Source organism: Nelusetta ayraudi, unplaced genomic scaffold (genome assembly GCF_046127955.1).
Source record: "Nelusetta ayraudi isolate G7.1 ecotype Tasmania unplaced genomic scaffold, CSIRO-AGI_Nayr_v1 ptg000018l, whole genome shotgun sequence".
NCBI classification, from domain to species: domain Eukaryota; kingdom Metazoa; phylum Chordata; class Actinopteri; order Tetraodontiformes; family Monacanthidae; genus Nelusetta; species Nelusetta ayraudi.
Window position 1 is genome coordinate 714,899 of NW_027466068.1, and position 68,893 is coordinate 783,791.

At 46.1% G+C, this 68,893-nt stretch overlaps 6 protein-coding genes and 2 long non-coding RNA genes across 16 annotated transcripts in view; 3 read left to right on the top strand and 5 right to left on the bottom strand.

Annotated features, from left to right (window-relative positions):
- The window catches only part of LOC142887753 (dematin-like), a 16,755-nt gene extending 9,129 nt beyond the window's left edge, over window positions 1-7,626 (bottom strand). For 3 of the 6 annotated variants that reach the window (XR_012926591.1, XR_012926586.1, XR_012926588.1), the window contains exon 1: window positions 7,504-7,626. The gene's annotated coding sequence lies outside the window, so the exon portion shown is untranslated. The remainder of the gene's footprint in view (window positions 1-7,503) is intronic. The other 3 variants (XR_012926590.1, XR_012926587.1, XR_012926589.1) reach the window with 1 other exon arrangement.
- Window positions 7,627-8,850: 1,224 nt separating this feature from the next.
- Window positions 8,851-11,918, bottom strand: rsph14 (radial spoke head 14 homolog). Its single transcript, XM_076025603.1, has 6 exons — window positions 11,747-11,918; window positions 11,124-11,343; window positions 10,850-10,952; window positions 10,140-10,487; window positions 9,913-10,049; window positions 8,851-9,398 (listed from the first exon to the last, which is right to left on the bottom strand). The coding sequence occupies exons 1-6, from the start codon at window positions 11,759-11,761 to the stop codon at window positions 9,124-9,126; spliced, it is 1,098 nt and encodes a 365-aa protein (XP_075881718.1). The 5' UTR covers window positions 11,762-11,918; the 3' UTR covers window positions 8,851-9,123.
- Window positions 11,919-12,543: 625 nt separating this feature from the next.
- On the bottom strand, window positions 12,544-14,711 carry srp19 (signal recognition particle 19). Its single transcript, XM_076025612.1, has 5 exons — window positions 14,539-14,711; window positions 13,737-13,812; window positions 13,522-13,593; window positions 13,335-13,446; window positions 12,544-13,190 (listed from the first exon to the last, which is right to left on the bottom strand). The coding sequence occupies exons 1-5, from the start codon at window positions 14,574-14,576 to the stop codon at window positions 13,060-13,062; spliced, it is 429 nt and encodes a 142-aa protein (XP_075881727.1). The 5' UTR covers window positions 14,577-14,711; the 3' UTR covers window positions 12,544-13,059.
- Window positions 14,712-15,311: 600 nt separating this feature from the next.
- On the top strand, window positions 15,312-21,868 carry LOC142887754 (serine/threonine-protein phosphatase 2A catalytic subunit beta isoform). Its single transcript, XM_076025605.1, has 8 exons — window positions 15,312-15,746; window positions 17,006-17,044; window positions 17,817-17,987; window positions 18,901-19,074; window positions 19,163-19,252; window positions 19,430-19,591; window positions 20,082-20,200; window positions 21,062-21,868. Exons 1-8 carry the CDS (start codon window positions 15,645-15,647, stop codon window positions 21,132-21,134), a joined length of 930 nt encoding a protein of 309 aa, XP_075881720.1. The 5' UTR covers window positions 15,312-15,644; the 3' UTR covers window positions 21,135-21,868.
- A 2,345-nt stretch (window positions 21,869-24,213) lies between these two features.
- On the top strand, window positions 24,214-25,380 carry LOC142887731 (uncharacterized). The gene is made up of 2 exons (XR_012926584.1): window positions 24,214-24,646; window positions 24,685-25,380. It is a non-coding gene; the product is annotated as an uncharacterized LOC142887731 (long non-coding RNA).
- A 1,496-nt stretch (window positions 25,381-26,876) lies between these two features.
- LOC142887728 (phosphatidylinositol 3-kinase regulatory subunit alpha-like) lies at window positions 26,877-42,440 on the top strand. Of its 2 annotated transcripts, XM_076025569.1 has the most exons (17): window positions 26,877-27,095; window positions 28,866-29,354; window positions 29,760-29,889; window positions 31,232-31,324; window positions 31,563-31,634; window positions 32,692-32,808; window positions 32,886-33,084; window positions 33,639-33,721; window positions 36,095-36,200; window positions 37,011-37,109; window positions 37,812-37,992; window positions 38,089-38,214; window positions 39,201-39,343; window positions 39,552-39,728; window positions 39,828-39,902; window positions 40,526-40,696; window positions 40,830-42,440. In XM_076025569.1, exons 2-17 carry the CDS (start codon window positions 29,163-29,165, stop codon window positions 41,017-41,019), a joined length of 2,154 nt encoding a protein of 717 aa, XP_075881684.1. In that variant the 5' UTR covers window positions 26,877-27,095; window positions 28,866-29,162; the 3' UTR covers window positions 41,020-42,440. The 2 variants fall into 2 exon arrangements, with proteins under 2 accessions (XP_075881684.1, XP_075881685.1); XM_076025570.1 differs by lacking the exons at window positions 26,877-27,095; window positions 28,866-29,354; window positions 29,760-29,889; ... (3 more) ...; window positions 32,886-33,084; window positions 33,639-33,721 and adding an exon at window positions 34,989-35,441.
- A 4,893-nt stretch (window positions 42,441-47,333) lies between these two features.
- Window positions 47,334-52,104, bottom strand: LOC142887729 (uncharacterized). The gene is made up of 5 exons (XR_012926583.1): window positions 52,016-52,104; window positions 51,578-51,710; window positions 50,065-50,152; window positions 47,529-48,608; window positions 47,334-47,462 (listed from the first exon to the last, which is right to left on the bottom strand). It is a non-coding gene; the product is annotated as an uncharacterized LOC142887729 (long non-coding RNA).
- A 9,104-nt stretch (window positions 52,105-61,208) lies between these two features.
- LOC142887742 (protein mono-ADP-ribosyltransferase PARP14-like) overlaps window positions 61,209-68,893 on the bottom strand; it is a 14,440-nt gene continuing 6,755 nt past the window's right edge. For 2 of the 3 annotated variants that reach the window (XM_076025589.1, XM_076025588.1), the window contains exons 11-23: window positions 68,621-68,854; window positions 68,284-68,505; window positions 67,787-67,892; window positions 67,461-67,619; window positions 64,310-64,372; window positions 63,846-64,031; window positions 63,539-63,742; window positions 63,314-63,441; window positions 62,939-63,174; window positions 62,568-62,842; window positions 62,161-62,294; window positions 61,824-61,998; window positions 61,209-61,720 (exon numbers count right to left, since the gene is read on the bottom strand). In XM_076025589.1, coding sequence (XP_075881704.1) covers window positions 61,437-61,720; window positions 61,824-61,998; window positions 62,161-62,294; window positions 62,568-62,842; window positions 62,939-63,174; window positions 63,314-63,441; window positions 63,539-63,742; window positions 63,846-64,031; window positions 64,310-64,372; window positions 67,461-67,619; window positions 67,787-67,892; window positions 68,284-68,505; window positions 68,621-68,854 — 2,406 coding nt within the window. In that variant the 3' untranslated portion in view covers window positions 61,209-61,436. The remainder of the gene's footprint in view (window positions 61,721-61,823; window positions 61,999-62,160; window positions 62,295-62,567; window positions 62,843-62,938; window positions 63,175-63,313; window positions 63,442-63,538; window positions 63,743-63,845; window positions 64,032-64,309; window positions 64,373-67,460; window positions 67,620-67,786; window positions 67,893-68,283; window positions 68,506-68,620; window positions 68,855-68,893) is intronic. The other variant, XM_076025590.1, reaches the window with a different exon arrangement.

Here is a 68,893-nt window from a genome sequence, read left to right on the forward strand (position 1 = left end):
GCAAAAAACAGGAAGTCAGATGCAGCAGCAGGTGAGTCCAGGTGACGACACAACTGATTCAGACCATGGTTCACACCAGCGGCTCCTCTCGCTGAATCACTCCGTATTCAAACAGGGTCCTGAGGCTCCTCCTCCTCCCGGGCCCCTCAGTCTATTTTCAGATTCATGTTTTTTTACTCTTCCAGGAAGTCGATGCTGTTGCTATGCGACGGCGCCAACAGGAGGCGGAAGCCGAGATGAAATCACGCTGCGTTTCAGCCAAAGACAATTGCACCAATTTCACTCAGCGGACGTTAAAGAGGACGTCGTCCCACGAAGTCAACCCTTTGTGATGTCACATAGGGCGCCGACACCTCTCCCAGGTCAGTGACCACATCCCTGGCCAGGTATAGGCTGTGTTTTGAGCTCTTCCAAGCATTGAAAACTCCAACAAAGTCTAGTTTTTTTCCCGCGGGAAGCTGCAAACATCAGGCTAAAACTGCTATAAAGGATGAACAACAAAGATCTGAGAATTTAAACTTCTCGTCGTGAAACTTTCCCCGTGTTGTCCGACGACTGAACCGTTTGATGCAGCTGCAGCAACGAGGAAAAAGGGTGTGGAGCTCAGAGCAGGAAATGAAAATAAAGTCTCTGCTTGTATTAACATACAATCTGGTTTGAGCCGCACGCTGAGGATTAAGACAAAAGTTTTATTTAAAAAGAACAGCGAAACATGACAAAAGTTTCCGCCGCACTCCTCAGCAGGAAGCTGCAGCTGTTGCTGGAAAGGCAGAGGATGGAGTTTGTGGCAGCAGATCAGAACAATCAGAACCATCAGATTCATCACAACCAGAACCTCCTGCCTGCCACACAGTGTTGACCTTCTGATTGGACCACCGGCGGCTGGTTCTGTTGTTGTCCAGGGTCTGCTGGGACAGACCCACAGCCCAGAGGAATGCTGGGAGATGTCCACAGGTTGCTAGGTTACTGCACAGCGCCGGCCAATCAGCTGGCAGCAACTGCGTGGAGATGCTGAACTAAAATAGACATCCCAGTGTCAGGCCAGAATCACACACACACACACACACACACACACACACACACACACACACACACACACACACACACACACACTGCAGGTCACCGCCTGGCTGAAGCACCTGGGTGTACAAGTCAAACACCTCCATCACACAGAAACTGACTGACAGATCAACGTGGTGGCCTGTATTTCCCATGATCCTCCACAGCAGGTGGGAGAGCAGGTGCCCTGTGTGTGAGTGTGTGTGTGAGAGAGTGTGTAGGAGGAGGAGTAGGAGGAGGAGGAGGAGGAAGAGGAGGAGGGGAGAGAGTCACTCCGGACTGAAACAGATGTGATGGTGTGCAAATGTGAAAAGATGAATCCAGCTGAAAGGCTGCAGATGGTTCAACCAAACTGGCTGCTGAAACTACATGCAAACTACATGCACATTTTTGTTATTTTTGTTAGCATAATGTTTCTTTCCTGAATGTTTTTTTGTTGTCGTTACGATACGTGTCTCTTTTGGCTGATGGATCCTGGATCCTGTTGACTGGCTGTCGAGGTACCATGTGACCGACTCACTGGCCACCAGACTGGCCGACTCTCCCCTGACACTCCGTCTTCCTCCCTCTTTGTTTGGGTGTGAATGTGGATGCTTTTGTTAAATTGATGGGCCTTAGTAGCGGTCATTGCACACACACACACACACACACACACACACACACACACACACACACACACACAGAACATCCCCAATTCTGGTTTCCTGTCGATAATCTGCATCCTTCAACTTTGCAAACCAGCCCCGTGTGACCTCACAAGGGGCAAGGATACGTCTCCCAGGTTAGTGATCTGCCCTCTCCCAAACACATGGAATGTCCGACAAAGCCCCAGTTTAGGCAGAGGGCTAAATAAGATGCTGCTACTTTTCTTCCCATGTGTTTGTTGTGAGTATTTTCACAAACAGGAAGTCTTCACTCCATTGTTCCTGACAATAACAGGACCCTCTTGTTTCAAGCATGGCCGAGCATGTGAAGGTCTGGAGAGTCCTGATTGGTGCAAAAAACAACAACAACAACAACAACAACAACATACTGTTGGCGGCGGAGGTGGAGAAAGTGGGTCAGGGGCTGGAAAAGTGCTGAGTCACTGCAGCGACTCACTGATTGGCCGCCGTCCCAAAGCACCTGCACCTGAGGCCTGATAGCTGGTGGTCGGCAGTCACATGACTGGTCACGTGACGGGAAGTCAACAGACACGCTGGGCTGTGTGTGTGTGTGTGTGTGTGTGTTCTGGCATGCTTTTATCTCGACACACACAGACACGGCCACGCCCTGCTGCAGCTCTGCCGCTGTCATTGGCCGAGGCTGATGACATCACAGCGTCCCAGGCTGCTTTTGTAAGGTTTTGATTGACTGGCTGCATTCCTTCGCTCCTCTTCCTCTTTCTGACTTCCTGTCCTTCCTTTTTACTTCCTGTTCCCTTCCTTCCTTTATCTCGTCTTTCGTTGCTTCTCTCCTTCTGTCTTTTCTTTCTTCCTTCCTTCCTTCCTTCCTTCTCTCAGCTCTGAGAAGACACCACCTGCAGTGAATCAGCAGTGACGCAGCAGTCTGTCTGTCTCTCTGTTTGTTTGCTTGCAGTTCCTCTAGTCCAGTGGTTCTCAACTGGATCTGAACTTTTCTCTCTTTACAATGAAGTCGTGACCCAAATTTATTCCACAAAAATACAACAGCCAGCCCAATTTCTACCGTGTCTAGTAAATCAATTATTTAAGTTACTGAATTGAATTGTGTGCCGTGCAAAACAAATGGCCAACAGTTTCCTCTATAAATACATGTATTTCCTCCTCCTCCTCTTCCTCCTGATTCTTGCTGCCTCAGCCTGTTTCTCCCGAGTCTAAATCTCCCTCTGAGGTCTTTTATTTTGAAGCCTGTCGTCTTCCTCATCTTGTTTGTGTCCTCTCCTGCGTCTTTCCTTCCCTTGCTATTGTCAAGTTACACATTGTCACAACTTATTTTCCCATTAAATGCCCTCAGCTGTTGTACGGTCACATGACCACTCATTACATGGCGGCTGGTGTGATGTCATAGGAGGGCGTTGTCCTGATAGAAGCTCCACTTGAATAAAAAGCAACTTAACATTCCAGCAGGGCCCAGTGCCTGCAGCCAGAACAACACAACACAACACAAAACACACACAGACACACACGCTGCTGGCTGTGCCCATGGCCTCGTTCCTGCAGCATCAACACCACGGCCCCCTGCTGCTCTCAGAGATAAGAGTCGAAGCCTGCGTCCAATCAGACCCTCTATTAAAGGGACACACCGCCTTTTTTTTTTTTTAACTGGAGGCAAACTTCCTGTTTCCACATGTGCACCTGTCCTGGTGCTGCTGCTGCTGCTGGTGGTGCTGCTGCTGGTGGTGGTGCTGCTGCTGTGGGGGTTCAGCTGTGGAACAAAAAAGAAGCTGCTGGAAGCTTCTTGCACTTTTCAGTCTCTTTCAGCTCCTCCACAACAACCGAAGACACTGAGGGCTTCTGTCTGGCGGGGACACACATCAGTGAAACTCAGCCTATGAGCGTCGCATCGTGAAGGTGACACGGGTCAAGTGTGCACCAATCAGAACGCTAGCGCTGTTACCAGCTGGCTCACTGGTAGAGGAGAAGCCTGACTGGCTTCTACGTTCTGATGGCACTTTGCAGGTGTTTCTTCGAGGACCTTCTCAATGTGTCAACATGGGAAATAACAAATCCCATATGTGAAACATTCCATGTGGAGCGTCAGATCCGGAAGACCGGGTTTGCGAAGAAAAAAAGCAAAGCTCCGACTCAAAGCTGACGTATAAGCAAAGGTAAACGTGTCGTGTTGTTCATTCACGTTCATTCAACGCTCTTCAAGTCCTGAGAGTTTCATCGGAATATTCCCCTGGTGGCCTTTCAGAGTATTGTAGGCTACCTGTGCGCTACCGACTGTGAGTCTTGTGCGCTCACGGTGTAGCTGTGCTGCCGTGCAGCCTATTTAGCTTCGACTGAACAACACGTGTTGTATTTTCTCCCGCTGGCCCATTTCCTGAATCTAAACCCTCATCTGCGTCACGTTAGTGCAGAGGAAATCAGAAGGCGGCAGCTGTCAGTCAGAGCCCATGTGAGACTGATGCATCACAGGTGTCCAGGCTGCACCGGGGGATGAGCGGCACTTACTGTTAAAGACGTGTACTTTATTAAATTCTAAGCAGCAGAGCAGCCATGGTGCCGCTGCACAGTGCTGCTTGGAGTGTGGATGTGTGAGCGTTTTTGTTTGTTTGTTTGCTTGTTTTTTTCTTTACTAAAGTCTGTAAAGCAACATTTAAACAAAATACATGTAGACAGACCTGCTTGGTCAAGCACATTTAGCTAATAATTCACTAGCGTGAATTTCCCCAGGCCTTCTGTCAGTGCCGGAGGAAAAAACGTACAATTGTATAACAGCCGCGAAGATGACTCACGAGTCCAGGAATAGAGGAGCACGCCCACGCAGCAGCGCTGAGGCGTTCGGGACCCACTCGAGACCAGGACGCTGCCGGGGGAACTGAACACGAGCTGGACTGAACACAAACAGAGCTGAACACGAGCTGGACTGAACAGGAGTTTGAACCGAACACAAACTGAAGCAAAGGGGAGAAAAGAAATCAGCAGCACCGCTGTGACAGTGTTTGAAAGTGAGGGGATATTTCTGTACTTTTGAAGTAGTGTTGCATGACGTACTTGCAGATAACTGGACTATTAAACACTTGAGATTACAGTCATGATGGCAACTGTTGGGGTAAACGGCCAAGAGAAGCTGCAGACCAGCTGGACACAGAGGCAGAAAGTTCGAAAAATTGATCCGGAAACAAAGTTGTGGGTGCACTGTGGCCGTGATGAAAGAAAAACGAGTTGTTTAAATACCTCAATACGACGTCGCTTCTGACCGAAAATATCTGGAGTGCCCCCTACTGGCTGGCTGCAGTGGACTAATAAGCCCCTCCCCCTTCAATGTTAGCAGTTGGAACCTGGACCAAAAGAAAGACTCAAACTTTCTTCACTAACGTTTGTTTTCTCTTGTTTCCAGCAGTTCAAACATCATCTCTGTGTTTTCTTAACGTTTACTCAAGAAAATTTAAACATGAAAAACAATACATTTTACTGATGAATGTGGTGTTTACTCAGCAACCGTCGCTTATATATTAAAAAAAACCAATCCTAAAACCACACGATTGGCAGCAAGTCAATCCCACCACCCCTTTATCTCGTCAGAACATACTCGGCTCCAAAACACGCAGCTCGGACACGACGACAAGTCCACTTCTGACTTTTTCTTTGCCACCAGAGTGAGGAAGCGGAGCAGCAGCAGCAACACCAGCTTTGGTTGGATCGGTCAACATTTATTGTTGCTGTAGGCCGCTGACCGTCGAAAGGCCCACTGAGAGCCAGGAAAAACTGTTAAGAGTACAGTTCCCTGTGGCTTTGCTATTGTATAGCAACACACCCACACACACCCACACACACGCACACACACACACGGTTCTTTCTAGCTGCAACAGGACTGTAAAGTCATTATTCACAGCGGCGCTGCAGCAGGTTCAATAGGACAGAATGCTCAGCGGGTCGGCCTGCCGCAGGATGACATGATGACCTGTTTATATTGTGTGACCTTTGACCCCAAACATTCAGGGCATGCAGGCTTCGCTAACCCTCACTTTCAGATTGAATATGGATTGGATTTACATTGTCACTTGTGAGGAATCTGTTGTCGCCTTGCCAGCACAGGATAGCATCTTTCCTCAACGTCTGTGTTACATTGAGCCCCAGCTAATGCTTGTGGTTGAATATGAATAAAATCTAACGAGAATCTTTTGACTAAAGTTCCAAACGGAGGTATTGATAACGCTCTAATTGGATCTCATCCAATCACCGTGTTCATTTGAAAAAAAAACAAAAAAAAGCAGTAATAACAAACAAAAAATTCCACGCCAGTTGGCAAAGCAGCAAAATGTTCCAGAAAATGATTAAAAGACACCTTGCTGAAAAGAGATGCTGATGTTTTAAAAAGATACTGGTAATTTTTTTTCCTGTTTTGTAGTTGTTGTTCTTTGATATATATAATGTGTTGGTCTGGTCTGGATCTCAATGCTCTCTAGTCTTGATAATGCCTTGGTCTGGGTTGGTGCGGTCTTGACTACAGTCACTCGTAACATTTTGCACCAAACCAGGTCAATGTAGCCCGTGTGTAACTAAATGAAAACAGTAAAAAGCTCCGACTTGAGAATATCAATCTGTGAAACATCTTTGAAGAAGAAGAAAAAGAAAAAGAAGAAGAAAACAACGTGTCATTCACACACTCGCCACAGTCGCAAAAACGAACGCCTCAGCGTTGAACACCAGGCTAGCAACGTAGCATGAGTCCTAGCTGTGATTGTCTTAGCGTGCTAGCCGGTGTCAGCCCTCCAGCCAGTCGTCACACTTCCAGCTGAGGCGGCACGTTTTGCATTCAGTCTGAGAAAGAGTGTTGATGACACTTTAGCTCTGCCCAGGTTCCATCTGCCAACACACAGCAACCACCAGGGGTCATCCAGATGTTTCAGCATCCATCAAGTCATGAAGGGAGCTGTTGCTACCACAGACAGACAGACAGACAGACAGATACAGTAGATAAATACAGTCAATAGATAGATAGATAGATAGATAGATGCAGTATAGATAGATAGATAGATAGATAGATACAGTATAGATAGATAGATAGACTCAGAGGAGCCCGGCAGATGTGATGCTGGGTGAGGAGGAGGGGATGTTACATAAAACCATCCTCCCCTTCTTAATCCATCCTCCAGCCCTCCCTCCTCTCTCCTCCGCGCCAGGCTCACTTTCCTGCGGCCTCTTACATAACTTCACACCGTCACATCGGAACCAGATTCATCCCTGCAAAACCATCGTGACAAGCGCTCGGGTCCCTTCTGTGGCGCAGAGGTTGGGGGGGGGGGGGGGGGGTTCCAGAGAAGGATGGAAGGATGGATGGATGGACGGATTAATGGATGGAGTGAGTGAGTGAGCGAGCCAGTGCCGGGAGCAGCTTTGGCCGCCTGCGGCGCACTGCAGCCCGGCGCGCCACAGCTTCGGCTTCCCCCGCCAGACAAGGTCGAACACAGTGCGCGCGGCAGCGGCATCAGCGGCAGCAGCTGCAACCGCTGGGACAGATCACACACCGCCAACACATCCGCCTCCACTATCTCCACAGTCGACCACAAAAGTTCACCGCGCAAAGCCGACGCGACAGCACAGGCTCTCAACCCCCCCCCCCCCCCCCCCCCCGAAGCGTCCTGATCATCCGGCCAACCTGCACCCGCTCCGTCATACGAGCGCAGAGCATCAGCAGCACCAAAACACTCACTTCCAGAAATATTTCCCATCACCCCGCTGCATTCTGCTGACACCGCTAGGAATGAGAACAGCAGCAGCGGCAGCAGCGGCAGCAGCAGCAGGTGAGTCTTACCTGGCCGTCGGCCGGTCACGCACGTTCAGCAGCTCCGTCACCAACTGCTGCTCACCGCGCGCACTGCCCCAATATAGAGCCGAGCAGCGCGTGAGGGTGTGTGTGTGTGATATCAGCAACGTGCTTCTCTCTCTCTCTCTCTCTCTCTCTCTCTCTCTCTCTCTCTCTCTCTCTCTCTCTCTCTCTCTCTGGACCAGTCCATTAGTACCAGTAGGGGGAGTGAGAGACGTGACGTGACAGTGCAGTACTGTATGCCACCAGAATGTAATAATAGGGTGTGTGTGTGTGTGTGTGTGTGTGTGTGTGTGTGTGTGTGTGTTTAATTCTATATTCCTATACTCTTGTATACCTGACTGCACTTCACACTTCCTCTGTGCTGTTGTGTTGTGTCTTGAAAGTCAGTTTCCCTGACTGAAGCCTCCCAGCTGCTGTGGCTGGAAAAGGTTGCAATACACTCAGTTTGTCTTGAGCACCTTCTCATGTTGCCAGATTGTATCCAACAACAGCATCGTCTGAGACGACATTATGGTTCTGTTCCAGAGTTTCTTTCTTTGGGTCTCTGGAGTCACAAAGAGCTGGCGCACAAGTCGACACAGAAGGTTTGAAACAGGGACAGCAGAGACATTCACACACCACAAATACTGTTTGGCAACGAAACAGAGGAAAAACAATGGGAGACAATGACACAGAATTATAAAAAAAAAAAAAAAAAAAAAAAGGTTAAAAGGCACCAAGAAAGATTTGCAGGGGACGAGTGAATCATCTCCCTCCTGCCTCCAGCTGTGACACCACAGCTCGTCTCTCGTCTTTGTGTCACGACGCCTGCAGCACCTTCAGGCCGCTGCCTGGATGTTACGGCACTGGATAAAGGAGGTTCACTGGAGCGTCATCGTGTCTCCGTCTGATCTCCAGTGGCCTTAATGCGGGTGAAGAGCTGCTGCATTCAGAGCAGCAGGTCACAGGAAAAGTGCCAGCAGTGGGGGGGAAGAAAATAGCACTTTATTCAAATAAAATGTTTCTAGGTTATATTTTCTTTGACTCTAAATGTCTTCATTATTATTGCGTTGGATGAGCAGAGCTGTTGTGTACTCACTGGAGGAGAAAGGGCGGGGAGTGTGTTTGAAAATTTGCCCGGAAACAAAGTGTGTTCACGTTAGTCCACAAATAATGTTTATTTATGGGTTAACGGTGGATTAATAGTCAAAGGTTATTAAACAGCAAGTAAGAGTTAAAAATGACTAAATCGATGTTTAATTGAGAAGGTAAATTAACATATATATACATATAAACTAAAGCAGCTGTTGTTAAAATGAATAAATCAATACAATAAACAATATTTTAAAACAGCTGTGGTTTAATAACCTGTCCTTTAATCGAGGCTCATTACGACGACTATGAGGATTCTGCTAAATGCTCAGTTCATGTTCTTGTTATTTTCACAGCTTTTGGTTGCTTTGCATCGTCCTCGGCATCGGTTTGTCACGTTTCACGGCGCTCCACCCACAGATGGCGCTCCACCCACAGATGGCGCTCCCTGTTTGGGAAACAGTCTCTTCTGCCAATGCTTTGAAACTCATGATTGAAGCTATTTCCACTGCCACAGAGTGGCGTCCCGCCGCCTCACGGCACCCTGGTGATGACCCTGATGGCGGTCTGAGCCGCCTGCCGGACGTCCTGGTCGTCCTCCTGCTCGCCGCTGCGCTCCCTCATCAGGGCGAGCTGGTAAAGCAGGACGTGGCGGCCCAGCGGCGCCTCGCCCAGGCTGGTCAGGGCTCGGAGCGTGTAGAGGGTGAGGGCCTTCCTCCTGCGCCGTCGCTCCTCCTCCTCCTCGCTCTTCCTCACCAGCAGCTGCAGTAGGACGGGGATGAAGCCCAGCTCCAGGCACAGCTGCTTCCCTGCACGGCCGAGGTGGGAAGGGTTAGACTTCCTTTAGATATGTCGATTTCTCAGGTAGATGTTATATGAATAAGTAGGTAAACGGTCTTGTACATGTTTATATAGGTGTATGAGGGTATGTGAATGTAGGTATATACTGTATATATGTATATATATGTATATATATATATATATACACATATATATATATATACACACACATATATATACATATATATACATATATATATACATATACATCCTCGTTTATATTTGGAGAAAGGGGTGCGAGCTGACAAGCGCTGCTTCTTTCTTCTTCTTCTTTCACTCCTTGTCGAAAAGCTCACTTGTTTTCTTTTCTGTGTTTTGCTTCCTTAAATTTTCCTTCTATATCATTTAATGTTAATGAATTGTTTAACAGTATATAGGAAGCCTTGTCAAATTTGCATATTCGGAAAAAAAAAGAATCTTTACTTTTCCCAGAGAGATTTTTTGTGTACTTTTACTGAAGTGCAGGAGGTGCAGGTGCTGTACCTCGGGTGATGATCACAGTGTACATGACCACTCCTGCAGCATTGGCCTGGACCTCCACGTCCTTGTCCTGCAGCAGGTTCAGCAGGACAGGAAGTACCGCCCCCTCGCACACCTTCCACTTCCCGTCCTCACAAACGCTGCAACGTTCGAGAACAAATCGGTGAGATTTGAGATGTCATGGTGAAGGAGGCGAACCGACCAACCGACCAACCGACCGACCCACCCACCTGAGCGCCATCATGGCGGCCGCCGCCTCCCGCCGGACGCTGGGCGAGGGGTGGGACAGCTTGTGGCGCAGCAGCGGGATGCCGTCGCAGGCCAGAGCCGGCACGGGGTCCAGTCTGGAACAGCAGCAGAGGGTGGAGAGGAGCAGCACCTGCACCTCCTCCTCCTCGTCCTTCTCCTCCTGCAGCTTCAGCATCAGTTTAGGCACCAGGCTGAGGAGAGCGCGGGAACCTGCTGGCAGCAGACTGAGGTGTTTGAGCACGCGGTGGACGTTCCTCCGGCAGGAGATGGAGCTGTCGTCCAGGAGCTTGGAGAGCGGGGGGAGGAGGGCGGAGGCCAGCAGGGCCTGTCTGCAGGAGACGCACACAGTGACATCACTTCCTGCTTCCTGTCCATGCAATGCACCTGGTTACACTCCACTCTTTACCCTCAGCTTTGGTCTGCACTTTCACACATTTATTTGCAGGTGCAGGACATTTTTCATTTAATTAAAACTTCAAGCATTAAAAATGTCATTTCAATTTCAATAATTTCATCAGCAGTAGCTTCCTGCATTTACAGCTTTTGATTTGGCTTGAGTTGGCCCCTCTTCTTTCCTATTTACCTCCACTTATATACACGGTTGACCTGCCCCCCCCCCCCCCCCCCCCCACACACACACACACACACACACACACACACACACACACACACACACACACACACTGTCTACCTGCCGAAGCTGTGGGCCGTCACAATGTACAGCAACTCGCAGGTCTTTGTCCTTACTGATGGATCTTTGTCCCGAAACAAAATCTTCATCTTCTCCAGATAACCTGCAGAAGATGAATGACAGTCCAACTATTCATTCATATTTTAGAAAACAAATGTATAGATCTCCAGGTCCAGGTTTCTTTTTTTCCCTTTTGTGCAGGTTATAATCTCGATCAAAATAGGAAACGGTCTTTTAGCACTGCCAGTGCTACTGAACAGTTGTGTGTTGTCACCTCCAGTCACGGCCTGGTAGATGAGGTCCTGGTGGTGCAGCAGGTCGCACAGGGAGGTGAGAGCGCGCCGCCTCCTGGCAGCTCCTGGCTGCTTCAGCTGGTCGAAGAGCTGCGGCACCGCCCGCCGACCGAAGGCCACCGGAGCCCGGCTGTCATCCAGCTCGCAGCCGTCCGTCCCTGGACGGTCCACGGCCTCGGAGGACAGGCCTGCCGCAGAGACCTGCGGCAACAGGTGGAGCGTCAGTCGGGTCACAGGAGGAGCGACTGAATACTGCTACGACAAATAATAATAATAATAATAATAATAATAACAATAATAATAACAATAATAATAATAATAATAATAATAATAATTCTCAAATGTATGGTTCTGAGAATGGAAAGTACTGGGAGCCCATCAGCAGCAAAGAAAAGAAAAGATAAAATAAATCTAAAAAATGAAATACGTAAATAAGACACGTTTAAAGGAAATATTTTGTAAAATGATATAAAATCATTCGCGACGTGGCCATTTGAGTTAAAATTACAATGTTCTCATTACCGCAGTAACATACCAAGAACGAAAGACCGTCTACACCCACAAGTAAATGTGAATAAAAGTGAGCAACACGTGACTCGCTCACCTTTCGCTCTCCCATGAGAACAGAACGTCTTCTTTGATCGCTATGGGTCCGAACGCGTCTCCACCTGCTGCAGATCGAACCGAATCCTCAAATTGGCTCCACCGAACTTTCCGACACTTGTGAACTTTAATCTCAGAATGAAAACCGAAAATTAGACAAAAGCAACCCGTGGTCCTTCAGGTCTACTAGGACAGGGTGCGTTTCATTGCCGTTGCTGTTGTGCAGCCAATATGAAGAAGAGCACACTCACCGCAGCAAAAACTGCCAAGTATTGAAGGTTCTCAAAGGTGTTCAGAAGTTTTTGGTTACGTCGTTGCCTAGTAACCGTTGCTGTGACACCACTTCCGGGTCAGTCAGTAACACACAGATAGACCGGACATTTCGCTTGGCGGTTCACCACGAGGGAATCACAGACAATTTGAGCACGTTTGAAAAGACTCGTTGACTTTAGCGTGAAAACAAAACTTTTCAGTCTTTTGCTCCTTATACTGACACCCAGTGGACACTTCAGGTTTTGCGCCTAACGGTTGAGACGCTTTTTGTTTACTTTGTATGTCACAATACAGACACTTTCTTTGGTAAACTAAAACGGTGCTAAGTCACTGAAATAATGAAAGTGTTTTTAACCCCACCAACTCTGTCCAAAGCCTCGGATCTGTTTGTTATTTTTTTTCAGCGATCAACACAAATAATTTGGCTGCCAGTTACTTTATCACTAAAATACTTAAAACATCTGCATCTCCTCTCCCAGGCCATTTAACACTCCTGTCTATACTCTTCAAAACAACAAAGGGAAGTCGGAAAACATCGAAACGCAGTTTATTTGAATCCAGCCGTGTTTCAACAGAGGTTTGAGCTCCCGTCTCTGCCGGTCCACTGCAGAATCACAGGAACAAATAGTGGAAATGAACAAACCCATCTTTAAAACTCCCACTGAAACTGACCACAACATTCTGGTAACAACACACTTCTGTGACTCCTTCAATAATGATCGATAGCGTGTACTTCTGAGAAAATGATGTGGAAAAAAAAAACAATCTCAGCTGTGAAACAAACCATTATCCATCACATCACTGTGAAAAAAAACCTTTCTTCCGGCAGGGTCCTCCAGGGCAGCCCTTGACCCCACTCAAGAGCAGCTTACTGTGGTCAACATGCAAAGAAATGAAAGTTACCCATATTTTCTTTTGGAGGTCAAAACAAAAAATGCATCTTGATAAAAATAAAATAAAAACTGATTCTGGTAAAACAACCAGTCTCAATGATTTTCCAAGTGAATTAAACTTTCTTTAAATAAGAATGTCTCTTGGCGTCTACTTCTTCTTCTTCTTGCTTTTCTTCCCTCCTTCGCCCTGCTGAGAACTCGTATCTCCTCCACCACCCTTCTGGGTCCGAGTCTTGAGTTTTGGGATCATCTCAGCCACATAAAACATCACATCCTTACCTGCATTAAAAAAAAACAAAAAAAAAACAGCGATGTTTCATCACAATGAGCAAAATAACTGACCACACACACACACACACACACACACACACACACACACACACACACACACACACACACACACACACACACACACAGACTCACGGGAGGTAAACTTCTCCAGACAGAGGCTGCCATCAGTCTGCTTCAACTGAACTCTGACACGACCCCGGAACTGGGCGTCCCTGTTCCACTCCCTCGGATGCATTTTGTTGTTCTGCCAATGTGAACAGAATATTGTATTCAAACTCATTTTGGTGCATCATCAACATTCACATCCAGTTCCTCTCACCTCTGTGTAGACATTGAGCCCAGCCGCAACAAGCACGTCTTTGATCTCATTACAGGATGGGTTCTCCACGCCCTGCACGCACAAACACACACAGAGAATGAAGGAGGCAATTCTGAACATGTCCTGTCGAAGTCTATTTCATCTGCCGAGGATACACAGTGGAGGCAGCAGCAGGAGGAGGAGCAGGAGGGGGAGGTGGAGGTGGAGGAGGTCACCTTCTCAGTGGGGATCCTGCGTCCCTCGGCCAGTGTCTTCTTGTTGTTGATGTAGACCGGATAGATGCAAACGAACCTGAAACACAAACATACAGATTCACCAATCTAAATAATGGGACACCAGGTTATGATTAGAATGACGATTCTTCCTCGACATCACAATGAAATAATCACAACAGAAGTGATGAGATCACAGAGTTGAGAACAATCTGAAGGAAACAACACAACAAAAAGGAAAATATATGTACAAACAATTACAATCTTTTTTTTTTGCAGCCTGGTGTACTTTAGTTTAGGTAAAGGGACATTATATACACGTCATGCTAAAAGGCTACAGGGAGCGCAAGGAACCAAACTTCATCGATGGGGGGAAAAAAACAAACTATCTCAGCAGCTCGGGCTTCAAAACACGTGTTTATAGAAACACGATGTTAGTAGTTTAATCTGCGAATATTCTACTGCGATTTTGTTTGTAGTATTAACAGCCACAGTTTCATAGGACATCTAGATTACCCACAATTCCTCCAACTCACATGCCAACGTAAAGTGTACATGGCAACAAAAAAAAAAAAAAAAAAAAAAGTATGTGAGTGAAATAGAGCAACGTTTTAGCTGAAATTAAGTGTCGTCGGGCCTGATTCAAATAAATGACACGCATTGTTGTTAATCGTGTCTCTTACAGAACACGAGCAAGATTTCATTCAGTATCTACTCGAAGTTGTCGACGCTTCAGCGAATGGCAGAGCGCTGTTAGCTGCGAGCTAAGCTAGCTAGGCTAAAGGACTAATATCCAGAAACTCACCTTTCTTTTTCGGCAGGATTTTCAGATAGATGAGACATTTTCCTTCGGCTGCGCTATTACTCTGGCCAGACTAAAATGGTTTGAATGACGCTTCAGTTTGTGCTGTAACACGCAGCCATACGTCGCTGCGAACGATGTGAATTAGGTGCGTTGTATTCGTTGTACCGGGTCAGCCGGTGATACTGTGATTCCCGTTCACACACACACACACACACACACACACACACACACACACACACACACACACACACACTTCTACAAAAATTATTCCTTATGATTCTTTCGAATAAATGCAAAATATCACTGTATTACTTTTTTCTTTAAAAACAAACAAACAAACAAACAAACAAAAAAACCAAGTCGACAAGGATCTTTATAATGTTGCACTTTCTTTGCTTTCTTAACGTAAGTGTGCAACAGTGTCTCACTTGCGATGTTATGAAAGATAATTGGTTGGCACGTCAAAAATAAAATTCAAATTGCAAATAATCTTTTTTCATTTGAGTAATGTGGCAAAGGTGTATGAAAGTCTGGCATAACATTCTGAAAATTTGTACGATCCCATCATCTTTTTATTTTATTTTACTTTTGGCTAAACCACAATATGCGACATTCATTACATTTTCAATCAAGGAAGAAGTCACCGATACATTTGTTTTTATGTCTCTCGTTCCAAACTGCCACCATATTTAATGTAATTAACGCTGTCACCGCGGGATGTCGCCGATGCGCTGAAGTTGCACGCGGGGCTGAAATGCCCGGATGTTGTTGAAGCTAGCTCCTTTAGCAAACGGAGTAGCCGCTGCGACGCTGCTGCTTTTTGCCGCTACGGTCTGTCGCATCGGGGGCATTCGACCATTTTCACTTCCCCGGACGATATAAAGTGTTTTTTGCCGTCGCTATCTTGACATCTGTAGCCTATCATGATAGAAGTTGACTGAACAGCTCGCTAGGTTTAGGTCTTATCGTCGATTTTCCAACCGGTTTGGCGGGACTAGATCGGGTTAACAATACGACAGGCTAAGCAGCTAAGCGCTTCAGACGCAGGCCAGTTTGTTTTCTCGGGTAGCTAACTCAGTTAGCGTAGCAAGGCTACCGCCGCTGTCATGGAAGACAAATCTTTCACTAAAGAATTAGACCAATGGATCGAACAGCTAAACGAGTGTAAGCAGCTATCGGAAAACCAAGTCCGGACACTCTGCGAGAAGGTAAGTTGGGTGTAATTCTTGTGGTTTTAATTAAGCCCCAGTCGGCCCCGCTTCCAAGTGTGGCCTAGCGGTTAAATGGCGATCATGGGCTGCGACTAATTTCTGGAATGAAGTCCTGGCAGGGCGGCTATATTTGCTCAGTTTTCTCTAAGTCATTCTGGGTTTGCCAGTTTCCACGACAATTTAGATTCTAAATAATTGACCGTAATTGATCATTTTCAATTGCTGCATTGCTAAATCCCCTTCAATGCACCCCAAAGTGAATATTTGTCGAGTAAACGTCGTCGCGGGATTGACGGTCGGAAAATTCACACCATTCTCACCATGACCAGTGCTTAGACTGAGCCCATTTTGCTGCCTTTCTTTAATGGAGCCGCACTCGCTACATACATCTCAATTGTGCGTATTTATGTCGTGTGATTTATGTTGTCGACATGTTTGAACCTACTTTGTGTTACGGCAGCACCACACCCTGTCTTTATCGATCATTGGTTTTTATTGCGTAAACCTGTCATAGCCGTATATGCCGACATCCCCTTAGGTCTGTTGCGCCACAAAAATCATCGTTCGGTCGTCGTTTTTTTTTTTCTTTTTGACCTCTAATATGTCAATGTATTTGCAAAGTTCAAGTCAATGAGCGAGAATCGAGTCAGAGAATATTCGTGATTTCAACGAGCTGCCCTGAATACACGAAAATGGGAACTAAATGGGGTCTGAGGTCCGCTCAGTGGTGACTGCCGCGAAATTAGCCGCCAGGGAAACTGATTTCATACTCAATTTTCGTCGTAGATGATTATGCAACATACCATATTTTAAAACGTTGTCACTTTAAAAAAAAAAAAATAATTAAAAAAAGTTTCTATAGACGCGGTAAAGGTTGGTTCCTTGGTCATTGCACTAGAACTTGCCTTGCTATATGGATGATGTGCAATTTGAAGTAGTGAGACTAAGTGTTCCCTGCTGTAAGTGCATGTTTACCATTTTCAATCAAAAACACAGTTACCACCTAACACGAACATTAATATCTGGTGAGGATACTTGGCTTTGACACCTCAAAATAGACCATCAGGCCCTCACGAAGGCTAAACATGGACATGCATGACATCAATTATTGTTGTGCGTCTGACTGGAGACTTGTATTTAACTGTGTCTGTTTATGGAACGTCTGAGTGGCTGTAAAAGGCTGATAATTACATAAAGTGTGTGTGTGTGTGTGTGTGTGTGTGTGTGTGTGTGTGTGTGTGTGTGTGTCCTCCCAGGCCAAGGAGATCCTGACCAAGGAGTCCAACGTCCAGGAGGTGAGTTTCCTGAACAATCCCACAGTTACTGCCTTCCTGTTTGACATGAGGGAACATGATGTCTCGTTTAACAAGAAGACGAGAGATAAGAACAAATGCATTCCAATCCGATAAACATGGTGATTTTTGTATTTTCATTTTTGTTTTTTGTTAAATATTGAACAAATAACCCATCATTGATTTACAAATTTGGTTCTCAAAGTCACTAACCAAATAGATTTAACGCACGAAATGGCCACTGTTAATGTTGTGCACATGTAATGAACTTAATTAAACACCTGCTAGAATTCACATGAACATTTCGCCCAAATAAACTCTGGCGAGTGGAGAGCTGTTCTCGTAAGAGGTTTACCTATTCTGATGAGCAGGTTGGTGTAACAGCAGTGTTTTCACTGTTTACCATCAAATAGAAGCTTTGGTATGTACAATAGACGTCCTTGTGATATTTTAAGAAGAATCTATCCAAAGCTATCTGGATTTTGTCCCTCTGGCGGTCGTGACGCCCAGTTTGGACAAGTCTGCATTCAAGAAGAAAATCACACCTTGTTTACACTCCAAACTGTGTGCACAGAGCTGCTGGCTGACACTGCTTTTATAACGCGCGCGCGCACACACACACACACACACCATAGTCAGCTCGGAAAGAGATCTTGTTTACTATACTCTGTACGTTTGAAGGTAAGCATGAATTGCCTCATATGAGAAGAAGTAACTTATGGTCGATCAGTTCTGACGTTGGAGTCGGTGCTCTGACGTCGTTGTGTGTCCTCAGGTGCGATGCCCGGTGACGGTGTGCGGAGATGTCCATGGTCAGTTCCACGACCTGATGGAGCTCTTTAAGATCGGAGGCAAGTCTCCCGACACCAACTACTTGTTCATGGGAGACTACGTGGACAGAGGCTACTACTCTGTGGAGACGGTCACGTTGCTCGTCACGCTAAAGGTAAACACCGGCCCTCTTAGGGTCTTTGTTGTTCATCCCTGACAGCTGACAGATGTGCAGGTGTTACCGGTTGATGGCGTGCGTCTGGTCTGCCTGTGAGTTTAGCGACAAGTTTAGAATCTGGTTAAAGGCGCTCGTGATGAGCTGGAGGGGGTGCTCAAACAGCTGATTTGAAGATGAGATGAAACGCGTCATGTGACCAGGCTGGGAAGTGGTTGCACGTGGAAATGTGGCCTCCGCTCTTGACCACCACAGAGCAGGCTGCAGTGGAAACCTTGTCCCATGATGGCTGTTTTCCTGCCGAGACGGATTTCTTTTGGTGAGCGATCAGCTGTTTGAGGCGGGAGGCCACCACTACCTGTTGACTGCTGCCAGGCTCGACCGCGTCAACCTGACGTGGTGCGTTCAGCGTTGATGGTTTCACAGTGCCGTGAACAAGTTCCTGGGAACGTGAGGCACAGGGGAGCAGTCTGGAAAGGATCGTCAGTCAGCCCTGAACATTGATAAATGCGTAGTTTAACATGAATTATTGTTGATATATTTTCCCCCAAGCATCACTAAAGTCTATGAGATGAGGCTGTGTTTCCACAGATTGTTAAAAACTAATCTGGGCCAACTGGCTCCATTTGTGATTAGCAGATTAAAACCGGTCAGATTATCTGCAGGAAGTGTTAAAAGGTCATTTACAAGACTGTCAAAGGCAGGACTGCATCTCGTCTGTGTTGATTTAGTGACATTTTGATCTGAATAACAATGCATTCTTCTGTTATGGAAAAGTTTGTAATGTTTATTATACTTGCGAATGCTTTAATGCTCCAGAATAAAAAAAAAAACAGCTGACAATGAAGTATTTATCAATACATTAATTTTTTTCTGTTTTCCTGATCTGCCAATGTTTCCATTCGCCACCCAGGTTCGTTTCCAGGAGCGAATCACCATCCTGCGAGGGAACCACGAGTCGCGGCAGATCACGCAGGTCTACGGCTTCTATGACGAGTGCCTGAGGAAGTACGGCAATGCCAACGTCTGGAAGTACTTTACAGACCTGTTTGACTACCTGCCGCTCACTGCACTGGTTGACGGACAGGTGGGAGGATTTTTTTATTCGAGCAACCGTCATTGTGATTTTGGTTTCAGCCGTTGGTCCTTTTAACACATTTTCCCCCCCGCGGCAGATCTTCTGTCTCCATGGAGGTTTATCTCCTTCCATAGACACTCTGGATCACATACGAGCTCTGGACCGCCTGCAAGAAGTCCCACATGAGGTACACACACACAGCAGCGTAAAATTGTCAGCTGTTTAGCTGGCATTATGTCTGCTGGGTCTGGGCTTGAGATGGAGTACTGCAGCCAGCCTCTAGGGGGCCCCCACCCCAGACAGTTGGGCTCTACTTGAAGGGAGACAAATGACCGTCATATTGAACATTTTCACCCCCCTGCAGGGCCCAATGTGTGACCTGCTGTGGTCAGACCCCGACGATCGTGGCGGGTGGGGCATCTCTCCCCGAGGTGCCGGCTACACCTTTGGACAGGACATCTCCGAAACTTTCAACCACGCCAACGGCCTCACTCTGGTGTCTCGTGCCCATCAGCTGGTCATGGAGGTAATCAACACAAGAGAATCTGCCTGCCTTTCCGTTTTTGTTGAATGATATTGAAATTCCAGCACTCTGAAGCGGTTCGAAGCGACGTCTGCCGCCGATCCTTTTAAATCAATGTGAAATCCACAGTTCGCAATCACTCCACATGAGTGCGGATGAACGTGGTGTTTAGAGAGCGACGCAGTGAGGCTGCGCGTTAGAAATCTGAGCTCCTGCACATTTTTGTTTGCACACAAGTGGACCAAGATTCTAAAAAAAAATCTCTGTATCCATGGTAACATAATGAAGTCACAAGGGTGCAGAGCTCCTCCGTGTGCCTCCCACTGAATGTGTTCACCACGCGCACACACAGTAGCATCAACATTTATCAGGTTATTGTTGTTAGAATTATCCTTTTTTTTTTTTTTTTTTTTTTTGAAGTTGAGTATAATTATAGTTTTTTACCATGAAGACGGTAAACTGCTCTGAGCACAAACAATATTTGCGCCTGCAGGGCTACAACTGGGGCCATGACAAGAATGTGGTGACCATCTTCAGTGCTCCAAACTACTGCTACCGCTGTGGAAACCAGGCAGCCATCATGGAACTGGACGACACCCTGAAATACTCCTTGTAAGTGAAAACCCATGCCGTCGTCAGCAGTGGTACGACTTGTAGACTGAGTGACGACTGACTGAGTGAGTGACGAGGAGCTGGTGACACCTGACTGGGGTTTGGCCCCGCCCACCTCTGCTTTTCACGACAACAACTCGACTCGCTTCCATACTACAAGTTTTGTGGTGCGCTTGTGCTCAGGATTGCGGTCGGTTCACTTTGCCATCCAACGACAGTCACGTGACGCCAAAATGGCCCTGTCGTTTGTCTTTACACTGCCACCTAGTGGACCGGCATAGTGCGCCGGGTTTAAATAATATTTGGGGCATAACCTGAACAAACGGCTGTGACAGCGTTGCAGGGATTTTATTTGCTCTCAGCTGCGTCTCCCAGTGGGACTTTGCTCCTGCGCTGCTGTTGAACAGACAACTATAATAGTTCACCACAGTCAAGTCATATGACTCTGTGGCCACTTTGTGTGAGAAATAAAAGAATCCCTGTAGTTCCAGCGATGAATATAAAAAGTTGGAAGTTGCATAGTCATGGTTATTATGTGTGGGCAGCTGTGAAACACGAGTCTTTGTGCCGCTGTGGTTTTTTGCCTCTGCACAGCTTTTCTTATGCAACAGCACTTTTTTGTTTTTTTTTGTTTTTTTACTTCCAACTTTAGGAATGGCATGAAACCCACAAGTCCTTTCCAGTTTAAGCCGTCACCCGGTTGAAATATAGTTGACGAGCTGCAGTATAAATGTGCCTTAGTGATATTTACTGCCAGGGGAGAGACTTGCAGGAACATCCTGCGCCCACACTCCACACCATTAACTGTTGGGAAAAGTCTGGAAAAGGAAGATGAATAACTAAACTTTTCTGCCTCCGCAGCCTGCAGTTTGACCCCGCCCCCCGCCGCGGCGAGCCCCACGTGACAAGACGCACTCCTGACTACTTCCTGTGAATGTCCAAAGCATCCCTGTCAATCATCCACAGAGCTCCACTACCCTGCCTCCCTCCCCACCCCCCACACCACCCCGTCATCTTGGATGGAAAGATATGAAAAATAATAATACTGTACCAGGGAGAGTAGAAACCGATGAATTGGCCGAAAAACCCAGATTTTAACGAAAAGAGAGAAACGTAAAGAGCAGCCCCCTCTACAGTCTTGTTTTCAATATGCTGTCATTAATGCTGTGCTTTTGAGGAAATACACAAACACGTGCAAACATGATCTGTTTTCTTTACTTTACTTTTTTTTTTTGTTTATTACATGTTTGAAAACGAGATAATAAAACTACCAACGTGGACCAAATGTGCCATATTCTGATCCTTTTACAACATGTACAACGCGCAGTGTCTCTTTCTTTACTGTCTTTGTTCTGTTTTTTTTGTTTTTTGTTTTGTTTTTTTTAGACCAGCACTATAAACCCTGACCTGCCCCCACTTCACCAACACACCACACTTCTCATGGCATATGTGCTTTTTTTCTGTTGCAAGATAATTTTAAAGGAAAAAATGATGGAGAAAAAAAAAATGGAAAAAAACAAACAAAAAGAAAACAGTTTGCTTCAAGTAGTACAGCTGTCAGTTTTAGCTGTCCAGGCTGCAGCTGGTGGTCATCTCAGCAAGTATATTACTGTAATTTGAATAAAGACAACAGAACATATGAAATAAAAATGTCCTATTGACAAACTATTGGACTGCGTGGGTGTCCTTTATTTAGCCTTTGTACCAGGAAACTCCAGACGGAAGGACATTTAGAATGACCGCTCTTAGTTTGTTGGAGGTTTTCATCATTTATTATTAGACGGTCAGTGTGGAGGCACCTTTATCTCCTTTTTATTTTGGCAATTAGGCAACAATCGGTGTACATCTGGTTAAGAATCGATGAAGTGGAGAGGAAATAATTGTAAAAATGTGAGAGAATGCCTTTTGGTGCATCCCATATCCCTGATCCTCTTTGAATGGTTCCTCCATCTTGACTGAAGTTCACCTGTTGGTAAAACAGCTGATTGCAGCGTCTGTCTGGTCTCACTGTTGAAAGTAGTTTTTTTTTATTTATTTTTTTAGCAAACCTGAGCAGAACAAAGACGGTTGATCATGAGGGAGAACCCCCATATAAATCCCTGGCCACAGTGTGAGATTGAGTTGATGAGATCCTCCCAACAGAACGGTCATTAGTTGCACTGTAGAAGACTATCGACTGTCACAAGGTCTCAACCCACTTAAAAAAAAAACAATACGTCCTTTTTTTTTAATTATTATTATTATTATTATTATTTTTTAGCGAAGTTGTAACAGGGACTGACAGTTGAAGTTGTTTCATGGGTTTATCGACTAATTACGGAAGCGCATTGCGGCCACACTAGAAAAAAATAAATAAATCAGGTCTCAGTATCACGTCATAACGTGATCGTTTTATCGTAATATTGAGCCCTGTTTCTTCTATTGCGGCAGCAATGCGCTTCCGTAAATTATTGACAGACCGTAACAAAAAAAAAAGGAAACGAAAACGTATTCGTATCGCGAGACTTTACGCGAAGCGCATACTTCACGTATAGCCATTGTCAAGAAAAGCGCCGACACCGGCTTCTTTGCTGTCGCAAAAAGGGACAGCGGGGCGTTGAAGTGCTGGCGTTTGAATCTTGGTTACCTGCAGATTAACGAGGTAAACTGCCTGTCTGCCCCTTCTACCTGCTTTTAGCCGTGACGAGTCACGTTAAACGCGGTCGTTGTGAGCCAACGACGCTTTTAGCCGTTAAATGTTAGCATTAAAAGCTAAAAACATTTGTCACCGGGCGTGCCATGTGATCTTTATCGATAAACAAAATAGTAAGAAATAATAACGATGATAGGAAATAGACTTAGACACTGTTAGCTGTTCTCTCATCTCTCCGCGGAAATGTATGTATGTATTTATTTGTTTGTTTGTTTGTTGCTTTTAGATTAGAACGCTGCTTGTATTTCCCGTAATTGAAGGCGGTGCTTGTTTGATTAAAACTATAACGAAATAGCCCTGAGAATCTTTACAACAGTCATAAAACTGTTGTATACGCTAGCTGGCAACCGCGATTGATTAAACTAAGTTTTCATCATTATTACGTTAGTTTTGATTATTCCTGCTCAGCCTCCAGGGCTCCAGGTGGCAGCACCTGGTTAACCAGTGGGCCGCATTTCATGCCTGTGTAACTGCAACTGCAAATCACAATTGTCGCTTTTATTTTGCGAAAAAGATTGTCATGGAAAGGCAGCTATTGACTCTTACTGAACCCTTTGCAGGCTTCCCACAACACCCTGTTCAGCTCCAGTGACATCATGATGAAGTGGAGGAGGTGGAGGAGGAAGAGGGGGAGCAGTCAGTCCTCTGACGTCCGTCTGTCTTGATGGAGGATGTTGTCCTGCACTACCGGCCTGGATCAGCCCTTGGTCTGAGCGCGCTGGTAGAGCGGACAGAGAGGCTGCTGAAGGCCTTCCCGTGCCGTCCTCCCCCTGTCTTCACGCCCTGGTTTCCCTCAGCTGCTGGCTGCCCGCTGCCCATCAGACCTGCCAGACCGCCCCCCGTCATCAGCGGCTGGTCTGAGAGCTGGACGTGCACAGCTCAAAGTGGACGAGACAAACCTGGAGAAAGCTGTGCCGGGAAAAGTATCAATGCGGCTGCTGAACCCCCGCTCGAGGAACCGCAGGAAGTCCCCACCCTGCGGCCGGAGCGCCTTCCCCCCGCCGTGCTGCCGAGCAGCGGCCAGCCACAGACCACCAGGACGTCTTCGGATAGACGCGGTATCAACGTTGCTGGCTCGCCGGTGAGACGCTCCTGGAGCGTATTCAAGCAGAGAGGGGTCCTGCTGCGGAAGTCCCAGCCGCTCTCCAAGCACTTCCATCACATGGTGACCGTCCACAGGCTCCACCCCCAGCAGAGGGTCAAGTGGGTCATCGGTCAGCACAACTGTGGGACGTCCAGGGATATTGAGCAGGTCGGTCAGCAGAGATGTGCGGTATTTAGAGATTCACTCACACGACCACATTCATTCTGGTGGTGTTGAGCTACGTCTGTAGCCATGACGCTAACAGCTGTCAGTCCAGTTACAGTTATTATGTACACTACTTTAATTTACTTTAAACTAATTTAATGTCTTTACTTTCATTCTCATGACTGTTGACATTGCAGTTTCTCACTGAAGGCATCAAAACTACGTATGAACACACATGGAATTATGGAGGAAACAATGAAAGTGTCAAATAATAATAATTTTGCTAACTGGCGAGAGGACGGCAAGATTGTTCTGCCACATTATCCCAGATGTGATGACGATCAGTCAATGACTCAATGTTTAGCAGAAAGTTCGATTGGCAGTGTTGGGAACTGGTTGCACTTTGCACTGTTTGTTCAGGTTGCTCTCTAAACCTCACCTAAACGTATCAATAACAGACACAAAGAAAACATTCAGTGAAGCAGAAAAGTCAGCAGCAGTTTGTGTCCCTCTGTGAGGTCAGCGGGAGATGCAGTGGCGCAGTTTCCTGTCGTTATCTGTCAGTGCGGCACACAGCGCCCCCTCTGGCCTTGTGCTAAATCTGTTTGATGATCAGCCTGTCTTGCGTGTTGTTTCGCTGACAGCTGACACAGCAGCTTGTTGTTGTTACGTGGCGCTGTCGGATCGTTATCGCCGCTCACTTTAGTTTTCCACTGAGCTCAGGAGCTTCGACAGTCTGCAGCTCCGTCCGCAGCGCCAAACTCAGAGAGAGGAGTCGAATTCCGGCGCTACTCAGTGTTCAGGACCACAGGTTTGCCCAGTGGCTCAAAACGGGTCGTTAAAGTGTTTTAGTTTTCAAATCATCAGGGACCAGAAAACAACGAAACACTCTGACGTCACGAGTTAACCGCGTAGTTTGACCTATTCCTGCTTTCAATGTCTTTTTTTTTTTTTTTTTTTACATTGATTTATATATCACATTCAAATAATTTCAAATCTTTGTCTAAAATGATTCCACTCATAAAACTGGCTCTGGGTTTGAGGCAGCGTCACTGAATGATAATTCCCCTAGAATTAGTGATCACACGAGAAACTAAAAATTAAACCAATAAGGCTTCCCCTCCAACTGTGCTCATGGTTATTCCGTGGCACTTCTGAAATTGTGGAACTGCAAAACACAGTCTTTAATTTTTTATCCCAGATTCCAGCGGAGCACCAGTGGTCATGTATTATATATATATATATATGTTAAAAAAAAAAAAAAAAGCCCTTGTGGCATCACAAAGGGCCGATGCCTGAACCTTTTGAGGACACAATTACAGCAAGCTGAAGAAGTAAAGCACGGACGTCGTTCATTTGTGAGGATTATGACAAAGATTACTGTTGAATAACAATAGAGTGGATTATTCCATCAATAAGGACCTTGAATATCTATTACATAATAACTGCTCCATTCCCCCGCTCCCCTCCACTGGCAGGTGTGGCAGGCTGTGAGTCGGTCGGTGCGCAGTGCTCGGCTGCCCACATGCAACGCCAACATCCAGCGAGAGCGGGCCGAGATCTGGGTTTTCTGCGACGTGCTCCACTCGGAGCAGGTGGGGCGCTCCCTGAAGGACGAGCTGCAGCTCTCTGGGACCATCCACCTCTGCCACCACAGGCGGGGGGACATCTTCAGCATGTAGACCATGTTGGTTGTTTTTAATATTTATTATCAGTTAAAGACAATGATTTTACTTGACATGTGTGTCTGTGTGTTTGTATACACATAAATAGTTGTTTTGTTTTAAAAATTTGAAGAATATTTTCAATGAAACATATCAGTCTTAATAAATCCGTCTATTAAAATAGATTACACCACTGTCTTCATGTCAAAAATAAATTGAAACCTAATTTCAGGGCTTCATGAATTTTTAAATAGAACTGTCTGTTAATTCAGATTTATTTATATATGCAGTATTTTTGTACAATTGTTTTTTCTTGGCGCATGCGAATAAAGGCTGCATTTTTTAAATATGTCTGTCTGGTTTGGTGGCAGGAGGTTACGAGCTGCATGTGAGGCACGGTTTGTTCTGGAAAAGCTGCAGCAGAAGTCACATGATGCAGGAGTCAGACACACACACACACACACACACCAAGCATACATTTCCAAAGGCGGCTGCTCGAGTAAGACCTGAATAAATGAGGACAACATGAATGCAGAACCCCCACACACATACATACACTCGCACACACATTCTTTTGTTGCCATGGTCCCCTGTCTTGACAGCCCTCCGCACTGTATTAAAATCTAGGTTACCGGATGTGACGTATGTGCCCAGCCTCCCTGGCCAGCTGTAATCGGGTGTAATCTCTTTAACCTGTTTTATTTTTTCAAAGGTGCCCCCTACTTGCGTCGGTGTCAAATTAGAGAATCAGACTGTGAATAAAGTGGAACTTTCAAAAAACATTAAAAGAAAAATTGTGGAACCGGCGTTGCGTTTATTATCGTCGTTTCTTTGTTACACCCGTTGCAACCATCCCGGTAGAGATGTTTTATTTTGAAAAGCGGCCGGTGACTTCTGTTCTACAATGATATTTGCTTTATCGATGGACATTTTTGCGCAACTATTTTATAGCTGGGGATATTGAGAGGGATATAAATTAGTTAAATTCAGGCGGAGTTAACAAACATGAGTAAAGTTTTGCACCAAGCCTTAAAATATAAAATCGTTTCTTTTGGGTTGGCGATTTGCACCGGAAGTGCTGCCACTCTTGCAGAACTAGCTTGACGCCAGAGGAGAACCAGAAGCCCAGACGGCGGAGCCACGAGTGTCATCATCCTAGAAACACTCGATTAAACGTCTTCGGAAATTAGTTGAGACTCTCGCCGCACCTCGCCCTCGACCGCTGCCCCTCCATGGCACCTTCTGCTGCGCTCTTTCGGGGGTTTTAATCGGTGGGACAATCCCAAAAAGGTGAGTCTTTGAAGGCGAGGAGTGACAGCAGCTAGTATGCTAAGCTAGCGCTGGCATGCATTGTCGTTTCCCGTTTCCGGGGGGCTTTCGGCGCCTCTCCACTGCGCTGTTTAGATTCGATTTTCACACCTACACTGCTGTTTGCCACTCGGCTGTTGTCGTTGTTTGCGTCCAATTTCCACCCGATTGGTTGCACTTCGTCCTAAAGTGACCCGTTATTTTCAAGCACGTTCTCCCCCCTCTTCTCTGTTTACTCCCGTCAAAACCCCGTTTCTCGCTCTGCCTCCTGGCCTTTACCTGTCTCTCGTACACATTCATTATAATTTGACTAGGGTTGAATTTTAAACTCCCGAGAATGCGGTGCATTATTAATGTAGTGTAAGATTACATTGGACTGCGCTGAGCTTGTTAGCTCGGTCGCTGGTCACAGAGATGTGCGGATAAAATGAGCCTGCAGATGGGAGGAAAAAACAAACACCTTTACATCTCCGAACATTGTTGAGGAAAAAAAAATAAAATAAAGTTACCGTAGTTTGGCATCTCAAAAATGAGGCCTAGCTAAAATTAGATGTTTTGCAGCATAAAAGCATAATACACTTAATACAGTTATGCCCACTCTAAACCTAAGACTATGGTGCTTTTCATTTTTTCTCTTCTGTTTTTGAAGTTAATGCAAGGTTTTGTGTAAAGGTTTGTCACGGTGTTTTTTGTGCTGCAAAACATTTACCATCAGCCATTAACTGTCAATAACGATGTTATGCGGAGATCTTCACCAATGTCCATCTCAACAGCCAAAAGAAAGACGACTGTCCTTCCCCCACTTCCTCCCACCACAGTAGAATGAGTCAAACATGTCTTGTGTAAATGACAAGGGATTTTTTTTTTTGTGTGTGTGTGTGTGCTGAACAAGAGGCAACACTAATGGCTGAATCACTCACGTCTTCTGGTATGACATATCATGTGACAGAATTTCCCGTTATTCCTTTGTAAAGGCAGACATGAATAATGTTAAATACCCTTATACAGTGAGGCATCGCAACATATTGAATATCGTCTATGCAACTTGTCACTAAGTCTACACCTATGTATGGCCTGCCTCTGTTTGGTCGAGGAAAAGTTTTGAAAAGTGACAATAAGAAAATAATTGTGTCGTAAATCAGCGTTTGTGTGCAGCTACAGCCTTCTCAACACTAGGGGGTACTGCACCCTCCCTCCGCTACCCTTTTTTTTTAACCTACTCTATGACTTCCTGTCTCTCTGCTATAATTAACATTAATCTGGGGTTCACACAATGATTCCATTGTTTGTTTTTATCTCTCAGCTAAATGTTGCCTGGTTTTACCCGCTTGCATGAAATGATACTTCTGTCTCCATGCAGACCACAGCGCTAACCATCTCGTCGCAATAATAAAAATCAACACCAGAGGGTTTTTACCGCTTCCGTTATCCCAACATTGAATTTTGTTCCAACTCTTTTTTGTAGTCTACAGACAGTTTTAGACAGTTACACCATCAGTCTTTCATGAGCTCACTTCTATGTGGACGCTAGATACTCAATGCATTACTGATGGATGCTTCTTGCTTTGTGTTATATTGAAGCAGCTCCTCGTGTGGCCACTAGAGGGCCAGCAGTTCTAGCAGTGACTTAGTATTGGCCTCGCAGGCCAAATATGACGACGCTGCCGGCCACATTTGGCCCACAGGCCAGAGTTTGACACCGGCTGTATGTATTAGTTGATTTACAGTTTGCCTCCCCGCTGCCCCCAACAGGTTGCCGCCTCCCCAGATGTGGCCGCCGCCTCTGCTCAGACTCCTGTTCATGAACAGTGACGATGCGCTGATCGAGCGGCTGCGGCTCGGCTTGGAGGGATGACAGGAAGTCGGCAGACATGGAGAGCGAGGAGACGCACCTGGAGCAGCTGGAGGCGCTGATGTAGAACTCTCCTTCTCGGAGCAACTCAGGACAGACAAAGAAAAAAAAAGAAACTATTTTCCTACAAATATATTTTCGACTTCCGGCTGTTTTTATTTCCCGTTCGTTGTTGCGAAGCCAAAGTTGCCGCGACGATGAGTTCCGAGGGCTTCCAGTACCGAGCCTTGTACGAGTACAAGAAGGAGCAGGAGGAGGACATTGACCTGCATGTGGGCGACATGCTGCTGGTCAGCAAGGGGGCACTGTTGGCGCTGGGCTTCAGCAGCGGCGCCGAGGAGCGGCCGTCCGAGATTGGCTGGCTGCCGGGCTTCAACGAGACGACGCAGGTAAACGCAGCGGTCACTACCAGTGTAGAGTTTGGACACCTTCTCATGCAACGTTTTTTACACCTTTCTACAATGCAGACAGATACTGAAGCAGCAAAGGAAAACTCGTTCAGTAACTCTAAATATGCTTTTTATGGAAGGTGGCTATTTGGAAAAATTTCAATATAAAACGTGTTTGAGTTATTTGATGCCTTCAGTGAGAAACTGCACTGTCAACAGTCGTGAGAATGAAAGAAAAGACCTCACATTCACAGGCTGAGTCCAAACTGTCGACTGCTAGTTTGCTCCAAACTGTTTCTTGACGAGGAGTCTGTGGTTGGTGAGGGACCAAAGCTTGAACTGGACTCATATTGAGAGAGTATTCTTTTTTGCAGTGTTTTTCTGAATCTTTCTCTGCGCCAACAGGAGAAAGGCAACTTTCCGGGTACGTACGTGGAGTTCATCGGCAGAAAGAGGATGTCCCCGCCCATGCCCAAGCCCCGCCCACCGAGGCCTCCATCTGCGGCCTCGGCGAGGGGCGACTCGGAGTCGGAGGGTGAGTTTCGAACGACGGCCTTCCAGGACCTTTGAGTTACTGTGGGTTTTATTATTATAGAAAATGATTATCTTGCCGGCCAGTACGGACCTGTCAGGACCTGTGAGGACCTGTCAGGACCCTCGGCAGTGAAGAGCCGCTGATTAAAGATCAGCTGATGTTGAACACCTCTCTTCCAGATGTTTGTTTCACAAACATTTCCCGTCTCTAAGTGGAACAGTGAGAAATGTTTCCCCTTCAAAAGTCGTTCTTTCTAATTTTCCAATATGAGCCTGTTGCCGTGGTTACACAATCACTGTGATGGCAACACAGAGTTTCCCCCTCGTAGCTTCAAGCTGCTCCGACTGCAGTGTTTCGCCCAAACCTGACATTTTCAATCCATTTAATCCGTGAAGTTCTTTTTTTTGGGGTTCATCAGGATGAAATCTGACATGCACGCCTGATATTTTGTCTTTTTTAAATGTTTGTGCCTTTTGATGTTGGGTCTGAAGTTACCTTCAGGCGCTCTCTGAGCTGCATCTCTCTCTTGTTTACAAACACACCCTTCCTGTGTGCAGTGGTGGCAGCAGAACAGCGGAGATGTGTTCAGTCAGCAACCACAACCCTGACTGAAGTGTGTGTGTGTGTGTGTGTGTGTGTGTGTGTGTGTGTGTGTGTGTGTGTGTGTGTGTGTGTGTGTGTGTGTGTGTGTGTGTGTGTGTGTGTGTGTGTGTGTGTGTGTGTGTTTGGTTTCCTTAAAGTCAGATGAGACATTTCCTAATAAGCTACGTTCTGATCACGACCTCCCGCCATCAGACTGACACCAGCTGCGTTTCCATCACCCCTAGCATTGCACTAAACCTAAACATGACAATAAAAAAACTGCTCATAGAAACAACTCGACTTGAAAAAACCTCTCAAATGTTTTTCACACGGATCCATGTAGAGGAATATCGCTAAAGTGTCATGGAAACACTTTTTTCACATTGACACGTCAGCGGACGGGGTCACGTGACCAGCTCACTGACCGGTGAAAATGGCACGTTATGATTGGACGGAGGTGGAGACTGAGTATTTTTTGCAAGTCATCAAAGAGAAAAATAGAACCAAGCATTCTGGACAGAAAGCAACATGAAAATGCAGATTTATGGCAAAATGTTTTGTACCTCACTGGACCAGATTTGACCGGGCTGATGATCTTCACACCATTCAATGGAAACACCTGCAAATCACAGTTATACTTTGAGGAAATGTTAGAACGATGGCTTTTATTTTGAGAAACACTGTTATGTAATGCAAGCTGCTGTTGTGTTTAACAGGAAGTGTGTCTGTGTGTGTGTGTTGCCCCCTCCCCCCCTTTTAGGTTTCATGTTGCCCGATCTGACTGAGCAGTTTGGACCCCCAGACACAGCACCCCCACTCCTCAACAGGCTGATGGAGGCCATAGAAACCAAAGGTACACACACACACACACAAACACACACACACACACACACACACACACACACTGTAAAGTGTTTTGTTTGAGATGCTGGTTATTGTTGAACATTGTTTCACGGAGTTATGACTGAGTTGATTTAAAAGACGTCCCTGCGTCGGGTTGGAGTAGAAACGAGCTGACGGTTCTCCTGACGCTTGGTTGAGTTAATCAACAGCGTGAGTGGAGCTGCCTGACTGGGTTTGTGTGTCCGCAGGTCTGGACAGTCCGGCTGTGTATCGCAGTGTAGGTGGTGCAGGAGTGGACACCCGGCAGCTGGCTGACACAGGTGAGGAGCAACTGCTGCTGCTGCTGCCTGGTCTCACCAGGTCGTACCCATAGATACATTATAAGAAACCTGCTGCCGTGATTTTTCTTTCCCGCCCAGTGGCCACTCATGGTACTGCAGCCAATAATCCCGTGCTCCCCAAAAAGCATTCACACCCCCATAGACCACAACGCAAAAAAAAGAAACGCCTGTAAAATACATGGCAGGATGACCTTTGACCTGATACAAACTTCATGATAAATATTTCTATTGATTTTATTTTTAAGTCGTGGACTTTGAATTGTTTTAAAGTGATGCTGATGCATCACGTGAGTTACAGAGGCGTGATGGGAAGTGACACTTCTGCCACATGCTCACTGAGACAGCACAGCTAAAAATAAAATGGACTTTTTTCCCGTATGTGTGAGCTTGCAACTCTATTGAAATGATTGGGCCGCCATGAGATCCTGGCAGTAGTGTTGTAGTCCAGACGGCACCAATCAGAGACCAAGGCCTTATCCAGACTAGAGACTATCGAGACCAAGACCAGACCAAGACTTTCTATATCAAAGAAATATAACAACATCACAGGAAAAAATTAACAGTATCTTTATTAAACAGCAAGGAGACGTCTCTTTTCACCGAGGTGTCTTTTAATAATTTTCTTTAACATTTTGCTGCTTTACCAACTATTTTGAACCATTTTCAAAAAAACAACTTTGCTTCATGAAATTAAAAAATAAACTCTCTCTAGGAATAAAGGGGGCAGGGTGTCACTCTGGGCGTCGCCAATAGAGCGTCAAACGGCAGCAGCTGGATTCTTTTCTGTTATTATCGTGTTATTACAGCGTTGGCTGCGTCTCCACTGGTCGGGATCAAAAATCCCCGTCCCTAACCCTAACCCAGTAAAAATGCCTCTGAGTCCAAGACGAGACCGAGATCCTTAAAAAGTGTTCTGGAGACCAGGACCAACCTCTACCTGGCGGTGTGGCTGCACCAAAGACTGGGACCAGCAGCCAGCACTCGTTTCAGACTGGGTCCGCCCCTGCTCTCAGACGTGTGTTTGTCTTGTTTTCAGACTTGGACCAGCTGGAGGTGTCGTCCCTGTGTGACGGGGTGGTCCGGTTCCTGCAGGACCTGCCTGGTCCCGTCCTCCCCTCCTCGCTGCAGGCAGACATGATTCGCGGCATTCAAGGTGAGGAGAAGATCCAAGCTTCCTGCTCTGCCTCCGCTCGCTCTGCTTCTGGTGACACGTTTGCTCTCTGCCCACAGAGGTCCGGGACCTGGAGGACTGTGCCCAGGTGCTGAGGGGCGTGGCCAGCTCGCCCACCTGCCCCGCCCAGTACGGCCTGACCCTGCTCAGTGTGGTCCGCCACCTGGCCCGGGTCTGTCTGCACAGCTCCAGGAACCAGCTGAGCCCCCGAAACCTGGCAGAGAGCTTCAGTCCTCTGCTGTTCAGACAGGCTGCAGGGTCAGCACGCACGCGCACACACACACACACACACACACACACACACACACACACATACACATACACACACACACACACACACACATTAGATTCATATTAAACAGCTATGATTGGCTATTTGCTGTGTTTCCATGACCTCTAGAATTGCACCAAACAAAATATGGCAATAAAAACTGTTGATGGAAAACAACTACACTCTCAAATATGGCTACGGGGTCACGTGACCAGTTCACTGACCAGTGAAAATGTTGCGTTATGATTGGACGGAGGATTCTGGACAGCAAACAGCATTGAAATGCAAAATGTTTTGTCCCTCCATCCTCCTCAGCGTGAGGTCCCACTAGACCAGATTGGACCAGAATTACGGCTGATGATCTTCACACCATTCAATGGAAACACCTGCAAATCACAATTGTAATTTGTGGAAATTTTTAGAAATTTTATTTAGTGAAAGACCGTCATGGAAACTCAGCTATTGACAAGGTGTCTACATACTGAAAATGTTCCTGCTCTGGCTCACTGTGACTCACGGTGTTGAATCTCTTCCTGTTCAGGTCCGAGTCCAGTCTGGATCCTCTGGTTCAAGCCCTGGAGGTTCTGATCACCAGCGAGCTCAACATGAACCAAGCTGCACCAGGTGCGTGTGGGATGTCTTCTCTTTTTTCCATGGCCGTCTCTGACACGATGCTTTTTATAAAAAAAAAGCTGAGAGTTTGTTCTGGTCTGATTGTAAACCTCGCTGGAACCTGAGAGAAGCCGTGAAGGTGCTTGGACCAGGCAGGAAGTTGTGGGCAGGGCAACAGCGGCAGAAACAGCACCCACGGATGTAGTGGGAGGTGAATCCTTCAAGTCCAGCAGGAGCTTGGAATGTCTTATTTTAGAAAGGCAGGCGTCGTTTTGCCCGCTGGTGTCAACAAAACTCTCACACGGTGTTTTCATGCAGCTGGAGTCGGGGTAGAGGCGCCAGTAGGTGGCGCTATGGTGTATTGAGCATTAATCGGTGGAATCGTCAACATGTTCTGCGACTTTTTGGTTTGGCTTGGATCTCATCTGCGACATCAAATCCCATGGGTTGCAACCAGCCACTAGGGGGGGCCCCATACGTCCGTATTGTTAAAATTCCCGCTGCCAGTGTTGAGTAATTCATTTCCCTCCTTGGCTCCTACTGCCTGCTCCACTCTTTGCGAAGCGTGTGCTCCAAAGGCACATTTTCGGAAATCATCCCTTTGTGACATCACACAGGGCACAAATGCCCCTCCCAGCTTAGCAACCACACCTCTGACCAGGCATGGGTGGGCGCCGCCTTGTTTCTGTCCCGCTTCCAAGCCTGTCGGAGGTCCAGCGAAGCAGCAGGAAGCTAACAGTCAGGCCTTTCTAGCGGAAGGCTGCAAACACAGGGCTATTTACGCTGAATCCCCCCCCACTCCCCTCACTTTCCACTGGGCTGCGGAGGTGCTTCAGGTGACCAACTCTCCTGCAAGTGGACATAATATGGGACCTTGAGTGGTCACTGCCAAGCAGCGCGGCTGGCTGTGATTTACGGCTCCCTCATCGCCACGGTGACGCCCAGCCGCCGGCCTCGCAGCCGGCCGGCGACTGTTCCCACACGCCATCAGCCGCCTCTGGAGACAATGGGAGGCTTTTCCGTGGCCGTCTAGTACCCGAAGGGGGGGTGGATGGCCCGGCGGATCGATCGCCACCACCTGTTCCGACTCTGCGAGGCCACAGGCGCTCCGAGTTGCGAAGCTCCTCCAAATCCTCCCTGCTGCCGGAGCGCCGCGCTCTCTGAAAACGATGACATCATCCGTCCACACAGCGAAAGACGCAGCGGAGCGGAGCGAGCGGGGGGGGGAGGGGGTGGGGGCGTTGCCTGGGAGATATCTCTGCCGAGGCGGGATTGGCCGGGGCCGGCGGTGATGTCACACATCTCCAAGCTGCTCTCCCGAGCTTTGAACCGACAAGGCTGCCTGGCGGAGGATGAGGCAGACGGGCAGAAAGTTGCGTCGTCTGAAATAAAAAAAGGGGAGGAAAATAACGAGAGAGCGAGAGAGAGAGAGAGAGAGAGAGAGCGAGAGAGGCTGAAGACGTGAAGCTCGTGGGTCCTCGGAGGAGCAGCTGCAGGAATGTGGGCCGGACGACTCCGGAGCCGCGGCGCTTTGTCTTTTCTCCAGCCGAGCTCGGAGCTCCAGGTTGTCCACCACCATGACAGCCATCCGTGCAGGTTCTGAGCGCTGACGGTTCTGACGGCTCCGACATGGAGAAGGACGTGGGGAGCCGGGCCGGCGGCGGCGGGGGTGGCGCCGAGCCTCTCCGGGCTCGAGAAAAGATCCTGTGCTACATTAACATGCAGAGTCCAGGTAGGAGCAGCACCGCTCCGAGTCCTACAGGCGCTCCGCCGGCGCGGTTCTGACCCGCTTCTCTCATTTTATTTATTTTTTACTTTATTTGATTAAATTATGCCGGATGGGGGGCCGGCCCCCTCAGCAACACGGTCCTCCCTGGAAGCTGATTGGCCCATCTTGTCATTTAAGCCAACTGTTCAATTGTTGGGCCGATCCTCAGAAGATGGATTTAGTTGAAGGTGTTGTTGGCGTTTCATCGCCGAAATTCCAAAAGGAATTCAGCTTCACCTGGAATGTGAGCGCAATAACCCGACCGGCCCACCGGTCCAGGTGGTCCGTTCCTCCTGCTTTATGGTAAAATGTCAGCCTGTGTTGAAGGAACAAGACATGTGACGCGAGTCACGTGACCACGTCTGAATGACACCTCTGTGTGACGGACGGACGGAGAACCGCTGCGAGTCTCCAGAACCTCTTGTTTCTGGACCGAGCCTGGATTTAAACCGAATCGACCGCTGAGCCGCAGTCATTCCCTCTTTTTCCAGAAATCACGACCTGCCGCCTCAACATTGTCACACAAACCTTTCTGGCAGCAGGAGAACATGTTCGTTTGTTCATTCATTCATTCATTCATTCATTCATGTTTTTTGTTTTATGTTTTATGTTTGCAGCGCTCCCTCCAAAGCCGGCCAAGCCTTCAAGTGCAGCGGCGCCGTGCAGCTTCAACAACAGCATTTCTCTGCAGGATGCCGAGTGGTACTGGGGAGACATTTCCAGGTAACACACACACACACACACACACACACACACACACACACACACCAATGCACATATGTCCAAAATGAATGGACAGACCGATGACTTTGGTGTTGTATTATTTAGGATCAGATTGCAGATTATAAGTCTCGACCAGCCAGAAGTATAAACACACTAACAGAGGTGGTCGTGTGGATGCTTGTGTAAAAAATACTGATTCAAATGCTCTACTTAAGTAAAAGTAAGAAAATACAGGTTCTAAAATGTCCTAAAAAAGTAAAAAAAAAAAAAAAAAACAATTTTGCAATTAATAGAATAACAATAGAATAGAATAGACGTACTTGTTGTTCCCAAATTGAGAAATTGCACAATTTAATATTTTTTTTAATAAGCCGAGGTAATAATCACTTTACTACACAACAGCAGAGTTCACAAAGCTCCACTTTAAGCAACATCTACGAGAATAAGTAATAAGTGAAATACTTTGAACAGAATTTGTATCTTTCCAACACAAATGTAACCAGCGTCTTTTTTCCAATTGAAGGAATAGAAAGTATAAATATTTGTGTACAAATGTAGGGAGTCGAAGTAAATAGTAGGATCAGGAAACGGCGCTCAAGTAAAGTACAGATACCCCAAAAATCTTCTGAAGTACAGTAACGTATATACTGGTGCTTTGTTAACGTCCCTCCTCTGTTCACAAATGAGTCAGACGGGCAGTCAAACAGTGTTCAGGGTTCAAGAAAAGCAGCTGAAATCCCCCGAAATAAACACACACACGCACAGTCTTGTGACTGTAACGGAGTGTCGTGTGATGGTTTGCCTGTGCAGGGAGGAAGTGAACGAGAAGCTGAGGGACACGGCCGACGGAACCTTCCTGGTTCGAGACGCTTCCACAAAGATGCATGGAGACTACACTCTGACTCTGAGGTACACACACACACACTTGGCTGTTTAACAGCTCCAGTTCCATGTTTTCTAGGATGCGGTGGGGCAGCGTGAGCTACTGTTAGCATCGTTACAATCTGATCTGAGATGGCCGAGCAGGTTTTTTTAATCCAAATATTTTTATTGTAGATTTCTTCTCAAATAGTTTATGAGAGACAGTGCCAGGGGGTGTGGCAGGATATATACACATGTGTATGCAGAGGATATAAACATCTATTAAAAAAAAGTAATTATATCCAAGTCACATTCAGAAAGAGAGATACTATATATACTGCATGTACCAGAAGAAGAAGACAGTGAAGCTGCCGTCGAGTAGTGAAGTGTTGCATCAAGTGACCTGCAGTCGTTTTAGAAAGGGTCTCCATGTCTTTTGGAATGTTCCCTCTGAATGCTGCAGAGAATCTCTGGCGTCCTCCAGTGTGAAACTAGACAAACTAAGCCGGTGTGCTTGGGTTCCACCTTTGTAAAATTGCTCATCGTGCAAGAAGGGAGGACAAAGCTGAGAGGCGACACTTTCCTTCAGCTGGATGCATCCTCCCCTCCCTGACCCCACCAGCAGGGGGTGTTTTCCTTTTCTTCTTCTGCGCTCTTCATCCTGACCTTCCCACTCTGCAAGGACTCTCCTGAAGCTTTGCAGAAGAGGCTCCCTGAGCTCCGCCTGAACCTTTTTCGCTCCACCTGCAGGAAAGGAGGCAACAACAAGCTGATCAAGATCTTCCACCGGGAGGGCAAGTACGGCTTCTCCGACCCTCTCACCTTCAGCTCGGTGGTGGAGCTCATCAACCACTACCGCCACGAGTCGCTGGCGCAGTACAACCCCAAGCTGGACGTCAAGCTGCTCTACCCGGTCTCCAAACACCAGCAGGTTGGTGGGGCCGGCTCGCCCGCACCGCGCCTCCTGGGCTTTTTTTTTGTGGTGAGCTCAGCTGACTGGGCTTTGTCGCTGCTGTGGTTTCTTCAGGATCAGGTGGTGAAGGAGGACAGCATCGAGGCTGTGGGGAAGAAGCTGCACGAGTACCACCTGCAGTACCAGGAGAAGAACCGAGAGTACGACCGGCTGTACGAGGAGTACACCAGGACCTCACAGGTACCGTGCGCCTGGACCTCTGGGGGGTCACATGCAGCCTGTTCAGCTTTTCACTCCGGCATCACCAAAATTCTATTAATAGTTAGTAAGAAATGAAATAGTTGTATTTCATCCATTTTCTCTGTTCTCTGTTTTAAGAGGAAGTTCTAGAGCTGCGTTTCCATGACAGAAACGTATAAATGTGGAAAAGTGTTTCCATGATACTTCTGTGATATTCCTCTACATGGATACGTGTGAAAAACCACGTCATGAGAGCGCCAAAACCTTTTATTTGAGAGATTTTTCCAAGTGGAGCTGTTTCCATCGCCGGTGCTGAACAGCTGAACACCGCGGGGCTTCAAACACATACACTTTGTTGTAACGCTTTTGTTCATTTTTAATTGACATTAAACCACAAGTTTTCTACATCCCATGAGATATATTTTCGTCCTACGAGGTGGCTCACCACAACACTCCATCCATCTGCTGCTGCTCCGGCTCCCCTGTCTCATTTTATAACCCAGTGTGACAGTTTGCCCACCCTGGTCTAGGCTGTAAAGGTCCAGTGTGTAATTAGGGCGACTGCTCGCATTTTCAAATCAAAGCATCGAAGAAGAAGGTGGACGAGGTATCCAGGTTGGGGTGTGCAGGCCACCGTAGCTCCCGGGTGAGCTCAGGAGGGGGAGCGAGAGATAGACAGACGCTGCAGTCTGACATGTAACCACTAGATATCACTGTTTCTTCTTCAAAAGCTATGCAGTGCAGTGAGAATGGACGTAGTTCCCACTGAAGATGAGCAGTTCTGCGCCACCTTGTTACTGGAGAGAACCTGCTAGTGTTCTCTCAAAAGCATCAGAGCGATGATGCTTTTTACTAAAAAAAAAGAAAAGAGAAGAAATGTAAAGGGAAGCTGAAAACAAAGAAGGCGTTTTCAGCAGCAGCAGCAGCAGCAGCAGGAGAGTCCTGGTTCTGCTCACCGCTCTCCCTCCGTCCTTGTCGTCCCTCAGGAGATCCAGATGAAGCGGACGGCCATCGAGGCCTTCAACGAGACCATCAAGATCTTCGAGGAGCAGTGCCAGACGCAGGAGCGCTTCAGCAAGGAGTACATCGAGAAGTTCCGCCGGGAGGGCAACGACAAGGAGATCCAGAGGTTTGTGGTTACCGCGGCAACCAACAGGAGCCGTCACAACAGCAAGCAATCTTATTGAACGCATGTCTTTCAGGAAGTGAGGTCTCCTTTCATTTGGACCTTCACTTGAGTCATTTATTTACGGCTTTTTGTCAAGTAACTGTGAAATTTGCTGTGCTGGTGAGCCCGCGGCGGGTTCGAATGCCTGACTCACTCCCCCCCTCTTTAGGATCATGGAGAACTACGACAAGCTCAAGTCTCGCATCAGCGAGATCGTCGACAGCAAGCGCCACCTGGAGGTGGACCTGAAGAAGCAGGCGGCCGACTACCGAGAGATCGACAAGAAGATGAACAGCATCAAGCCGGACCTGATCCAGCTCCGCAAGACCAGGGACCAGTACCTCATGTAAGACACACACACACACACACACACACACACACACACACACACACACACACATACAGAGTGGATTTAGACACTGACTGCGCTGGTTTGTGTGTTTAGGTGGTTGACGCAGAAAGGAGTCCGACAGAGGAAGCTGAACGAGTGGCTCGGCCTGAAGAACGAAACCACGGAGGAGTAAGTGTGACTGACGCACAGCACGACAGACAGACAGACAGAACGACAGACTGACAGACAGATAGACAGATTGAGTTCCTCTTTATACCACTGACATTAACGCTCACACTAGAACACAAAAGTAAATTCATATCGACTGTGTGATAAAGCAAGACGGTGCCACCAGAACTCACTGAGTGATTGCACGACGTGAGGAGAACAGATCCTGAATTGAATTGAATTTCTTTATTGTCATTATGCAATTAAGTACAAAAGTGGCTTCCTTCAGTTCATTCTAAAGTTGTAAAACCAGAACTAGATGAGAAAAAAATATATATTTCTGTTCTCACTCGTCAATAATGAACTGGACCGGCACTATATAATAATAATGATACCTTTCAGCACAGATCATCACTGAATAACTTAAAACTCGACTAAACACCCAGACGCCACTGTGGCAAATTACAGAAGAGCAGAAATTGTTGCCGGGAAAGTGCAACGTAAAGAGAAATATATCCAGCTGCAGTTTGCTGTAGTGGCCACTGGGGGGCCAGGAGGGGGTCAGGCAGTGGAGGGATTTGGCAGGAAGAGTGAGGCCAGGAATCTTGTGTCATGGTGTGTGTGTATGTGTGTGCGTGTGTCAGTGAGTACAGCATGGTGGAGGACGAGGAGGACCTCCCGCATCACGACGAGCGTCTGTGGCGTCTGGGCAACATCAACCGCATTCAGGCCGAGTCGCTGCTGCGCGGCAAGAGAGACGGAACCTTCCTGGTCCGAGACAGCAGCAAGCCTGGCTGCTACGCCTGCTCTGTGGTGTAAGGCGCCACCTGCTGGCCACAACACTTCTCTTCTCTTCTCTCTCTGAGGTTTTCTCTGTTTCGGGAGGCTACTGTTAATGATCTCTCTCGCTCTCTCTCTCTGTCCCTCTCTTTCTCTCTCTCTCTCCAGGGTGGATGGTGAGGTGAAGCACTGTGTCATCAACAAGACGGGCACTGGCTTTGGCTTCGCTGAGCCCTACAACCTGTACGGCTCTCTGAAGGAGCTGGTGCTGCACTACCAGCACACCTCGCTGGTGCAGCACAACGACTCGCTCAACGTCACGCTGGCCTTCCCCGTCTACAGCCAGCAGCGGCGGTGACCGCCGCGCAGCGCCCCCCAGCTGCCAGTCCTCGCATGCCGCTAGATTTGACTTTTTTTTCCCTTTTTTTTTTTTTTAAACCTCCTGCAAGACTGGGACAGACTTTGAGCTGATTGGACCAGAATCAGGAAGCCCCAGCAACGACCCGGGTTGATTCAGTCTTTGTGTGCATCAATCAGTCAGTCTGTCATTCAGTCAGTGGTGAGGGTTGTAGAGCATCAACACCACTTAAAACACAGCATCCAGCACACAACACGTCTCACTAGACCAGGAGGAGTTTGGCTGAGCTGCACCAGCGTCTTGATGCACGTGGTGACGTGGACGGAGGGGAAAAAATGTTGCAGATCTTTGTTTTTTAATAAAATAGAAAACAAACAAACAAAACAACCAAACTGACTAAAACCAAACTGAGAAGGGGGGAAAAAAACCCTTTGACCAAACGTTGCTGTGATGAGACCATGATCAGGATTTCAGAAAGAACTGGATTTGACAAGAACTTTGAACTTTTAAAAGTTTGTCTTATCTGCCAGTCCAGCCCTGCAGGAGGGGCTGCTGAGCAGGCGGCTCCTGTTTTCTTTGTCCTTGGGGGGGAAAAAACAAGAGGCAAGAACATAATGGTGTGTGGTTGTGGTTGACCTGCACCTACCTGCACCTACTGTCCCTCCAACTCGGTGGGTTGAACCCGAGCAGCAGCAGCAGAATCCTTCAGATCAAGGAACCGACCTGCACGGGGTCATGACCCCTGCTGGTGAGAAGAGGTACTGTGAAGTCTGGCAGGTGGACGGGACTCCTCGGATCTGAACGCAGGCAGCCTGGACCCGGACCAGACCAGACTGGACCAGACCACTGAACAGCTGTTTGTCATTGCCATGTCAGGGGCAAAATGGTTGGAAAGAGTGGCGACTCTTTGTGAACACTGTGAGCGACTTTTGAACGTGTTTTTAAAAAAAGACATTTAAAACGAGGCAACTAACTCAGCATTTTATGTCAGGAAACCCAGAAAAAAGGAACAAGAAAAAAAAAAAACTTCAATCCAAAGACTCTGAGTCCGATTTGAGCGCCGCACACGGATGATTCCAGAAGTCCAGAACGATTCCCTCACGCTTTGTTTTCGCTCTCTTGTGATTTCAGACAGTTTGACTTGCTTTGAGAGGAACACGAGGCGGGAAAACAGTCGCTATTCCGCCGGTTTTCATTGTAGAAATTCCTCAACAGTCTTCATGAGTCCCCCCCCCCCCCCCCCTCCGGGACTGTCAGATTCCCGCCCAGGTGGGCTATTTTCGCTGATGCTTCCGTTGTAACTCATTCCGCAGACTTTTTAATCTCATTCTATGTTTAAACTGCAATGTTGTGCTGACAGCAAACATCGGTGACGCGGAGGCGGCACAAGTGATCAATAAAACCACAAAAAGAACATTCAACCGGGCTCTTGCTATTTGATGTGTGTTTGGAATTTCTTTTAGATTTTTCCATCTTCCAGTTCAATTCCCAGTTGCAACCAGGTTCGTTGTTGTTGTTCCCACTTGAATGTTTTATTTTATGTGAAGTCAGATTGGAGCTTGAACCGAGTATCAATAAAGCGCTACAAAAAACGGAAGGAGGGAACGTCGCACGGTACCTGCCCGGACATTAAAAAGCAGCGCACATTTTACGGCTGAAAATCTTCACAGTGAAGAGCTAACTGGCAAAAAGCAGCTGACTTACAGACCTAACCTCGTTGTCTGGACCGAACCCTGCAGAAAGCTCAAGGAAATCGGAAGTTTTACTTGCTTCCCTCCCCCTGAGGAGCTTCCGGTAAGATGCTTTGATCAAGAACCGTCAATTGTGTTATCTTAGCCACAGGGTCGGTTGCCCGGTAACCACTGGGTAACCAACCATGTGGCCCATGTGCGCTAATTGTATGTGATAGATAGATAGATGGATAGATAGTTTTATTGTCATTTTGACCTGCACAACGAGATTATTAATAGTGCGTGTTTTTTTGATTTTTGAATTTGATTGATTTTGAATTTGAGCCTTTCGTATTTTAATATACAGAAGGGTGAAATTTGTGTACAAATGTGACCTCATTTATTTGATCGTGAAAACATTTAAGTCAAAAGTAATTTCTTGGCAATGGTTACAGATGACAATTTAACAAAATGCTTTAAATATAGAGAATAAAAAATAAAATGGAAATAAATGAAATTCATACTGATCTGATGTTAAATTGACGACCGTTCGTAACTTTATTTGCACTTAATCTGCAATTTAATGCAAACCGGTTGGGTTTGAATATATTTTTTTTTCTTCTCTCGAGTACTTTCGTTTCAAATCTTTTTATTGTCTTTCTCACACACAGTAAAGACAAAAAGAGCTACAGAACAATCCCCAGGATGGGCTGCAAAGTACAGTTGGTTCCAATGAAAGAGAAATACATTGGTAGCTTTGTGAATTCCAAGAGAACATAAAGTAAAACATTGAGCCCATCTGCCCACCCCTTGCTTAACGTATGAGGGAAAGCTTCCAGAAGGTCAAGGGCCCAAGTCATTGGACACATCTTGTTGCAACCTAAGACGTATGGAAAACTTTAAAGTGAGTTAGAAAAGGTTGCCAGGTCTTATAAAGATTTTTGTCCTGAGAGCTTTTCTAAGGTAAGGCAGTGCATAATGTCTCTAAGCCACTGTGTGACTCTCGAGTACTTTCTATTATCTTATAACTTGTATACTTATTTTCTAGTTCAGCCATTAATGACAATTATTGGCATTATGTACAAAATGTAAACACATTTTCTTGGAGTTCACCTTTAAATTAAGAAAAACAAAACAAATGATGATGATGATGATGATGTTGATTCTAAATGTATGAGGTTTCTTTCATTTCAAAACCTTCACAACTCTCCGTCAGACCCAATCGCAACCGCCGTCACAGTCAAACCATGATTTTGGCGCTGTTGAAGTGAGCACGTTATCATGGAAACCAGGCAGTGAACAACAACAAGATTAAAGGTTGCAACTGGTATTTCTGAATAGTTTCATTGAGTTTGTAAGATGTACATGCATATTATCTGGTGATTAAGTGACAATTACCCTGTTTGCACTTGGTCACTTGTAACTGTTTTGGGGGATTGGATCACGAGAACGGATCTCGAAGCATCTGTTCGCACGTAGCATTAACATGCGTCTCGAGCGTGCCATTTGTGATCGCATCACACAACCCCCCTGCCGAACCTATGCAAATGCGACATGCGTCATTTCCGTTTTTAACGACTGGGGGCAGTAAAGCGCAAAACCACGGCGAGTTTTACATAACAGCGAATAAGAATCAACTTCCTGTTTGCGGACTATATCAAGTCACTCGTTTTAATTCTACTGCAGCTCGTATGGATCCGAACGAGGAGTAGTGACTGGTGGGACAGAGTGGTGACGACTTTATTTTCGGATCAACGGTGGCTGGCAAATTTTCGGATGTAACGTCGCACATTTAATCTCATATGTGGGAAACTGCGACCGCTGCTCCACTGACAAAATACGCTAATGCGGAATGAAATTTATTAGCATCCTAATAAAAGAGTCCATCAAAAATGATTTGTTTTCGCTTCTTGTTTGTAACTTTATAATGACGACGCAGGGAGGTGGGGCGCCGACCAAGTACGTACACGGGAGAAGTGAGTGGAGTAGGCGGTCGTTAATGTGGACAGCTCGCATTCTGTTCGCACATCCGTGATGAATGCGATTTTATGCGATGTGACGGTATTCGGATGACAAAACGGATTTGGACTGTTTGCACTTGGTTACTTCGTGTGTTTTTTGCCGATCGGAATACGAAAAACTAATGAAATGACCAAGTGCAAACATGGCCTTAGTTCATCTCAATGTCGGGGAAAAATAGATCACAGCGTCACTCATAAGACACACCCATTTAGATACAAAAAAATTTGATAAAACAAAATTAACACGTATTTAAGCGAGCACCAACACATCCCATAGCAACCACTATTGTGACAAAATCATTCTCGTCTCCAACGTGTTCCAACCTATTGATTTGTCTACTTACATATATTTGTTCTAGTCACAAATCTTGTATATGAGTTGTTATGTACCTTTGTATCAGTCGCTAAGAGTGCTGCCATAGAGACAATCATAATTTACCCACCTATAGTAACACTGCAGTGGCCTCGCTGTCAGCTACAAGATTAGGTACAAACACACTGGAGATTGGACTCATAAATGCTTGATTCAGAAACAGTCAGTTCAAAAGAACAGTCAGTTCAAAAGACAAACAAATCCATGAGTCATCAGGCAAAGGCAAAGACACCAGAGGACAATAGATTGAATATACATATGGACTGAAGATAACATTGATAACCGAACCATATACTTTTCCCCAGATTGTGTATTGTAAAGAAATTTTGCTATTAATTCTACTAGAATTTAGTTCATTCTTTTTTAAGAGGACCCAATTTATAATGGATATAAACTGTGACAGTGGACACACAGGGCAGACGCAGACTGGATCAGTGGTACAGTGTCTGAAGAAAGGAGGCAGGGTTGTTTGTAGGAAGCCACTGTTAAACAAGATTACCCTGGAATTGCCCATTTAAACACTTCAATTGTTGCTTCATCCGTCATTCCTAAATGCCAGGGGGTGTCCGTTACTTTGATGAAGCGGTTCTGGTAGCAGAATCTAACTGAGTCCCTGGGAATCCCATGCTGTTCATAGTAGGTGATCATTAGATGGCTGAGAGGAGTGAACAGCTCAATCTGAACCCACACCACTGAACCCTCCTGGTCTTCCACCGCCAAGTTGATCAGTTCAATCCTCTTTTGCTCCTTGGGTTTTTTCTTTGTCGGACTCGTGGCATCTTCTGTCCTCTTTGCTTTGTTCCTTAACTTGGAATCTCTGTCAGTTTTTCTAATTGTCAAAATGACGAGTAGCGCAAAAGTGGAAGTTTTGGCTACGGACCACAGAATGTTGCCTATGTAACTGTGGTTTTCTAGGTCATGAACTGCTGAATCGAGACCCTTTGACATCTTTTCATTGTAAAACTTACTCTCAGGAGATAACTTAACCCTGAACTCCGGAGGTTCGACCCCCTCTGACACAAGGTGGACAATAAACTCTCCATCTTCTATTCTGGCACTTCCTTCCTGGAAGTGCATCTGAGCCAAATTCTCCCTGTACTGGCTTTTTAACTGAGCATGCACTTGATCCGCAACTGAAGCCTTTAGCCTTGAGAAGTGGGATTCTAGCATCAAGGAATTCTCTAACTTGGAAGCAGACATCAGGTCTTGGGTTGTCGTGTGATCGTCATTGTATCGCCCCAATGGGCCAGAGGCTGGGGCAGGTTTTACCTGGTCTTTGAAATCGATGTAATCTTTCTTAATCGATTTTCTTTCTGAAACTTGAACTACAGTGTATTTTACTGAAATCCTCAGCATTTCTTGCAGAACTTCTTCACGACCTTGATTCCATGATTGATAATGATTCACTTCTTTTCCTACAACCATTGCAAGGTCCTTCTTTAATTCCTCTATGGAACGTAGCCTCTTGTTTTTCAGTTTGCTTGAACCTTCAGCTCTTGCTGAGCCTTTGTGTCCTCGCTGGCTAGGGTCAACCCAACTCCAGCCTCTCGCCATTGGATGTTCTTTAAAAAAGAATTCCTCTCCTTTCTCTCGGATGTTGTTGTCATTGCTGTTAGTCATATCTAGGGCCATGAGAATCAAAGGAAATGTCCGGAAGTTTCTTGCAGATTCAGATATAATTGATGCAGTGAAATATGTGGTGCGCCAGGCCTCAATGGATAGCGACGGACTGGTTGTTGGCTCTCCGAGAAAAATTTCTTTTATATATTGAATATAATCTTTCTTTGGGTTTTTAATGTTTTTATCCAAAATGTGTTCGCTCATGTCTGGGTATTTTTCCTTTCCAATTTGCTCCTTAATACAATCCTCAATTGCATTAATTCTTTCTGTATTTTTGATTTGATTGTTGTCGAGTTTCTTTCCCACGAGATACACATACAAAGTCTGAGGATCAACAGCATATATCCAGTCTTTGACCATGAGGTAAGTGATGTTATTTTCTCCGTTCTTTGCATAACGTTGAATGATGTTTCTCACATCTTCTCCTGATTTAATCTCATAACAGTTGGAAAGAATGTCTTTTATTTCCTGCTCAGACTCTATCCAAACCACCTCATTAGTGAGGTTCCTTATCCTATATTTATTTTTTATGTCCTCCACATGATTAATGTTCACTTTACGAGGCAGAAGACGATCTTTGTGAAAGAGCCCCCAGGCCAATGCCATGAGCTCATGAGAAGCAGTTGGGTTAAATTTCTCCATGACATTCTGGTCTAGGAAATTCTCAGGTTTTTCTGGCCAGTTTTTCTGAAAAGCCTTGAAACGTTCGGCTATTTCTTTATGTATTATGAGTTTATGAGATCCACTGAGAGATACACGCTCTTCTTTACCATTATTTATTATTAGCTCATCAGATCCACTGACAGACTGATCCACTGATACAACCTCTCCTTTACTATTAGAATTTTTTGTAATTACTACTTTTCTGTTCTCATCAAACACTGCCACCACCTTCTGGGTATCATCTTTATGTCGCCACTGAGCCCCATCGGTGGCCTGAGTGATTATTTTTCCATCACTTGTGACCTGGACTTTGCCCTGATGGAGATGCAACTCTGTCTCAATGTTGGCAGCATGCAGCTCAGTCAGCACAGTTTGAGCAAATGCTGGTTCTGACCCAAGCTCACAGGCCACAAAACTTATTGTTTTGATTTTGTTACCAACCCTGTTGGTTTGTTTTATGATGTTGGCAACTTCTTTTGCCTTGTACCCTGACAGTGTCATCTCTCCACAGTTTTCAGTTAAACCATGGCCAACTAGCACCAATCTGCTCTTCTCTGTCAGTGGCACAGAGTCACCATGAAGTAGTTTAGGTCGTTGATTTTCATCCAGACCATAAACAGAACTGATTGTTGAATATTTTTGGTAAAGATATTGTGTAGCTCTTTTAACAACTTCATCATTTTCCATTACAAGGATGTGCTGGTGGTCATACTGTGTGGTATGCTCAACCTTTTCCTGTGGAATTTCATATCTAGAAACTGAGTCTGGTTCATTGATGACTTTGTGTATCTGGCCGTTCCTCTGGTTCATTTCTATAACTGCTCTGATGCCATGGATCATGAGAGTCTGTAAAAAGCTGTGCTGGAACTCTGTGGTTGTCTTATCATCCAAGGAGAAAAGTGGAACTGCTTTACGTGACAGATTCAACAAGTTCTCTGCAAGAGACGAGCCAGAAAGCCCAGAAACAGTCTGACCATCTTCTGAAAGACGTCCAAATATTTTAAGCACTGTGTTGCTGTCTGCGTCTGGCATGCAATCAGAGTTCTGAAGACATTCCACACTAACGATCTCCGAGTAATCAGGATCCAAACTGTATTCATCCTTGACTTGGTCTTCTGTTGACTTGTCCTTGTCAGTCATGACCAGAAGTTTTTGGCTGTAGTTGTGTGAGATCTCAGAAGCATGAAGCAACCGCAGCTGCATCTTCTGGTCCTCAATATCTTTTAGGAAGCTCTCAAATTCCTACAAGTCAAAAGTCAAAGTGAGTACAAAAAGAGCATTGACAATTGTAAGACATTTGACAATGTAACCCTTTCTTTTTTCTTTAAACGGGGAAAAAACAACCCACACTTGCATCATATGAGCATCTCACTCACTCACTCACTCACTCATGCCCTGTATGCCTTGTGGCATGTAGGGCGGCGTTGCCGTTTCCGTAACAGAGTAGCATAGTTCTCGGGGTCTCTGAGGCACACAAGCCCATCGACCACGACAAGGTGGGGATTCTTCGATGAGAATATGTGCATCTGCTGCCCTAAACACTTATTATAGTCCCAATTCCACTGCCCAAAAAACATGTTTTTTTTTTGCAAATAATCGGCATTTGGTGGCGGTGGAATCTGCTCACCGAGCCGCGCGACAAAACAGATCAAACAACCCGGCAAGCGACCCGGGTCAAAATCGGCTCCGATCGGCTCCGCACCAATCGGCTTGCGATGGAATCGGGAAACCCGGGACAACACCACCTTTTTTACTTGCCGCACTGGGTGATGGTGAGTGTAACGTGCGCTAAATCATAATATCGCGCCAGTCGCGGCGTATATCAAGCACTGATGCAAAAGTTTTCGATCACGTTCCATCAGCGCTGGATAATTGTTCATTGTCCTCTGGCTGTTTCGCACGCTGCTCGGGCACAAAATGGACCCAGACGTCGAAACAATCGCTGCACGGCGGGAAGCGGCCGCGGAGGTGCTGGCGGCAACGACGTCATCGCTCCACTACAGCCAAGTGACCAACAACTAAGAACACTGGCCACCGCCAGACTCTTGAATTCTGTAGAACTTCATCATGCGATCTCAGCACGATAACGTCAGCAGACACGACGCGGTGAAAGTGGAGGGGGTGCAGCTTGCCGGGGGGGGGGGGGGTGACACCCCGCTGGGTTTGGTGTGTGGACACGGAACTCAATGCCGATTGCTTCCGCGACGTCCCGCGTCCAAAAACATGGTGTCATCCCGCTAATTTTAGTGGAACAGAGGCTTAACACTTCTTATCTACAGTATGTCAAGTCAGATGTAGGAAGTTCTGCAATAGACCAGGGGGTCTGTATAAGGATCACTGATGCAGAAGGGAAGAGTGGGACAACATACATTCTTACACAACATGCTATATGTAAAAGAGGAACGCCGCTGCCAGAATGAAAGATGCACACTTTTAGAGGACAATGCAACAATTGTCAATACATTAGTTTTCAGGAGCCTGGCAGTCGAACTAGCAGATAGATCACTGGGCTTCAGCTGTAAACAATTACTTGACTGTGTTTAATTGAGCCTGCTTAGGTCGAACCAACCAAGTTAAAATGAATCCCTACAATCCCTTATTTCTGTTTTGTACAATACCCGTATGCCTTCATTAATATAGGTCAGAGGAATTGCATCAAGAGAAATGATTTACTTTAAATCGTTTAAAATCCACAAACCTTTTCCTGCTGTAGGAGACAAGATTTAATATCTTGACACTTCTTCAGATCATCCTGCCAATTTTTTAGGCTTTGGATCAGGCTCTCCCTAAAAGAAATTCAAACGTTTAAAAGTGAATCAATACATTTAAAATTAGGGGTTGGCTTGTACACACATAAACAAAGGTTTTGTGCTCACCCGAGCCAAGTGAACCGTACTCAACTGGGCTTAAAGGTACTTTGGCCCAGTTCAGATTGCCTAGTGGAAGATGTAGCTTAAAACCCATCTCTTCAGAATGGCCTTCAGCTCAGGATGACATGCTCTTTCGGGCTTGTGTTTCAATGTGTATCTTTGTGCCAATGTTTTTTGTATTTTAGTGTATTGCTGTAAAGCACATTGTGATTTTATCTGTGAAAAGTGCTATTCAAAGAAAAATGTACTTGCTTACCTTGCTTGCTCACTTGTTTATTGTATTGTCTATTTCTGGGCGTGTCTGTGTGTCAATTTCACCTTTGGCACTAAGACATTGTACCCAAAGTTCAATGATTAACAGTAACTGAGTCTGGATGCATGAAATCTATTCCTTCTTCTGTGATATGTTTGAAATTTGGAATTTAATATCTAATTTTGTTAGGCAGTTTGTGTTATATTTGTTATATTGTATTGCATGAAGAGTGCTCTATAAACAAAATTAGAATTACACAAGTTGAATCTTGGTCTGATACCACTAACATAAATCTAAGTGACAGGACTCGATACTGCGGTGGCAATTTAGCTTCCTGTTGACGAGATCTCAGTGAGAAATTAAAGGCGTATCCAGGTAGGTTCTAGCTGTCTGGTTAATAGAGGTCACCAGGGAAAGTACTGAGTCTGAGTACGAGCCACTTCCACCGTCTCGTCTGGGCCAAGAGCTGAGGCAACAAATTGAGTTTGATCCTTCATTGCAGTTTCACATCTGTAACGTGCTTGACACGAAAAAAGATATGACGGCTGAAAACCACTGACGTGGCGGAAGAGCGCCAACAGTACCACTACAAGAGGTGTGGTCTTGCATATACCACCTGAACATTGTGAACTAGTCTTACAGTTTCACCATCAAGATGACAAATGTGTCATCCAAATTGGCAGAAGTTAATTTTGAACTTCTTCTGCACCTTAACCTTCAATCGTTGCATAACCCACATGAGGTTAGTTAAACTGAAACTTTCTGCAATCTGATAAACGGGAAACGCCTTGATTTTCTCCCAGCTGAAAGCTACAGTACAGTCCTAACCCACATACAGGCTTTGTTAGCTTTTTAAACATCATCTTGATGCATGGTAAAACCTTTGACATTGGTTCCTCTAGTGAATGTCGTATAGTTACAACAGTAAATTTAAATCATTTTTGGATTTACAAAATAAAATCCCCATTGGTTCCTTGATTGACCTGCAGTTGAAACTTTCACTTTCTCATAGACACGCATTATATTTCCTGAAAAAACAATAAAAAGAACTTAAGGAACAGATTCAAAGGAGATATTTTGAAACGTACCATTGGTTGACATTGACATCGATGCTTTCACTTGACAGTCGCAGGCCGTGCAAAGCTGCAATATCAGGCCAGAGAGTCTTGTCTTCAGAGATCATTCTCTTCAGAGAGGCCTCCAAGTCTTCATCTTGCACCTCTGTTGATTAAGTTTTACATTAGACAGTTAGTTTGTTAAGTTAATCAATGCCTTGTCTGTATTATAAGTACACAGGTTCAAATTAGTTTGTAAAAGAAAAATTAAGCAAAAATCAAAACTAAAATTTTAACATTCGATTGACACCTGCAGTCCGGCTCCTGAACTTCTGCACCTCTTTCATGTGTTCAGCATGATTCTTTTTTATTTATTTATTATTATTATTTTTTTAAAGATAATCTCTGCCATTGAGGACACTGAATTAATTCTTAATCTAATTAATTTATGTTCCTAAAATTATTACTTACCAAACTGTACTTTGAAACAGAGGAGACCGAGAAGGATCAGCAGCATCAGTCCGCAGAAGCTCCTCCGATAACCTGCCATGGCTCTGCCAAGTGTTACAAACACACATCAACTCAGTGTAATAAAATCAACAAAGTTTTGTCTAAAGACTGATTTTGTTTATTGTAGGAGACATTTCTCTGAAAGAGAAGTAGCTCAGGAAGGACTTGGAGGAGAGAAAATCTCCATTGTTACTTTACCACTACCCTTTGGTCTTTCTAACCAAGTCCCTACTGACTGGACATCCATTCAGTCATCAGAAGTTGCACATTGTCTTTATGTAGGCAGATGTGACATGCTTTGCAAGGCAGTCGGCGTGTTGGTGCTCTGCAGCTTAGACAGTTTGCACCAACAGAGCAAACAAAAGTTTAGTTGACTCACGGCTGCTGAACCACAGACAGATCACCATTAGAATCCCGTCAAACTGTCACAAACAACATGAATAAAGATGTGAAGTTGTATTACTAATACATATGAATACAACCAAAAGGCTACTGACCCATGACAGACAAGTAGTGATTTTAATATGATTTCAATGAAAAAGAGGGCCTTTAACAACACACCATTTATTTCACACATTTTAAGCCATTATTCATAGAGAAAATACAAAACATTTGTGACACTTCAGCAGATTCTGCTGCCATCTTGTTGCAGGTTCATGATGATATCTCATACCTTAGTGTGAAGTGTGGTCTTTAAACCTCTATAAAATTCTAGTTAACCCCTCACACTGTACCCTGAGACAGCCTGGCCTTTTATGGTAATGTGCAGAATGCACAGATACGGCTAAGTTGTGTTGGCCCAAATTCATCCCATCTAATGGCAACCAGGGATGACAATTAATATGTCAAAATGAGAGATTACTCAAGTCACATAGACATGAATCATCAATGCAGCAATAATCTGCAACATGACACCATAGGTATTATTTTCTCCCTGGTTACACGGAATCCATAGAGAACGACGGCTGTATGGCGGAACAATGCATACTTTCACTTTCAGAATGATGCTCATTGTTTCCTCGTGAGTCTTTACAATTCGCATTTGGATTCACACATTTTTAACACAGCAGAATGAACAAGTTTATCTTCCCTTCCAACACTGTTAGAGTAAAAAGGTTTTCCTGAATTTGCCCCCCAAAATTCTGTCAATTCACATCAATCTCTTTTAAAAAATAAATGAATAAATAAATAGATAAACAATTTAATTTGCTTCTGTTATTTCCAGCGAAATGATATCAAGAATATTCCTGAAGAAAACAAAACTGGATGAGGCGGTGAAAGACAGGAGAGAAATTACCGTTGGTGCTATCTTGTTGCCCCTCTCTACTGTTCTTTCTCATGCACCACACTGACATCAGCGTACTGTTGCTTATCTGCCAGGAGTGTTGACCCTCGGCCCCAAAGAACACACTAAAACATTTTGATATGTAGTCACAGAATAATTTTTATTTGGCCTCCATTTTAACTTCACCACACTTAAAAACATCAAACTTCATGGTCTAATAATTGAAAGAGATTTTTGATTTAACTTTAAAAAAATAAAAAATAAATAATATATGTGTGTATATATATATACATATACATATATATATATATATGTATATATATATATATATATGTATATATATATTTATGTATACATGTATATTATATTTATGTATATGTATGTGTATATATATGTATGTATTTATATACATACATATATGTATGTATATATACATATATATATGTATGTATTTATATACATACATATATGTATGTGTGTATATATATATATATATATATATATATATATATATAAATATATATATACATACGCACACATATATTATTTTATTTAGTTATTTTAAAGCTAAATCAAAAATATCTTTCAATTATTAGACCATGAAGTTTGATGCTTTTAAGTGTGTTTTCAATGATGCACGCCTGAAATCGTCCGAGGTCACTAAGTTAAACATAGCTTCGGTGTGCGCATTTGCTCAGACCATGTTGGACGAAGTAGTTTTCTCTGGCCCCTTGCCAAATGTTAAGAATGATGAGATGTTTAGCCGCACGTCATCTTTTCACCGTTGGCTGTCAGGGTGGTGTCCCAATAACTCGGTGGGCTTTGTAGATAACTGGAAGCCTTTCTGGGGCAAGCCTGGTCTTGTTAGGATGGATGGCATTCATCCCACCCGGGAAGGTGCAGCTCTCTTATCTAGCAATATAGTTAAAATTTTAGCTTCCACTCACTGATGCTCCAGGGTGGAGACCAGGCAACAGAGTTGTAGTCCTACACGCTACTCTGGGCTTCTCTCACTGCCGTCCCCTGCCGTTAGTAAGTCCTCGAAGCCCTGCCAGTCTTTTCCAATAGAAGTTGTGTCGGTCCCTCGCACCTCCAAACCTCTTATACTGTGCAAATCTCCAATCGATTATAGTAACCTAATTCAAATAGTTTGTAGAAATAAGGGGGCCCGGTCGCAGGTGGCTCCAGGGTCTCCCACAAACAAAATTGTGAAATGTGGCCTTCTTAAAGGGGACCTATGATGCTTTTCCACTTTTCTGAGCTTTAAAAACTGTTACAATGTTGAACCCTATCGTCAAACGATCTCGATATCGTTAAATAATGAAGTTCATGCGCGTTTGGACGTGAGCCCTGCAAATTGTTGGGCATGGTTCTAAACGATCTGTTCACAGAGATTTTTTCAACACTGGGCACGGAATTACATAATTGTGTGCCGGATCTCCTTTCATGGCCAAGCTCCGGCACCCTCTCGGACTGGTTCCGCCCTCCCCCGCTCTGCCCCGGAAGTGATTCCGCAATGCGCTGCTCCAAGAAAATGTTTTTTTTTCGGTGTCAAGGAAATAAAAAATAAATAAAATAAAAAATACCGAGCGACTACCGAAGCACCAAGGACCACAACCGCCGAAGTGGAACGAACAAAGAAAATGTTGGAGGTTTGTTCAGCCTAATATGCGGACGCGATGGAACACCGGTCTGCAGCAAGACCCCTCTCGTCCGGTCGGCAACGGGAGTGAGACGGGCTCGACTCGGCCCCCTGGTGGACGATGAGAGAATAATCAGCCATGGCAATATTTGAAAACATGTATGAGGACTGTGAGTGTATTGTGACCTCAAGCAACATTAGTTTTAAGACTACTTGCAACGTACAACCGCTGAATCGTGTTGATGAACTGTTAGCCACCACCGCTAACTCTGTGCTCTGCTTGTTATGTGTGTTGTGTTCGCTGGCAGCAGAACTGAAGAGGCAGCGATTTTGACTCGCAAGTTTCACTCCTTATAGCGATGTTCACGCCAGCATGGTAACATGGGTTGTATAGAGCTCTTCCTGCTTTGTGCTTGGTGTGGACGTAAGTTGTGCAGATATTCTTGTCTAATAATAAACGACTCTATGACTGAAGTGATCGTTTCAGCGTACATATTTTCTCTGCTCAGACAGTTTTTTGATACAAGTCAACAGTATGAAACCAAATCATTCTAAGCCCTATTAAGATGTCTTGCAAAAATACAAAACAAAAACACAGTCAGTACACAAAGTAAAATATATTTCCGGGGACACGGAAGGCACAAAAAATGTCCAGGGACCTTCGGTCCGCCTTGCGGCCGTAACTCAGCCCGCACTGGGTCAGTACGAAGCTGGATTAGCCGGTAAACAGCTGCTAAAGAGTGAAGCCTTCACGACGGTAAGTGTTTAAATTGTACCTGTTTCATAAAGTTTGCCGTTTACTCTTCACTCCCGCACCGGCAGACTGAGGAAGTGAGGCTCAGCAGCGACGCAGAGTGTGACCCCGGGCGGAGGCGTACGCCGGCAAGGCTGGGGTGGAGTGAAGTGAAACAGAGCGTTTTCGCGGGACGCAGAAACGAGCCGCTAAGATACGCAAATCTAAAAAGCTTTCAGCGCGGAAAATCGTGCGTTGCTGCTCTGGAGGGGCCAGATATCAAATACAAAAGCCCGAAAATTAGGATAATAGGTCCCCTTTAACATTAGGTCTCTACATTCCAAGGCAGTTTTAGTTAATGATTTGATTAGTGAACATAGTGTTGATATTTTCGGCCTCACAGAGACATGGCTATGTCAAGATGAATATTTTAGTCTTAATGAAGCCACTGCTCCTAGTCATATTAATACTCATAAGGCTCGTGATAGTGGTCGAGGAGGTGGCATTGCAGCTATTTATAATTCCAATTTGTTAGTCAATCTCAAGGCTCAATCTATTTATAGTTCATTTGAGAGTTTAGTGATATCTATTTTGCTGTCACCTGATAGACAGGCAGATTCCGTTGAATTCATTGTTGTCTACCGTCCCCCCGGTCCATATTCTCCTTTCTTAGATGAATTTTCAGAGTTTTTGTCTAGTTTAGCATTGACTAAAGACAAGATCATAGTGATTGGAGATTTTAATATCCATGTTGACATTGAGAGTGACAGTCTGAGTTCTCATTTCAAATCTATCCTCGACTCCTTAGGCTTCCTTCAAGTTGTGAATATACCCACTCATAAGCATAGTCATACTTTGGATCTTGTGCTCACTTTTGGACTTGGTGTAGAGCAGCTGACAATCTTTCCCCGAAATGACGTTTTGTCTGACCACTTTCTGATCACTTTCGGCTTTATTGTAGCGGATCACATTCCCCAAGCAAGGTCTATAATGAGTAGAAACATTTCGGACTCTGTTGTTGCTGAATTTAAAGAGAGGCTTCCTGATCTGCTTGATGCTCTTGTACCTCTGGACATGCTTCCGGCCTCTCCCCCCACCCACTTGACTGATCTTGATCTTGACTCCTTGACAGATCGTTTTTCTTGTATTCTGAAATCAACATTGGATGATCTTGCCCCTTATAAGGTAAGTATGAAAAGGCAGGATCGATCAGCCCCTTGGTTTACTTCCTCTACTCGCAAATTAAAACAAAATTTGCGAAGGCTTGAGAGAACTTGGCGTTCGTCAAAAACAGCTTCATCCTTCAAGACTTGGCAGGATTGCTTTAGGTCCTATAAAAAGGCCCTGCGTATCAGTAGAACTTCCTACTATTCTGCTGTTATTGACTCCAACAAGAACAACCCAAAGTTTTTATTTAGTACAGTTGCTAAGCTGACGAGGAGCCATCATTGTGTTGAGCCATGCGTCCCTATTGGCCTGTCAAGCAACGATTTCCTGAACTTCTTCCAGAAAAAAGTAGAAGGTATCAGAACTGAGATTGGGAATTCCTCGTCTTCTTTGTCTTCTTTGTCTTCCACAGGTCACATGGCAGATCTTTCTCAACATGGCAACCCCAGTGTTTATTTCGGGAGTTTTCAGCAAGTTGGACTCTCGGAACTTGATTCTCTTGTCTCCTCTGCTAAGTCGACCACTAGTCTTTTGGACCCAATTCCAACCAGGCTTCTCAAGGAGGTTTCCCCATTGCTTCATTGTGTCATTCTTAGAATTATCAATCATTCTCTATCAACAGGTTTTGTCCCTCATGCTTTCAAAGTGGCTGTAATCAAGCCTCTGATAAAAAAAAAAAAACAATTTGGACTCGAGTGTGCTTTCAAATTATAGGCCAATCTCGAACCTTCCGTTTCTCTCTAAGATCTTAGAAAAGGTTGTTGCCCGGCAGCTTGTGGACTTCTTGAACGACAACAATCTACTTGAGGCTTTTCAGTCAGGCTTCAGAGTTGGTCATAGCACTGAAACTGCATTGCTTAAGGTAAGTAATGATCTCTTGTGTGCATCTGACAGAGGTCTTCTCTCTGTTCTGGTCCTCCTAGATCTCAGTGCAGCGTTGACCACAGCATTCTTCTTAGGAGATTAGATGATGCTATTGGCATCAAGGATCGCGCCTTGGACTGGTTTGGATCTTACTTGTCTGACCGTTTTCAGTTTGTTCATGTTCATAATCATTCATCAGAACGTAGGAGGGTTAGTCATGGTGTCCCGCAAGGATCTCGACTTGGGCCACTCCTCTTCAACATCACCTCTTGGTGACATCATCAGAAAGCATAACATCAGTTTCCATTCTTACGCAGATGACACACAGTTGTACTTTTCTTTTAAGGAAAATTAGGCTCATCAGTTGGCCAAATTGGAATCTTGTCTTCGTGATGTCAGAACTTGGATGACACAGAATTTCCTGCTGCTTAATACAGACAAAACTGAGGTCATTATATTTGGATCGTGAGAGAGTAGGGACAGAGCCTTTGATGGACAAGGTGGTCTATTTGGTACTACACCCAGTTCTACTGTGCGGAACCTTGGAGTCACTTTTGATCAGGACCTGACCTTTAATTCTCATATACAGAATGTAGGGAGGTCAGCTTTCTTCCACTTAAGAAACATTGCCAAAATTCGAGGTTTTTTGTCCTTCAAAGACGTGGAAAAAATAATCCATGCTTTTGTTACGTCTAGGCTAGATTACTGTAAATCAGTACTAGCAGGATGCCCAAATTCGTCCCTTAGGACATTACAGTTAATCCAAAACTCTGCGGCACGATTGTTAACCGGAACTAGAAGGAGGCAGCATATTACTCCAATCTTAGCTTCCTTGCATTGGCTGCCAGTCAAGCTTAGAATTGAATTTAAGATTCTAGTTTTAACTTACAAAGCTCTTCATTCTCAGGCTCCTTCTTATATTAGGGAACTAATTGAACTTTATCATCCTCCAAGAGCCCTTCGCTCTGAGGATTCAGGTCTTTTAGTTATCCCAAAAATTTCTAGAGTTAGGTCAGGAGGTAGGTGTTTCAGTTTCCTGGCACCTTTATTTTGGAATCATCTTCCAGCCTCGGTGAGGGGGGCAGACACAGTTAGTTTATTTAGGAGTAGACTTAAGACTTTCCTTTTTCTTAAAGCTTATAGTTAGATTCCATCCACTGTCAGTTAAGTTGCTGTAGGCTCACGCCGTGGAGGGAGATCTTTCGCTCCCATTACAGGGATTGTTGCTCTGTGCAGGCGGAGCTTCTATCACTCTCCTCACCCAATCAATCTTTTCCAATCTTTTACTCTATCTACTCTGTCCAAACTAGCTCTCATTATGCTTTGTACAGTATGCTCGATATGCATGATACTGCCGCAGTCTCTGTGTACCCGGCAGGTGATGACCACTGCGCCAGAAGCTGGATTTGTGCTGTCCTGGGGGTCTTGGTGTCATAGCTTTGTCTCACCACCACGCCTAGGACCTACCTAGACTTGTCCTATCGGCAGATTGTTCATTGAGCTAGGCTCTTGCCTTCCAAAGCATGGACAATTACAGCCCACGTGGACAGCAGCCTTGAATTATTTCCTATTCTTTGTGTTTATATCCGTTTTGTGAATGCCTGGTTGGTGTATCTGTTTTTCACTCTGTCCTGTCTGCCACCCTGGCTTTCTCTCCTTCTCTGTCTCTCCTCTATTATTGTATTTCACCCCATATATACACACACACATACACTTTGTAACACTCTTGTTGTTGCATTTTTAATTGACATTAAACCACAAGTTTTCTACATCCCATGAGATATATTTTCCTCTTACGAGGTGGCTCGCCACAACACTCCATCCATCTGCTGCTGCTCCGGCCCCCCTGTCTCATTTTATAACCCAGTGTGACAGTTTGCCCACCCTGGTCTAGGCTGTAAAGGTCCAGTGTGTAATTAGGGCGACTGCTCGCATTTTCAAATCAAAGCATGTATGCTGCTGAGCCTCACTTCCTCAGTTTGCCGGTGCGGGAGTGAAGAGGAAACGGCAAACTTTATGAAACAGGCACAATTTAAACACTTACCGTCGTGAAGGCTTCACTCTTTAGCAGCTGTTAACCTGCTAATCCAGCTTCTTACTGACCAAGCGCGGCCTGAGTTACAAGTTACGGCACTTTTTGTGCCTTCCGTGTCCCCGGAAATATATTATACTTTGTGTACTGACCGTGTTTTTGTTTTGTATTTTTGCGAGACATTTTAATAGGGCTTAGAATGATTTGGTTTCATACTGTTGACTTGTATCAAAACACTGTCCTAGCAGAGAAAATATGTACGCTGAAATGATCACTTCAGTCATAGAGTCGTTTATTATTAGACAAGAATATCTGCACAACTTACATCCACACCAAGCACAAAGCAGGAAAAGCTCTATACAACCGATGTTACCATGCTGGCGTGAACATCGCTATAAGGAGTGAAACTTGCGAGTCAAAATCGCTGCCTCTTCAGTTTCGCTGCCAGGGAACACAACACACATAACAAGCAGAGCACAGAGTTAGCGGTGGTGGCTAACAGTTCATCAACACGATTCAGCGGTTGTACGTTGCAAGTAGTCTTAAAACTAATGTTGCTTGAGGTCACAATACACTCACAGTCCTCATACATGTTTTCAAATATTGCCATGGCTGATTATTCTCTCATCGTCCACCAGGGGGCCGAGTCGAGCCCGTCTGGCTGCAGACCGGTGTTCCATCGCATCCGCATTAGCCTGAACAAACCTCCAACATTTTCTCTGTTCGTTCTACTCCGACGGTTGTGGTCCTTGGTGCTTCGGTAGTCGCTCGGTATTTTTTATTTTATATTTTTTAATTTCCCTGACACCAAAAAAAACATTTTCTTGGAGCAGCGCATTGCGGAATCACTTCCGGGGTAGGGCGGAACCAGTCCGAGAGGGTGCCGGAGCTTGGCCATGAAAGGAGATCTGGCACACAATGGCGTCATTCCGTGCCCAGTGTTGAAAAATCTCCGTGAACGGAGCGTTTAGAACCATACCCAACAATTTGCAGGGCTCACGTCCAAACGCATGAACGTCATTATTTGACGATATCGAGATCGTTTGACGATAGGGTTCAACATTGTAACAGTTTTTAAAGCTCAGAAAAGTGGAAAAGCATCATAGGTGCCCTTTAACTTATACCAAAGTAAATTCCATTGCACAACCATTGTTCTTTAAAGTAAATGTGAACTATGATCTTCATTCAGGGTCAAAATGAAATTCATTGTTTCAGGCATCTATCAAATTCAATACCAATAATCTGATTTAGGGAGTCATTTGCTTACGCAGTGTTGAGTTTTTCAATTGTATTCTCACACATGGGGTTTCCTGTCCTTTTTCAGAATGCGTATAAAGAAAATACATTGGACATCTATTTGCAGAAACATATTTTTTCCCAAAACATATATTTTTTTTCAAACCAAAAATGATTAGCACTACTTTTCCATAATTTGGACAGTTTAGTGATTTGACAGTTTATTCAGGAGTAACAAAATAGAATCAAACATTGCATATATTTCTTTTCTCTTTAGACAATTTTTTTCCTCTTCAATTTCTGTTTGTCAGGAGGGTTAGAAAAATGACGGTTACAAAATCAAATTCTTACTTGACTGTCATCAGTACATTTCTTATTTAGAGATCTGATTTTGTTGAGACCAGCAGCACGAAAGCAATCCGCTCACTGAAATGTGATTAAGTACTCTGGGTATGCCTGATTATCAGTGAAGACGACAAACATGGTGGGATTGGTAGCCCTATCTGTGACGCTGTCGTACAGGTCTGTGCTGTTTACTGAGCTTTTGTTTGGAGGCGTAATGAGGCCAGCTTTTCCCGGGGTGAAGTCTCCGACCAGGACCCTGGCCAGGTACATGCGCTTGTGCCCGCTGGTGTCAGGTGCGGCGTAGCCGTTGGCTGAGTACTTGGGGTCCACTGCAAAGTAGGTGCCTTTGCCGAACATGGCCGCTGCATGAAGACAGACACAAAAGGACCACGGGGCCACAGTTAGAGTCAACTGAGCGTCAACACGTGACATCACAGCTGACCACAGGGTCTTGCTTTACGTTACCGTGAGTTCCTGCAAAGCCGCGGTCGAAGCCTCGGTTGTTTATCCAGTCGACCGATTTGGCATTGGTTCCATGGAAAAGTTGCCTTTCATTGTTCTTGTGGTTGTTCTTCACCTCCAGCTGCTTCTTCATCAGCTGGTAGCCCTGCCACAGCGTTGTGTTTTGGATACGCTCAATCTGCCAGTCAGACAACAGCACTTTTATTCCTGAGTTCTTAAATAGAGTCGGAGACAACCTGCCGCTCTCAGCCTCGGCCGAATCCAACATTCTGTTACCAGTTTAAAAATGACTTGACACTGTGAAACGTGCAACGCCGACGAGCTTCAAGCAGCGACTCACACTGATGATATTTGCCTGCAGTCCGGTCTTGTTGGTTTTGGCCTCCACGTCAATGAACTCGGGCGAACCGACAGGCAGCTTGACCGTCTTGACCAAGTTGCCCTGCATGTTCTCCCACTCTGGAGGCACAGCAGCTGCAGATGTGAAGGAGTGAATGCACATATGAGCCGTTACTGTCTTTCGGTGTACTGTTCAATGAATTCAACTGCTGACAGACAGAAAACAAAACTACATGAAAGAAGGGAGAATGGAACAAACTTTCTATCCTGTTTTGTTACGTTATTCTATTGCACTTTCAATCTTTGAATGTGGTCATGTTCATGATATCTTTGGTGCAGGTAGTTCCTTAACATATATATAGCTATAGATGTGAACATGTAAAGGATTTTGCAGACAGAAAGACTGACCCTTCATGTCTTGTCTCTGCAGCTCCACCACTTTACGGCCGTCAGCTGAATTGGCTTTTTGCTGAAACACGTCTGCATGGTAGGGTTTGTTGCTGATCTTGATTTTCACATGTTGTTTATTGTTAATCAGAGCCTCCTCCAGGAGGAGGTTGGTGTCAAGGTCAAAGGCCACCATGGTCCCGTCATCCTGCTGAAAGTACCACTGCAATTGTTGACTTATCATCTTGGCCTTCAACTTTTTCTCCACTCCCCTCTGCACCCTCTGGATGATCCCCCTGATGACCAACAAGCCAAAAAAAACATGTCAGGAAGGTTTTCAGGAAGCTCTAGTCCTTCCCATTCCTTGCTGTGCCTGTGATTGGCTTGCTGACCTGAGTTCTGCATCAGCAGTGAAGACGTCTCTGGTCAGACCCTCCAGGCGGATGGAGGGCTCCTGGTCCCAACCACCCATTTCCAGACTGATGCTAACCGTCAACTGCCTCTGCAGAGCACTTATTTTGTCCATGTCCGCCTGTGAAAGCTGGCTTATGTAGTGATCCTTGATGGTTTTCACGGCATGCTCAGCCACAATTAACTCGTTAATCCTCTGCTTGGCCTGACTTAAAGCCTTTAGTGGTGACAGAGTGGTGACGCAGTTACAGACTGAACAGAAGATGACTGTCTCTCGCCCAGAAGGAGGACGAGGATTTGGGAAATTTTGAAGAACATCTCGTATACATTGAAACACAGAATAAAGGCGTGTTCACCATGTCGTTGTCTGCACAGAGTAGAAACACTGTGGGCTCGAACTCCTCCTTCTGGAGAACCACAGATTCAGCAGCTGGCTGCTCCTCCGCCCATCCCAGAAATTTCCCAGAAAAATCCAAGACTTTGTCTGAAAAGGCATCAGAACATGTTGAGTTACAAAGCACCCTTTAGTCTTCAGTGGAGAAGATGAGGATTGTTGGGAGGTCAAGATTTGAGACATATACCTTTCAGGTAGGTAAGGATAGTCTTTTCCTGCAGTTGCTCGCCCTCCCTTTTCTTCATGCTCCCGTGAAACTCTGTCATCATGGCTGTCTGGAAAATCAGGATCTTTATGTTGCGAACCAACTTTGGTTGTTTTTTCCTCACAAAGTCCACCGCGGCGTCCACCATGGCGTCCGCCACTGCAGAGGGACTGGCTCCACCTTGACCTGAGGGCCAGAGGAGGGCAGCAGCTCATGTTGATGTCAACGTTGATGTTACGGACAGGTACATCTGGTTCCTCCCTGCATAATTGTGGATGTCTGCACAGACCTGTTCCCAAAGCTGGGAAGGCAACGGAGCTGAACTTGTTCTCCTCGCAGAGCTTCAGCACTGAGTAAACAACTTCCTTGATCTTTGTGGCGTCATTGGTCCCAGCTACATGGATGATGTTTTTGCTGGGCAGCTGCCCAGCCGACGTCAGGATCATTGGACACTGCCGGTTACCTGCCGTCTTCACTGAGAGGGCAAGAACACAGGACCAGTCAGCTGATAAACCGCTCCACACGTTGACACCACATGTTGACGTGCACAGAAGCAGAAGTGATTGTGTGAACGGATTGTCTGGCTAGATTTGTCCTTTGTTGGGGTTAGTTTGGAACGTCAAGTGGCAAGACCAGCCTTATAACCTCTCTGCTGAACTACAGTCATGCACACAGTACATCATACATCTTTATGGCAGTGATTGCACTTAACTGTATGAAAACAAAGCAGTAGAAGAGGGTGGAGCTACGTACAAATCTCGTCACACTCGCTCTGAACTGTTGGCCCAGCACTGTCCAGAATGGCTTTGGACACTCCTGAAACAGAGAATGAAACAAATGTCAGCAGAAATAAAGTTGCTTGTATTGAAAGATGATTGCATTTGACTTTTTATGCTTCTTCTCTTCTTCTTCTTCTGCCGCATTATCCGGGGTCGGATAATGCGGCCTCAGCAGAGATGCCCAGACCTCCCTGGCCCCAGTCACCTCCTCCAGCTCATCCGGTGGGACCCCAAGGCGTTCCCAGGCCAGCCGGGAGACATAGTCCCTCCAGCGTGTCCTGGGTCTTCCCCGAGGCCTCCTCCCGGTGGGACATGCCCAGAACACCTGCCCAGGGAGGCGTCCAGGAGGCATCCGGAACAGATGCCCGAGCCACCTCAGCTGGCCCCTCTCGATGCGGAGGAGCAGCGGCTCTACTCCGAGCTCCTCCCGGGTGACTGAGCTTCTCACCCTATCCCTCAGGGTACGCCCAGCCACCCTGCGGAGGAAACTCATTTCGGCCGCTTGTATTCGCGATCCCGTTCTTTCGGTCACTACCCAAAGCTCGTGACCATAGGTGAGGGTGGGAACGTAGATCGACCGATAAATCAAGAGCCTCGCCTTTCGGCTTAGCTCCTTCTTCACCACGACGGACCGGTACAGCGACCGCATCACTGCAGACGCCGCACCGATCCGCCTGTCGATCTCACGCTCCATCCTCCCCTCACTCGTGAACAAGACCCCGACATACTTGAACTCCTCTACCTGAGGCAGGATCTCCCCATAGACCCGTAGAGGACAAACAACCTTTTTCCGGTCGAGAACCATGGCCTCGGACTTGGAGGTGCTGATTCTCATCCCAGCCGCTTCACATTCGGCTGCAAACTGCCCCAGCGCACGTTGGAGGTCCTGGCTCGACGAAGCCAACATGACCACAACATCTGCAAAAAGTATAGACGCAATCATGTGGTTCCCGAACCAGACTCTCTCCGGCCCATGGCTGCGCCAAGAAATTCTGTCCATGAAAATGATGAACAGAACCGGTGACAAAGGGCAGCCTTGCCGGAGTCCAACACGCACTGGGAAAAGGTCTGACTTACTGCCGGCAATGCGAACCAGACTCCTGCTCCGATCATACAGGGACCGCACGACCCCTAACAGAGGGCCCCGGACCCCATACTCCTGGAGCACCCCCCACAAGATGCGTCGAGGGACACGGTCGAACGCCTTTTCCAGATCCTCAAAGCACATGTAGACTGGTTGGGCGAACTCGCATGAGCCCTCGAGCACCCGGCGGAGAGTATGGAGCTGGTCCAGTGTTCCACGACCCGGACGGAACCCGCACTGTTCTTCCTGAATCCGTGGTTCGACTATCGGCCGTATCCTCCTCTCCAGCACCCTGGAATAGACTTTACCGGGGAGGCTGAGGAGTGTGATCCCTCTATAATTGGAGCACACCCTCCGGTCCCCCTTTTTAAAAAGAGGAACCACCTCCCAGATCTGCCAGTCCAGTGGCACTGTCCCCGACCACACGATGTTACAGAGACATGTCAGCCTCGACAGTCCCTGCACATCCAGAGACTTGAGGTACTCGGGGTGGATATCATCCACCCCGAGTACCTGACTGCCTTGGTGACTTCGGCTTGGGTAATGGACAAGTCCTCTCCTGGTCCCCTGCCTCTGCTTCCTCCGCGAAAGACGTGACGGCAGGATTGAGGAGATCCTCGAAGTATTCCTTCCACCGCCGGATAACATCCCCAGTCGAAGTCAACAGCTCCCCACCTGCACCATAAACAGTGTCGGTGGCGAACTGCTTCCCCCTCCTGAGGCGCCGAATGGTTTGCCAGAACTTCTTCGAGGCCGACCGAAAGCCCTCCTCCATGGCCTCCCCGAACTCCTCACAAGCCCGAGTTTTTGCCTCCGCTACCGCCCGAGCTGCAGCACGCTTGGCTTGCCGGTACCCGTCAGCTGCTTCCGGGGTCCCACAAGCCACAGGCTCGATAGGTCTCCTTCTTCAGCTTGACGGCATCCCTTACTTCCGGTGTCCATCACCGGGTTCGGGGGTTACCGCCACGACAGGCACCGGAGACCTTACGACCACAACTACGAGCAGCTGCGTTAACAATAGAGGGGGAGAACATGGTCCATTCGGACTCAATGTCTCCGACCTCCCCCGGGATCTGGGAGAATCTCTCCCGGAGGTGGGAGTTGAAGACTGCACTGACAGAGGGCTCAACCAGACGTTCCCAACAGACCCTCACAATACGTTTGGGCCTGCTGGGTATTTCCGGTCTCCTCCCCGCCAGCGGATCCAGCTCACCACCAGGTAGTGATCAGTTGACAGCTCAGCCCCTCTCTTCACCCGAGTGTCCAAAACACAGGGACGGAGGTCAGACGACACGACAACAAAGTCGATCATCGACATCCGCCCCAGGGCATCCTGATGCCAAGTGCACCGGTGGACACCCCTGTGCTCGAACATGGTGTTTGTCACGGACAAACTGTGACTAGCACAGAAGTCCAGCAACAAAACACCATTCGGGTTCAGATTAGGGAGGCCGTTCCTCTCAATCACGCCTCTCCAGGTCACACTGTCGCCGCCCCCATGTGCGTTGAAGTCCCCCAGCAGAACAACGGAGTCTCCAGTCGGAGCACCATCCAGCACCCCTCCCAAGGACTCCAAGAAGGCCGGGTACTCTGCACTGCCATTCGGGCCATAGGCCGAAATGACAGTGAGAGACCTGTCCCCAACCCGAAGGCGCAGGGATGCGACCCTCTCGTTCTCCGGGGTAAACTCCAACACGTGGCGGCTAAACTGTGGGGCAATAAGCACGCCCACACCTCAAGGAGCTGGGTTCCAGAGCCCATGCTGTGCGTGGAGGTGAGCCCGACTATATCTAGCCGGTACCTCTCAACCTCCTGCACAAGCTCAAGCTCCTTCGCCCCCAGCGAGGTGACATTCCTCAGCCTCGGAGCCCACAGGAGGTAGGACCCACGTCGCTCGTTCGGGCTGGGCCGAACAAGCCTTTTATGCCTAAGATTAAATTGCTCCAGTACCAAAAACCTTCTACTGGAATCAAGAACACAGAACATTCAAAAACACTGAACGGCTTTGATGATCTGCAAAGTTTTTGCACAGTCAACAGACCTGACTTCAGAGTAAAATTCTGATTGGAGGAGTTGACAATAGCATCAGAGGCGTCCTTGGTGATGTCGCCTGACGACACTTCGAGTGCAACTGGTCCCATCTGCATGTGATAGACGCCGAGGGAGGGCGACGACACACGGCTGAAGGCCACGGATGGCACTGAAACACACACACACACACACACACACACACACACACACACACACACACACACACACACACACACACACACACAGATGATTAGTCAGATGATTCACCGGAAAGTTTTTTCTGGTCCCTTTTTGGCAAACGATTTATAACAATTTATAGGCACTGGTGCGTCTTACCTGGGGACTGCTGTGATTGGCCGTAAGATTCCACTGCTCGTGGAAGTTCATCCCTGTCTTGGAGGTCTTTCAAAGGACGCCAAGCATTGAACTGCCTGGAAAAACTCTGAGCACAATATTGACCATTTTGTTAAAAGCTGAGGAAAAGTCAGTATTAAAAGCCTGACACACACAATGATGTAATATCTTATAATGATATGATGAGGTATATCTTTTATAATGTACTCCTTTACCCAGTTGGTAGGCAAACTGGAGAGTCTGGGTTTGTTACCCTTATAGAGCGGGAATTATCATGGAAGAGTTCCAAGTTGTTGAATGTTTACAACTATTGACACATAATTGTAAGAGTCCAGGCCCATGGCTTTGCTCCTAGCTTGTTCCTGGGATATTCTATGATTGTTGAGGTGTCAGAGAGAGAGTTCCTCAACCTGAATTGGACTTGGATAAAGTCAGGTCTTTCACACTGTACCAAAACATACCCGTGGACAAGGACTTACATCAGCGGTCTTGGCATCAGTGGGATGGACCACAATGAGCACCTCTTTCAGGTGACGCGATGCCCTCCTAGAGCTGAACCTGTGTATCTCCTTCAGCAGGGTCATGCACACCAAGTCTCTGGGGAAGTTCAGGTTTCCTGTCCCGATTGCCGGGAAGGACAGTGACTGCATGTGAAGCTTCTCTGCTTCGTCCATGCAAAATCTGATGATCGATGTCAAATCCTGGAACAAAAGCAGGAAGCAGAATCAGCAGGGGGTCTGAGTAGTTGGAAACATAGCATTTTTATTTTGGAAGGTAAATTTATTCCTGCTTATATATTCAAAAATAATCACTTACATTTTCTGCATTACCAGCACCTTTGTCCCAAAAAGGGCAAACAGCATGAAAGACCTTCTGACACGACAGCTTGAAGCCATCGGTGATGACAATGTCGCCGAAGCGCGCCACACTTCCACCTGCAGTCATGACAGCAGACTGCAGGCTAGGCCCAGCAGCCTGTAGCAGTGCTTTGGAAACGGCCCCCTGTTTCAGGTTCAAGTTCTCCGCAATGGTGTTGACAATGACGCACGTCTGAGAACCACAGACACAATAGCCAAGATTAAGTAATGC

Excerpts from the sequence above, each read along its gene's own strand:
- LOC142887728 (XM_076025569.1), top strand. The coding sequence starts at position 29,163 with ATGAGTTCCGAGGGCTTCCAGTACCGAGCCTTGTACGAGTACAAGAAG. Across the intron at positions 32,809-32,885 it reads CATGATTCGCGGCATTCAAG|AGGTCCGGGACCTGGAGGAC; the intron begins GTGAGGAGAAGA and ends CTCTGCCCACAG. Across the intron at positions 36,201-37,010 it reads TACTGGGGAGACATTTCCAG|GGAGGAAGTGAACGAGAAGC; the intron begins GTAACACACACA and ends TTGCCTGTGCAG.
- rsph14 (XM_076025603.1), bottom strand. Across the intron at positions 10,953-11,123 it reads CTACCAGGCCGTGACTGGAG|GTTATCTGGAGAAGATGAAG; the intron begins GTGACAACACAC and ends CATCTTCTGCAG. Across the intron at positions 9,399-9,912 it reads CACTGTGATCATCACCCGAG|GGAAGCAGCTGTGCCTGGAG; the intron begins GTACAGCACCTG and ends TCGGCCGTGCAG.
- srp19 (XM_076025612.1), bottom strand. The coding sequence starts at position 14,576 with ATGTCTCATCTATCTGAAAATCCTGCCGAAAAAGAAAG. Across the intron at positions 13,447-13,521 it reads GGCTCAATGTCTACACAGAG|AACAACAAAATGCATCCGAG; the intron begins GTGAGAGGAACT and ends TCACATTGGCAG. Across the intron at positions 13,191-13,334 it reads TCTGGAGAAGTTTACCTCCC|GTAAGGATGTGATGTTTTAT; the intron begins GTGAGTCTGTGT and ends TTTTTAATGCAG.
- LOC142887754 (XM_076025605.1), top strand. The coding sequence starts at position 15,645 with ATGGAAGACAAATCTTTCACTAAAGAATTAGACCAATGGATCGAACAG. Across the intron at positions 15,747-17,005 it reads TCCGGACACTCTGCGAGAAG|GCCAAGGAGATCCTGACCAA; the intron begins GTAAGTTGGGTG and ends GTGTCCTCCCAG. Across the intron at positions 19,075-19,162 it reads CTGCACTGGTTGACGGACAG|ATCTTCTGTCTCCATGGAGG; the intron begins GTGGGAGGATTT and ends CCCCCGCGGCAG.